The 67,525-nt window shown below is 41.8% G+C and overlaps 12 protein-coding genes, 2 long non-coding RNA genes and 1 pseudogene across 24 annotated transcripts in view; 3 read left to right on the top strand and 12 right to left on the bottom strand.

Annotated features, from left to right (window-relative positions):
* Positions 1 to 6,711, top strand: part of LOC134187543 (uncharacterized) — an 11,392-nt gene extending 4,681 nt beyond the window's left edge. For both annotated transcript variants that reach the window (XM_062655690.1, XM_062655691.1), the window contains exons 2-16: positions 1 to 957; positions 1,018 to 1,120; positions 1,189 to 1,505; positions 1,569 to 1,602; positions 1,663 to 1,722; positions 1,841 to 2,142; positions 2,542 to 3,583; positions 3,643 to 3,783; positions 3,865 to 4,389; positions 4,520 to 5,263; positions 5,324 to 5,426; positions 5,495 to 5,808; positions 5,875 to 5,908; positions 5,973 to 6,032; positions 6,162 to 6,711. The exon at positions 1 to 957 is cut by the window's left edge and continues 1,808 nt beyond it. In XM_062655690.1, coding sequence (XP_062511674.1) covers positions 1 to 957; positions 1,018 to 1,120; positions 1,189 to 1,505; positions 1,569 to 1,602; positions 1,663 to 1,722; positions 1,841 to 2,142; positions 2,542 to 3,583; positions 3,643 to 3,783; positions 3,865 to 4,389; positions 4,520 to 4,851 — 3,813 coding nt within the window. In that variant the 3' untranslated portion in view covers positions 4,852 to 5,263; positions 5,324 to 5,426; positions 5,495 to 5,808; ... (1 more) ...; positions 5,973 to 6,032; positions 6,162 to 6,711. The remainder of the gene's footprint in view (positions 958 to 1,017; positions 1,121 to 1,188; positions 1,506 to 1,568; positions 1,603 to 1,662; positions 1,723 to 1,840; positions 2,143 to 2,541; positions 3,584 to 3,642; positions 3,784 to 3,864; positions 4,390 to 4,519; positions 5,264 to 5,323; positions 5,427 to 5,494; positions 5,809 to 5,874; positions 5,909 to 5,972; positions 6,033 to 6,161) is intronic.
* A 2,267-nt stretch (positions 6,712 to 8,978) lies between these two features.
* Positions 8,979 to 11,708, top strand: LOC134187544 (uncharacterized). Of its 2 annotated transcripts, XM_062655693.1 has the most exons (8): positions 8,984 to 9,354; positions 9,419 to 9,478; positions 10,092 to 10,431; positions 10,492 to 10,594; positions 10,663 to 10,976; positions 11,040 to 11,073; positions 11,134 to 11,232; positions 11,319 to 11,708. In XM_062655693.1, exons 3-8 carry the CDS (start codon positions 10,150 to 10,152, stop codon positions 11,381 to 11,383), a joined length of 897 nt encoding a protein of 298 aa, XP_062511677.1. In that variant the 5' UTR covers positions 8,984 to 9,354; positions 9,419 to 9,478; positions 10,092 to 10,149; the 3' UTR covers positions 11,384 to 11,708. The 2 variants fall into 2 exon arrangements, with proteins under 2 accessions (XP_062511676.1, XP_062511677.1); XM_062655692.1 differs by having other exon boundaries at positions 8,979 to 9,354; positions 9,419 to 10,431.
* A 160-nt stretch (positions 11,709 to 11,868) lies between these two features.
* On the top strand, positions 11,869 to 18,819 carry LOC134187749 (lysM and putative peptidoglycan-binding domain-containing protein 2-like). Its single transcript, XM_062655899.1, has 3 exons — positions 11,869 to 12,047; positions 14,657 to 14,895; positions 18,591 to 18,819. The coding sequence occupies exons 1-3, from the start codon at positions 11,883 to 11,885 to the stop codon at positions 18,817 to 18,819; spliced, it is 633 nt and encodes a 210-aa protein (XP_062511883.1). The 5' UTR covers positions 11,869 to 11,882.
* LOC134188083 (uncharacterized) lies at positions 12,536 to 13,471 on the bottom strand. The gene has a single exon (XM_062656273.1). The coding sequence runs from the start codon at positions 13,224 to 13,226 to the stop codon at positions 12,573 to 12,575; it is 654 nt and encodes a 217-aa protein (XP_062512257.1). The 5' UTR covers positions 13,227 to 13,471; the 3' UTR covers positions 12,536 to 12,572.
* Positions 18,820 to 19,005: 186 nt separating the features above from the next.
* Positions 19,006 to 20,886, bottom strand: LOC134187750 (mothers against decapentaplegic homolog 6-like). The gene is given in 3 exon segments (XM_062655900.1): positions 19,006 to 19,151; positions 19,153 to 19,532; positions 20,410 to 20,886. Coding segments are annotated over 2 exon segments (459 nt in total). The 5' UTR covers positions 19,471 to 19,532; positions 20,410 to 20,886; the 3' UTR covers positions 19,006 to 19,010.
* A 1,626-nt stretch (positions 20,887 to 22,512) lies between these two features.
* On the bottom strand, positions 22,513 to 27,022 carry LOC134187751 (uncharacterized). Of its 2 annotated transcripts, none has more exons than XR_009971152.1 (10): positions 26,712 to 27,022; positions 26,610 to 26,649; positions 26,483 to 26,548; positions 25,163 to 25,904; positions 25,000 to 25,102; positions 24,617 to 24,931; positions 24,517 to 24,550; positions 24,392 to 24,451; positions 23,920 to 24,262; positions 22,513 to 22,902 (listed from the first exon to the last, which is right to left on the bottom strand). It is a non-coding gene; the product is annotated as an uncharacterized LOC134187751 (long non-coding RNA). The 2 variants fall into 2 exon arrangements; XR_009971151.1 differs by having other exon boundaries at positions 22,513 to 22,863.
* Positions 27,023 to 27,030: 8 nt separating this feature from the next.
* On the bottom strand, positions 27,031 to 32,775 carry LOC134188324 (uncharacterized). The gene is made up of 5 exons (XM_062656519.1): positions 32,529 to 32,775; positions 30,838 to 32,423; positions 27,257 to 30,033; positions 27,094 to 27,196; positions 27,031 to 27,059 (listed from the first exon to the last, which is right to left on the bottom strand). Exons 1-5 carry the CDS (start codon positions 32,729 to 32,731, stop codon positions 27,031 to 27,033), a joined length of 4,698 nt encoding a protein of 1,565 aa, XP_062512503.1. The 5' UTR covers positions 32,732 to 32,775.
* Positions 32,776 to 33,825: 1,050 nt separating this feature from the next.
* On the bottom strand, positions 33,826 to 37,228 carry LOC134187989 (uncharacterized). Its single transcript, XR_009971219.1, has 9 exons — positions 36,738 to 37,228; positions 36,577 to 36,678; positions 36,285 to 36,509; positions 36,188 to 36,221; positions 36,067 to 36,118; positions 35,849 to 35,914; positions 35,557 to 35,735; positions 35,042 to 35,197; positions 33,826 to 34,153 (listed from the first exon to the last, which is right to left on the bottom strand). It is a non-coding gene; the product is annotated as an uncharacterized LOC134187989 (long non-coding RNA).
* A 3,636-nt stretch (positions 37,229 to 40,864) lies between these two features.
* LOC134187848 (uncharacterized) lies at positions 40,865 to 47,199 on the bottom strand. The gene is made up of 7 exons (XM_062656016.1): positions 45,820 to 47,199; positions 42,253 to 45,026; positions 42,090 to 42,192; positions 41,702 to 42,021; positions 41,606 to 41,639; positions 41,447 to 41,545; positions 40,865 to 41,343 (listed from the first exon to the last, which is right to left on the bottom strand). The coding sequence occupies exons 1-7, from the start codon at positions 47,129 to 47,131 to the stop codon at positions 41,009 to 41,011; spliced, it is 4,977 nt and encodes a 1,658-aa protein (XP_062512000.1). The 5' UTR covers positions 47,132 to 47,199; the 3' UTR covers positions 40,865 to 41,008.
* Positions 47,200 to 47,709: 510 nt separating this feature from the next.
* LOC134187948 (mothers against decapentaplegic homolog 6-like) lies at positions 47,710 to 49,913 on the bottom strand. The gene is made up of 2 exons (XM_062656122.1): positions 49,680 to 49,913; positions 47,710 to 48,548 (listed from the first exon to the last, which is right to left on the bottom strand). Exon 2 carries the CDS (start codon positions 48,484 to 48,486, stop codon positions 47,944 to 47,946), a length of 543 nt encoding a protein of 180 aa, XP_062512106.1. The 5' UTR covers positions 48,487 to 48,548; positions 49,680 to 49,913; the 3' UTR covers positions 47,710 to 47,943.
* Positions 49,588 to 53,736, bottom strand: LOC134187949 (uncharacterized). 8 transcript variants are annotated; one of them, XM_062656124.1, is made up of 13 exons: positions 53,347 to 53,736; positions 53,221 to 53,280; positions 52,745 to 53,087; positions 51,532 to 51,639; positions 50,966 to 51,477; positions 50,871 to 50,905; positions 50,709 to 50,811; positions 50,577 to 50,641; positions 50,417 to 50,523; positions 50,322 to 50,351; positions 50,198 to 50,249; positions 49,981 to 50,012; positions 49,588 to 49,857 (listed from the first exon to the last, which is right to left on the bottom strand). In XM_062656124.1, exons 5-11 carry the CDS (start codon positions 51,051 to 51,053, stop codon positions 50,213 to 50,215), a joined length of 465 nt encoding a protein of 154 aa, XP_062512108.1. In that variant the 5' UTR covers positions 51,054 to 51,477; positions 51,532 to 51,639; positions 52,745 to 53,087; positions 53,221 to 53,280; positions 53,347 to 53,736; the 3' UTR covers positions 49,588 to 49,857; positions 49,981 to 50,012; positions 50,198 to 50,212. The 8 variants fall into 8 exon arrangements, 6 of the variants coding, with proteins under 6 accessions (XP_062512108.1, XP_062512111.1, XP_062512110.1 ...); XR_009971203.1 differs by lacking the exon at positions 50,198 to 50,249 and having other exon boundaries at positions 50,294 to 50,351; positions 50,966 to 51,639; XR_009971202.1 differs by having other exon boundaries at positions 49,588 to 50,012; positions 50,318 to 50,351; positions 50,966 to 51,639.
* A 1,575-nt stretch (positions 53,737 to 55,311) lies between these two features.
* LOC134188323 (uncharacterized) lies at positions 55,312 to 56,296 on the bottom strand (annotated as a pseudogene).
* On the bottom strand, positions 56,066 to 59,090 carry LOC134188322 (lysM and putative peptidoglycan-binding domain-containing protein 2-like). The gene is made up of 3 exons (XM_062656517.1): positions 58,929 to 59,090; positions 57,221 to 57,459; positions 56,066 to 56,633 (listed from the first exon to the last, which is right to left on the bottom strand). The coding sequence occupies exons 1-3, from the start codon at positions 59,088 to 59,090 to the stop codon at positions 56,540 to 56,542; spliced, it is 495 nt and encodes a 164-aa protein (XP_062512501.1). The 3' UTR covers positions 56,066 to 56,539.
* Positions 59,091 to 59,255: 165 nt separating this feature from the next.
* On the bottom strand, positions 59,256 to 65,997 carry LOC134187768 (uncharacterized). The gene is made up of 7 exons (XM_062655918.1): positions 64,227 to 65,997; positions 60,646 to 63,422; positions 60,483 to 60,585; positions 60,095 to 60,414; positions 59,998 to 60,031; positions 59,839 to 59,937; positions 59,256 to 59,735 (listed from the first exon to the last, which is right to left on the bottom strand). Exons 1-7 carry the CDS (start codon positions 65,830 to 65,832, stop codon positions 59,401 to 59,403), a joined length of 5,274 nt encoding a protein of 1,757 aa, XP_062511902.1. The 5' UTR covers positions 65,833 to 65,997; the 3' UTR covers positions 59,256 to 59,400.
* Positions 65,998 to 67,509: 1,512 nt separating this feature from the next.
* Positions 67,510 to 67,525, bottom strand: part of LOC134187772 (colorectal mutant cancer protein-like) — an 11,555-nt gene continuing 11,539 nt past the window's right edge. Inside the window, exon 15 of the mRNA XM_062655921.1 lies at positions 67,510 to 67,525. This exon is cut by the window's right edge and continues 309 nt beyond it. The gene's annotated coding sequence lies outside the window, so the exon portion shown is untranslated.

Raw genomic sequence — 67,525 nt, 5'->3', positions numbered from 1 at the left:
AGAGTTGGCGGTATCAAGACCAAAGAAGAGTTCATGGTATTGCTGCAGTATCTGAGCAATCGTGCTGTTGTTCTTTATCATCCAAAAGCTTTAAAGACTGCAGAGAAAGAAGTCGTTCTAGATGTTGAGTGGCTGATGTCTCAACTAGAAAAGGTGGTGACCATTCACACAGCTGTTCCCTCGATGTGGAAGAGGGATATGGCACGTTGTGCAGAGACAGGTATCATGACACAAGAATGTCTCGACTACTTGTTACCAGACTTGTCGTGTCGTAGCATCATCAAGTCACTTCTGAAGTATTATGACTTGATGTGTCCATATCTTGGACTGGATGCCAACAGTTTGGAATTTTCCAGTGATCAACAGGATTACGTCAACTTGAAATTCCAGTCTATTGAAAATGAAGACAAGTCACAGTGTCAAGCATATTTTGTGCCTTGCTTACTACAGAAAGAGTCTTCACTGTTATCTACAGAGATACCCTACAGTCATAAGACTGCTGCTCTTATTTTACATTCTGGTAATATTCGTATGCCTAAGCCTTTATTCTACCGTCTACTCACTCGATTGGCAAAACGATTTCGTCGTTTGCCACAATTGTTTCAGAATGTTGGCTACTTCAGGGTTTATAACCACCACAAGCTGGAGATTTCATTAGACAAGCACAGTTTGCAGATGATTGTCTGTACTGACCACAAGGATCCTCTTCCAGCAGTATGTGCTCTTGTCAAAGATTTTGTTGTCACTTCAGTTGATGAAGCTAAACAACAAGGCATGCCAGGATTAAAGCTGCAACTAGGTTACATGTGGAACAATCCAGATCACATTGGAACTGATTCTGAATTTGTGTCTCTGAAAGGATGGAATGATTTACCAGAAACCGTGTATGTTAAATCACTGGACAAGGAAGTCAGACTTTCAGAAACCTTACATGCTTGGTTTCCTGCAAACAGTGAGGTAGTTGACATTTTATAAGTGTTATTAGTTATTTTATTATGATTGTTGTTGGGTGTTCAGTTTGCTGTCCCTTTGGAGCCTGACATGTATGTGTTACCTGATACACACTTGCTACATTATGGGAAGGAAAAGAGTTTAGCTCAGTGTCTTCCAGCATACACAAGTAAGCTATTTGTCATAGTCAAGTTACACTTGAGTTTGTGGTCATGTGTGTGCACATTTGTGATTCAGTACAGTCAACCACTCCAATTTCTCATCTTCTGAGTGACACTCATGTTCATGAATGCCTTCAAAAGGTAGCTGAAGTTATGGATAAAGAAGAGGACATAATATGTGACGACTGGAGGAGTTTGTGGTGTGACCTACTTGAACGACCTTTAAGTGAAATGAAGATGAAGATTCAACAAACTGCAAATACCAGTCCAACTCACTTTGTTCTGAAGAAATGGATACACAAGTCATCATCAGCAACTGTCGGCAAACTCATTGAACGACTTACTGCTATTTATCGAAATGATGTGGCAGAAATTCTGATGAAATACTTAAATGTAAGTGACTTTATACTGCTGTGAAAAGTGGACGTTATAAATGCAAGTTGCTCATATCTTTAGGAAGGAGACTGTAAGATAAGGACAGTCACTACAGGTCAGACGTCATTTTGGTGTGTCTTTGAGTGAAACTGTAACCAAGAGTGTTGTGTTTTAGACAATACAGGTAGACAGTCTTCCAGGGCATTTTCTGTTTACTCGAGAGATAGCCAGATGGGTATGGTTTATTGTTTTGAAGTATTTTAGTAATTCTATTTGTTAGCTCTATATCTGTATTAATGCCTAAATTTTACAATTATTTGAAGATTGGTAATGATGAAATTTATTGTGTTTAGTGACTCTAAAAACTGCAGTTAAAGATCTTCTAGTTTATCCTTTCAGTCATGGTATTGTTGAAGTATGCAACCTTCTAGATCAAACTGAGAGGGCAGATGACTGGCATCATCTCTGGTCACACTTACTAGACAGTCCAGTTGAGATAAAACTTCATAGAGATGAGAAAGAAGGCTTTATGGTTTTATTGAATCAGTGGTGCAGCAAGAAATCACAGTCTGAAGCAACTGTTAAGCATCTAATTGATGCACTGAAGTTAGCTGGCAGAAGTGATGCTGCTGACGTCATGAAACAGTACTGCAAGGTAATGTAAAGTGCATGAAGGCCATGTGACCTGCAACATTAGCTTGCAGCGATTTTACATACGAATACACAGACAGACAGACAGACAGAGAGACAGACAGACAGACAGACAGACAGAGAGACAGACAGACAGACAGACAGAGAGACAGACAGACAGACAGACAGACAGAGAGACAGACAGACAGACAGACAGCTCTCCTTTATTATGTAGATTACAGCATAGCTTTCTTTTAATTTTACTTGATGCTAATTGTTGCATTAAGTGGTTGCAGTTCTTATCAGACAGTTTCCAAACTCGACTTGGTTAACTGTTAATAGTAGTGGGTTATTTTAATGTTTTCATTTGCAGACATTGCATGTAATGTATGGTACTATTGAAGTGTTGTTTTCTTGTCATTAGCCTTTGGATGACGTACTACCTGTTCCTGTCATTTCTGGTAAATTCAAAATGGAGTTGACTGAAGTCAAAGCAATAAAATTAGATCTTGGTAATGGCAAGTATGTCAAACTACTTCAGACATTTTCTATCATGGAAACAATCGGAATTCAAGGTGGCCTTCTGAGCTGCTCAAAAAATGAGCAGTTCATTTTTATTCCTTCGGGTGCACTTCTGTCAGACACAAGCATTGAAGCTACAGTTTACCATGTTGTTGACTCAGTTGGATTGGATAGAGCAGAATTTGTAACAAGCTTGTTGGAGGTCGCTCCACATGAACTGAGGTTTGAGAAACCTATTGAAATTTTGATGTCTCATCATCTGTTTATTGATGGTGACAGCAGTAAAGTTGAAGTTCTATACCACAGTGGTGCATCAGCAGATGATAGTGTTACATCTTCTTGTCAGCTGACATCAGTTAACGAGTCTTGCCTGGTCAATGACATGACAATGACTCTTTGGGAAGATTTTGTTCACATTGAAACTTCCTATTTTTGTAGGTTTGATTTGCGCTGTGAAGGCACCTCTTTTATTAAAGTTTGGGCATCACTGCATACATCGAAGACCCCAAATCCAGACCAATTTTGTGTTAAACTATTTCTTACAAAATGTCGACCCAAGCCTCATGATGAGATCTTTAAAGATGTAGAAGTGACCGGCTGTGAATTAGAATGCAGATATTGCACACAGCTGACGTTAACTTGTGAAGAAAAAGAAGATTTACAAGTGACTGTTGAGATCCCCCCAAGCACAAAAGGATGGAGAGCAAAGGGGAATTCCAATCTGCATCAGGCCATTCAGTATAAAAAAATTCAAAATTTGGTTGTCCAGGATAGGCCGTATATTAGCACCGACTTTGGTTTTGATAAAACGTTGGATGATGATGTAACCGATTTTGCTCCAGTTTTTGTGTTGAATGGTATTCAATGTATTCTTTCTCCATCATCTACTTTTCGACAAACATCTGACACTGTCTCAACTGTTAGTCAAGAAAACAGCATTGCAAGTAATTTCTTACGTATTATGTTGTTCTTATTCTTTGTGCTAAAACAAGTTGCAATGCAGACATGACCAAGGCAAGTGATGTGCAGCATCAAAGATCGGTGCGTGCCAGCCAGTCACAACAGTCTAAAGAAACTGTTACACACAGTTCTGATGGCAAATTGAGCTTACCAGACCATGGCAGTGTTAATGGCAGTTCTACAGGTACAGAAAGACATACTAGGAACATAAACGCATGCAGGAAGTATCACACATATTATAACCGTTTTTGTTTGTTTAAATTAGCTTCAACTCTTCAGGTTGGAAACGGATTTTCCTGCAGCAGTCAGGTGTCCCATAGTGAAGGTGTCGCGGATGTGGAAAGGGAGGAACATCATGTTACTAACAGCAATTTATCTGTTGCAAGTTCTGCTGCCAAACAAGATGTTGAAGAACCTTCATTAAGTCTATCTGACTTGAAACAGAACCGCCACCCTAAGGGCTTAGATAGAATTGTTACAAAGTGTGATATACAATTTATTTCTGGATATGAGAAAGTGGCTAAGATGTCGCTGCAACTAGGGTGGCTGATGTTTCAACGTGATGACTATTCACTTATGGATGTTAGAAACACTCTTATGAAGGATGTTCTAGATCAACCAGATTGCACGAAAGTCACTCATGTGATTGAAGAGTGGCGTCGATGTAAACAATATGAGGCAACTGTTAGAGCATTGATAGACATCTGTTGTCAGCACACTATTGGCTGTGACAGGCAGTATATGGAATCTACACTCAACTCACTTCCTCAACTTCATTATTCTTCCTCTGGTAAGTAAGCAGATTATGTACAATAGAATGAATGTATTGGACTGAAGTATGTTGTGCTGCTGGCTTTTATGTATTTGGTCTATAATTTGGTTTGATGGACAGTTTACATAGTAAACCTGTTTGTTCATAGAACTCAATCTGTCAAACAGACAACATTGTAAAGTGAGCAACAAGGATCTCGTTGAAGTAGCAAGTGCAGTGAGTGGAAATTGGGGACAATTCTCTGCCCGGCTTGATCCAGATCTGTTTACTGTTTTGGAGAGAAAGAAAATTAGACAGTCACACAGTGAACCTTTCGATCAATCTCATGCAATGTTAGAGAAATGGTCAGACAAGTTGGACAAGAAAGCTACTAATGGGTTGGTGGTAGAGGTTTTGTTGAAGAACAACATGCAAGCACAAGCCAACAAAATATTTGGGGAACATCTTGTAAAATACGTGGAAAGCAATCGCTCTGACTAGGCAGCTTGGTTTGGGTGAGTGGCACATGACAATCTGTTCTCAGTCAGACTCAGCTTTGGTAAAGGCTGGGGACGTAGCAACACGAGAATACCCAAGCAGTTGCTTATGCTGGGTTGAAGTATTTCTCAACAGTATGCAGTAGCATCACTTCTAGTATGAACTAAAGATTTCCCCACTACCCTACCCACGGGATTGTAATAGTTTATGATTTTTTATGCTGGACTAAGGATAGTTATTTCGTAAAGAAAAAGGCATTAGTCATCCAGTCAAAGACCAGGTACTCGATATTCTGAATTTGTGTCTCCGAAAGGATGAAATCATTTGCCAGAAACCGTGTATGTTAAATCAGTGGACAAGGAATTTAGTCAGACTCTCAGAAACCCTACATGCTTGGTTTCCTACAAACAGTGAGGTTAGTTATAATTTATAGAATCTGTACAATACTTTTATTACCATCTTGTTTCTGGTTTAGTTTGCTATTCTTATGGAGCCTAATATGTACTTGGCACCTGATACAAAATTGCTACATTCTGAGCAACGAAAGAGTTTGGTTCAATGCCTTCGACTCTGTCCAAGTAAGCTATTTGGTATTGCTGTGTTACACTTGAGTTTACAATGATGTATATGCACATTTGTGATTCAGTACAGTCAACCACTCCAATTTCTCATCTTCTGAGTGACACTCATGTTCAGGAATGTCTTCTAAGGGTAACTGAAGTTATGGATAAAGAAGATGACATAATATGTGACGACTGGAGGAGTTTGTGGTGTGACCTGCTTCAATGTCCTTTAAATGAAGAAATGAAGACGAAGATTCGAGAAACCACAAGTCCAACTCTGTATGTTATGAAGAAATGGATGCGCAAGTCAACATCAGCAACTGTTGGCAAACTAATCGAACTTCTCAGTGCTATTTATCAAAATGATGTGGCAGATATTCTGATGAAATATTTAAATGTATGTGACTCTACACTAAAATAAAGGTCTGAACGTTGTAAATGTAATTTGCTCATTTCTTTATAGTAAAGAGAATGTGAGATGACGGCAGTCAGTACAGGTGAGATATTGTCATAACGATAGTTTGTATGAGTGAAACTGTAACCAAATGTGTTGTGTTTTAGGCAACACAGACAGACAATCATCAAGTTCATTCTGTGCAGAGTCGAGGGACAGTCAGATAAGTATGGTTTATTGCCTTGAGTTTTAGTATTTTAGCCTTATTGGATTCGTATATGTCTGTATATACAGATGTGTGTCAATACTGTTTGATGGTGTGTTAATACAGCTTGACTACATACATTTGTGTATAGATCCTGAGCTGTCACTAAACAACATAGCAAGGTAGCACCAGATGATCTAGTTGCTGTGGCAAGTACAGTGGGCGTAAACTGGGAGGAGCTCGCCACCAGATTAGCACCAGTCATGTTTAGTATCATAAAGACGGAGAAGATTAAAGCTCAGTATGGTAAACCTTTCATTCAGTCTCGTTCAATGTTGGAGGAATGGGCAAACGGATTGGACAAGGTGTGTGCAACAAGTCGGCAGAGTCATGCAAGTACAAGCACTGCTGCTCGAACAACAACTGTGGGGACCACATCCTTGTTCCGCTTGTCCCCTCCAACGCTCCAATTAACGAACTCTATTTGTCAACTCCAATTAATACTCACTGTTTGGCAACGTTTCGTTGACACCATCCCGATGCAGCTTTTGTTTACTCTCTAGTGCACGACGTCACACACGGTTGTGCTATTGGTTTCTCTGGCCCAAGGATTTCCCGTATTAACCCAAACCTTTCTTCTGCCCATGACCATCCAAACGTTCAGAAACAATTACAGAGTGAATGTGATCACGGACACATGGCAGGGCCTTATGACGTACCACGTTTGGAAAACTTTCAGTGCTCACGTCTAGGCGTAGTCCCGAAAAAGGGAGGCACATGGCACGTAATCATGCACCTGTCGGCCACATTTGGGTCTAGTGTCAACGACTACATTTCCAAGGAAGACTTTGGTCTAAAATACAGTACTGTCCACAATGCTATCGCCATCTTTCAGTGCTTGGGTCCATTAGCCGCCATGGCAAAAGTTGACGTAAAGCCTGCCTTTCGACTCTGTCCAGTCCGGTGAGAGGACTGGAATTTACTTGGTCTTAAACGGAACGGAAAATTTACTGGACAAACGGCTTCCTCTCGGTTTACGTTCAGTGCCGTTCTTATTCAATCGGCTAGCTGACTCACTGCATTGGATTTTGGTTAATGAATGCGGTATAGTGAATGTTATACACTACCTAGACGATTTTTTCATTGCCTGCGCCTTCTGCAGAAGAGTGCGGGAAATTGTTGCAAACTGTTTGTGATCTATTTGACATCATTGGGGTCCTACTCGTCCAGAAGAAGGTTGTTGGTCTAGCATCAATCATGACATTTCTGGGCATCGAGTTGGATGTTCCCCGACAAGAAATTTGCCTTCCACCGGATAAACTAGAGGAATTGCATGTTGCCATTTGAGATTGGCTTGAACGGAAAAAGTGCAGGAAGCGTCAGCTACTCTCTCTGCTTGGGACCATGAGCTTTGCATGCAAGGCAGTGCCAGAGGCCGTTTTTCATGCGACACCTCATTAACCTTAGCACCAAAGCCAGGTTGCCTCGGCATTTTCTTACCCTCAATCAGCAAGCGCGCCTTGATTTGGTGTGGTGGAACAGTTTTCTCCCTACGTGGAATGGTCACTCGTTCTTCTTAGATTCAGAATGGTCGAGCTTGCCGGACATGAATCTGTTCACTGATGCCTCGCTCACAGGCTATGGTGCTTTGTATGGCGATGTCTGGCTGTTGGGTAAATGGCTTGGAGCACAACTCAACCATCTGATAGCTTGGAAGGAACTTGCAACGATCATCATAGCCTCTCTCTAACATGGGGAGACCAGTGGAAGGGCAAGAGAGTCTTATTTCATTGCGACAATCAGACGATAGTCTATTTATGGCAAAGCAGCAGTTTCCGTTCCCCAGCCATCATGGGTCTTTTATGGCGATTGTTCCTGATAGCAGCAAGGGCAACTTTGCTATCAGACTGTCACATGTTCCAGGCACTGATAACAGTATTGCTGATGCCTTGTCTCGTTCACAGTGACAAGATTTTGACAACTAGCCCCACGAGCCCTTCCTGTTGCAACTCCAGTTCTGCAGCTTGCCCTGGATCTCTGACCGCTGAGGCCCACTACTTTATGCAGCAAGGGGTGGCAGCATCTACACGTAGAAGCTACTAAGTCGGCCTCAAGCGCTACCTTACATTCTGTGTGATGGGGCATCTTACTCCGTTCCCTGTCTCTGAAGCACAGATGATGGACTTCTCTCTGCCTTTATTGCACAGTCGGCCAGCTATGCAACCATCAAGGTCTATCTGGCAGGAATCCGTCTGGAGCACATTGAAAGGGGGTTCTTACACTTGTTCAATGACATGACGGTGGATGTCCTCCCCAGCCTAAAAAAGTCACTTTGTAATGTATCGGTCATGAGCTGTTATGACATTTGTCTGATGTGGTCGGCTTGTACACTCGCCTTCTTTGGTTTCTGGTGTTGCACAGAGTTTGTAGCGACTGACTCGAGACGTTTCTCGGACACCGACTTTTGACGCTCCGATGTTACCGCTTCAGGCAATGGTTTTCTTGTGTTTTTGTGCAGCTCCAAGACAGACCCATTCCATCTGGGCCACACCGTTTGCATTTGTCCATGTGGGCATTCTGTATGTGCAGTTTGAGCTCAACACCATTTTCTGGCAATTTGTGAAGGCACTCTTTGTGAGCCATTGTTTCGACATGCTGATGGTGCCTACTTAACTCGCAGATTGTTTACAGATCGTTTACCACTCGTCTACATTCACTGTTACATGCAGCCAGCATTGAGGAGACACTTTACACGGGTCATAGCATCCGTATCGGTGCAGCAACAACTGCTGCAGCTGCGGGTATGCCCCCTTGGTTGATCCAGATGTTGGGTCGCTGGTCTAGCAAATGCTACCGACACAATGTCCGCACCTCAGCGGATACAGTCAGGGGAATGCCTTTGCAACTGGCAGCCAGATCTGCCCATGGTGCTTCGGCTTGGTGCCCACTTGCTTGAGAGTTGCATTTGGGTCTTGCAGGCTGAGCTCTGGAGGAAATGTGGGGTACGGTTACGTAAACGACTTCAGCCTTACAGTCTGGGCGAGCTCTACTTGGTTTGGAGCCTGGCGTCTTAGGCGGTTCAAGAAGCCCGGCGCTCTGCGCGGTTTAGAACCAGCGTTCTGGTTCAGATGTGTTTTGTGTTTGGCGCTCTGGACGGTGTTGTCTGTGATGTGATTGATCTGGCGCTCTGGATGATCATATGGTCCAATGTAATTCGGCACTTTGTCTGTACTGTACCTTTTACTGTCAACCTCTTCCAATGCAACCCAAATTGCATTGCAACGGTCTGAAGCATGGTGTTCTCGCGGCATGGTGTTAATGTGAGATGACGGCAGTCAGTGCAGGTGAGATATTGTCATAACGATTGTTTGTATGAGTGAAACTGTAACCGAATTTGTTGTGTTCTAGGCAACACAGACAGACAGTCATCAAGTTCATTCTGTGCAGAGTCGAGGGACAGTCAGATAAGTATGGTTTATTGCCTTGAGTTTTAGTATTTTAGCCTTATTGTATTCCTATATCAAGGGTTTTCCGAGGATTGAAAAGTAGCCTGGTGCTTGGGGGAGTGGTTTATTTGAGTGGGCATGGCCTCAAATATTTTGACCCTTGAAATTACTAGTAGTTCTGATGTAATCATTTATAATCTACTGTAAATGTAATAGTGCCTCTCGCCACCATACAGTATTGTGCGTCGGCTTGTTTCGGCTCACTTGCGCATGTGACCTCGAGCTCCTCATGTTTGCATCATCAAGTCACTTCTGAAGTATTATGACTTGATGTGTCCATATTTTGGACTGGATGGCAATAGTTTGGAATTTTGCAGTGATCAACAGGATTACGTCAACTTGAAATTCCAGTCTATTGAAAATGAAGACGAGTCACAGTGTCAAGCATATTTTGTGCCTTGCTTGCTACAGAGAGAGTCTTCACTCTTATCTACAGAGATACCCTACAGTCATAAGACTGTTGCTCTTATTTTACATTCTAGTAATATTCGTATGTCTAAGCCTTTATTCTACCGTCTACTCACTCGGTTGGCAAATCGATTTTGTTGTTTGCCACAATTGTTTCAGAATGTTAGCTACTTCAGGGTTTATCACCACAAGCTGGAGATTTCATTAGACAAGCACAGTTTGCAGATGATTGTTTACACTGACCACAAGGATCCTCTTCCAGCAGTATGTGCTCTTGTCAAAGATTTTATTGTCACTTCAGTTGACGAAGCTAAACAACAAGGCATGCCAGGATTAAAGCTGCAACTAGGTTACATGTGGAGCAATGCAGATCACATTGGAGCTGATTCTGAATTTGTGTCTCTGAAAGGATGGAATCATTTACCAGAAACCGTGTATGTTAAATCAGTGGACAAGGAAGTCAGACTTTCAGAAACCCTACATGCTTGGTTTCCTGCAAACAGTGAGGTTAGTTATAATTTATAGAATCTCTACAATACTTTTATTATCATCTTGCTTCTGATTTAGTTTGCTATTCTTTTGGAGCCTAATATGTACTTGGCACCTGATACAAAATTGCTACATTCTGAGCAACGAAAGAGTTTAGTTCAACGCCTTCAACTCTGTCCAAGTAAGCTATTTGGTATTGCTGTGTTACACTTGAGTTTACGATGTTGTATGTGCACATTTGTGATTCAGTACAGTCAACCACTCCAATTTCTCATCTCCTGAGTGACACTCATGTTCATGAATGTCTTCAAAAGGTAGCTGAAGTTATGGATAAAGAAGAGGATGTAATATGTGACGACTGGAGGCGTTTGTGGTGTGACCTACTTGAACGACCTTTCAGTGAAGAAATGAAGACGAAGATTCGAGAAACTGCAAGTCCAACTCTCTATGTTTTGGGAAAATGGATACGCAAGTTAACATCAGCAACTGTTGGCAAACTGATGTCACGTCTCAGTGCTATTTATCGAAATGATGTGGCAGAAATTCTGATGAAATACTTAAATGTAAGTGACTTTATACTGCTGTGAAAAGTGGATGTTGTGAATGCAAGTTGCTCATATCTTCAGGAAGGAAACTCTAAGTTAAGGACAGTCACTGCAGGTCAGACGTCGTTTTAGTGTGTTTCTGAGTGAAACTGCAACCAAGAGTGTCGTGTCTTAGACAACACAGATAGACAGTCTTCCGGTGCATTTTCTGATGCAGACATGTCCGAAGCATCTACACTCAACTTACTTCCTCAACTTCATGATTCTTTGTCTGGTAAGTAAGCAGATTATGTACAATAGAATGAATGTACCGACAAGGAGCTAGTGGCTGTAGCTAATCATGTTTCTGCTCGTTGGCAGCAATTTGTTTCATTTTTGTCACCCACCTATTTTGCAATGGCCAAAATAAAGGTTATAAAAGATGAAAACAGAGATGACATCTTTTGCCAGTGTCGAGCAGCATTAGAGATGTGGACAAACAACTTTACAGACAAAGCCAATCGGCGGTCTGTAATTCAAGCAATGTGTGAGATTGGCTACAGATCTCAATCAGTAGCAGTTTTTGGTCATGACTTGGTACAGCATGTGTGTCCATCATAATTGTATATTAACTCAAATGTATTATTGCTATAGGGTTTCTATTAATATCAAATCATTTTATGTTGCATAGTAATGAATGGATGAAATTACACTCTAACTGGATACTATTGTATTGACAAATAAATTTTGTTATACAAAACGTAATGCAAATGTTTACACACAACTGTATTTATGTCAATTGTCTGCCCAGTCAACATACAGCCTCGTTGCTAGGCATTTGCCTCCCTTTTTTGTGCAGCTCTCGCGCGTCAAGAAAGGCGTCACAGGCGTGTCACAAAAATACTCAAAACTAACGCGCGCTACGCCATTATACCCGATCAGGCGATGTCTCAAAAGTCGTTGTTTTCCGAAGTGAACAGAACATCTAGAACGTCGTACGGCAGTACGAGAGGTCAATATCCTCCCGTAGCCGATCGTCACGGCGCCGTCGAGCACGAACTCGAGCCGGGAGACAATTTAGCGGGATTGTCATTGAAATATGGCGTCACGGTGAGATGCGAGCGTTCGTGTGTGTGGTAAACGTGTCGTGTGTGGTGTTGGAGGTCGTGGGGGTGCGACAGGATGTTTTATTGGGAGTTCGTCATTGGCAGTAGTGTCACGTGACTATGACATGGCAGCAGGAAATGTCGACACACGAAAATAGAGAAATAGAGATAGAGAGAGACACGAAGACGGATGAAAAAGTGAAGTAGGGGCACATTCGTATGGATGGAGAAGAGAAAGTTACAGACAGACAGACAGACAGACAGACATGTATACGTATGTATAGACAGACAGATGGATTGAGAGTCTGATATACAGATGGATAGACAGACACATAGACAGACAAGCAGACAGATGCATTAACAGACAGACACACGGACACACAGACAGAAGGATTAACAGACGGACATACGTATAGACAGACAGATGGATTGAGAGTCAGATAGACAGACGGATAGATAGACACGTAGACAGACACATGCACAGGCCTCTAAGCTTGCATTTTCCGCTGCTGGCCATTGGCGACCAGGCCTAAACTTTTGGTCGCCAATTAGAAATTTTACTCGCCAGCCACTCCCACGCATACCTTTGGCTCAATTCCAAACCGTTCTTCCGTTGCAAGTCCAACAGAGGACGAAACTTTGTAAATGGCAGTTCCTCCTTAGCTATTGCGTACGCTGTGTTGATCTTTCCCAGCAGATCTACCATCTCCCTACCGTCACTGACGGCTTCTTGAGTTTCAAACCCTACCTGTATCGTTGCTCCTCTTTTCATCCCAAGGGCAGAGTCTCTGCAACTAATATGCCTCTTGCTTTTACCATGGGCAGTTACTGTTTCTCGTTTAAAGGTTGTCACGCAGCCCTTCGCAAATTCTGTGCTTCCTGCTTTGGCAGGAAAGGCACTGCAGTAAGAGCACGTCATAGCGCCGTTCTCATAACGCAACCAAGAGAACTCGTTCAGCCACCTCGGCTGAAAGTTTCTTTTCGTCTGTCTGCTGGATTCAGGCACACTTTCACTGCATGTATCGCTAGCACGCTCCAATGGCTCGCTGTTGATCATGACTCGGACGGGGGACGTACCGCTAGGAGATTGTGGTCTGTCTTGGTGCTCCTCTGTTTCATCACGCGGCTGCTTTGATCTTGAACTGCTGTTGAAGAAGTCTTCTATCCCTCGTACGCGCTTCATTATTGTACACTACACGTGCCGTTGCCACCAGTGACCCGGATGTGGCTCGGATATACCACTGCTATTAGTGCACGAGCAGGATGCGGAAACGTTCGGGTTGGCTATACACATGTAAGATCGTATTCCCTCGTGTCGCCAACGCCCATTGAGCAAAAAAAACGGACGGCGCCACTGGCTCATGTGACGGTTGGTCGCGATTGGCGACTTACTTCTATGATCTGCTCGCCAAGTTGCAGATTTGGTCGCATTTGGCGACCAAAACAGTCGCCACTTAGAGGGCTGATGCATTGACATACAAACAGAATTTGAGATAAGCAGACAGACAGATGCACATACATGCATATGTACGTACAGACAACAAACCCTTGGAGTTAGACAGACAGATAGACAGACAGATAGACAGACAGATGGATTGAGAGTCAGATAGACAGACAGATAGACAGACACATAGTATGATAGACAGATAGATGCATTGACAGACAAACAGACAGACAGGTGCACATACATGCATATGGACATACAGACAACAGACACTTAGATTGAGAGTTAGACAGACAGACGGACGGACAGACAGACAGACACACAGACAGACAGACAGATGGAATGACAGACAAACAGACAGATAGATGGATTGACACAGACAGATGGACAGACAGACAGACAGCCTGATAGACAGACAGACAAACAGATGAATGGATTAAAAGTCAGATAGCCAGACAGATGGATTGATATAAAGACAGACAGACAGATGGACAGACAGACAAACAGATACACGTACATGCACATGGACATACAGACAACAAACACTTGAATTGAGGGTTAGACAGACAGATAGACAGGTGGGGTTGACAGACAGACAGACAGACACACACACACACACACACACACACACACACACACACACACACACACACACACACACACACGCGCGCATTAACAGACTAACCGACAGACAGACACACAGACAGACATGTGTATGTACATACAGACAGACAGATGGATTGACACACAAACAGACAGACAGATGGATTGACACAGACAGATGGACAGGCAGACAGACAGACTGATAGACAGAAGACATATAGACAGACAAACAAACAGACGAATGGATTAAGAGTCAGATAGACAGACAGATGGATTGACATAACAACAGACAGACAGATGGACAGACAGACAAACAGATGCACGTACATGCATATAGACATACAGACAACAAACACTTGAATTGAGGGTTAGACAGACAGATGGACAGATAGACAACATTGACAGACACACTGATGGCCACACACACAGACAGACGGATTGACAAACAAACAGACAGACAAATGGATGCAACACCAAACACACACAGACACACGACTGCCCGAACCTCAGAACTCCATTAACCCAAAATGACTGCAAATCAACTTCTAACTCAATTTGACTTGCAGGTTGAAGACATCAAACGCGTCAACAAAATATTTACCAACGAGAGTATATTTGTAAGGAAGACGGTACTCATACCGAGATCAAGAGAGAGTCTGTCAAAATCGAGTTCTCCCGCTGCGTTTCGAAAATCGACTGAAATAATGTCGGACGATCGACTGGATGTGAACTCTTTTCTCGCCAACATTGATCGACAGTTAGAGGAGACGAAGGAGGCGGTGAACAAGTTGGAAGCTTCCGGAAGGTAAGACTTATAGATTAAATAAATAATAAAAATTAATTAATAAATAAAATAAAAATATATTACAATTTTAATTGACATGAAAAAGACTCACTTAGCTCACCAACAAACAAACAAACAGACAGGCAGACAAATAGACAGACAGACAGACAGACAGAAAAACAGACAGACAGGCATGCAGGCAGACAGAAAACAGACAGACAGGCAGGCAGACAGACAGACAGACAAACAGAAAAACAGACAGACAGACAGACAGACAATTTATTCTCATACAGATTCTACTTGTACATATGCTAGGATTTTTTAAATACAAATCAGTCCTTGCAAACAACAAAGTCATTAACTAATGGACTTGACTTTGAATGTCAAAATCAAATAATCTATCTAAATCACCAATTAGGTGACAGTTTTTAAGTTTTCAAAGGATAACTTTGGCATTGCATCTTTGCAGAATTGTAGAAAATCTTTTTCTTCAATAAGTCATGAACATGGAAGCATTAAAATTGGCTTCTGGATTTGCTGACTGTTGTGACAAATGCTGCAAAAAAATTCTCTGCCTTTGTGTCCCACCTCCCATAATGTTCTATCACAAGAGGAACACATCTTGATACATATCCTCCTGGAACAAGCTCTTCTGAATATTTTTCATTTTCTTTTCTTCTTTTGTCGTGGCAGCATGACCATTTTCCTTGCTAGCCCTTCTAATAATGTCCTGACTCCACAGTTAAGCCAGGGACACATCAATATCCAAATTCTGTTTAGTATTTGGATCAAACACTGTAATGTGTGGACGGTGTTCAGTATTGATGTATTGATGTCTTGGTTCTGTTTGATGGGGAACGTGAAGGTCAGACATGCACTCACTCTACCCATTTAAGACTGAATTGTGAGACCACACAGTTCACCCTATATTTACAGGTTAAAAGATGGTATCCGTATTCATCCAAATTATGACCACAATCACACTTTTTAATCCAGTTGGTGAAAAGTAGAGCCACTCCCAACCTCAGGTAAGACGCTAAAGAAAATTCAATTGTTTTTAAAGCGTGCTTAGCAGAAATGGGGATGACATCCAGCCATGCACCAGCCCCTCGTCCTTGCAGAGATCTCATTCGTGCTACATCTCTATCAGACTGTGCTTGTATAATAATATCAGTAGCACTATCACTGGCAATCAGACAGACAGACAGACAGACAGACAGAAAGACAGACAGATGGACAGAAAACAGACAGAGAGACAGACAGAAAGACAGACAGATGGACAGAAAACAGACAGAGAGACAGACAGAAAGACAGACAGAAAAACAGATAGGCAAACAGACAGACAACAGCAAAACACAGAAACAGTCAAACAAAAACAGCACACACACACACACACACACACACACACACACACACACACACACACACAAACACACACACACACACACCAACAGACAGACAAGCAGGCAAACAAGGATACAGAGAACACAACAAACAAACAAACAAATAAACACGCATGCATCACAACATACACAGACAAACAACCACATAATATGTATGCATCTAATACATATGGATTGTTTGTTTTGTATGTTGTGATGCATGAGTGTTTGTTTGTTTGTTTGTTTGTCGTGTTCTCTGTGTTCTTATTTGTCTGTCTGTTGGTGTGTGTTTGCTCTTTTCTTTGTCTGCTGGTGTGTTTTTGTTTTGTCGGTTTGTCTGTCTGTCGGTTTCTATGTATGTCTATATGTATGTATGTATGTATGTATGTATGTATGTCCTATCTGTCCGTTTGTCTGTATGTCTGTCTGTCTGTTTGTATGTCTGTCTGTTTGTTTGTCTGTCTGTCTGTCTGTCAAATTTTCATATATTTTTATACATCAAAGCTAATACAGGTGAAACTAAAGTAACAGCTAATGAACAACAAGTATCACAACTACAATTACAATTACACAAATAACAAGTAGCATTAAAAAGCTCCCCTACGGAGCCTACAAACCAAAATTTAGTTTACTGAATTGAAAGTTAAACAACATCTAGACTCTGGCCAGCTTTCTGTCCATATGTTACTCTCGTCATCTTTCTAACCAACAACGAGGCATTGCAATGCTGAAGTTGTACTGACAAACGTCTTCTCCAATGTGTCTTGAAATCTGAGGGATTGTTTCTTTCTTCTTCATCTCTATATAGTTTGGAAAGTTTATTGAGGAACGTTGATGCTTCTCCCCACCCACCAAAGTGTTTGAAAACTAGTGGAAGGAGAGAAGACATCAAACATAGCAAATATTCTAAAAAAAGAGCAGTTGCCTGGAGGGTAGACTCCTACCCTTATCTCCTTCTTGCTGCAGCTCCATCCATATTTGCTGCACTTTGCAGAATGTCTTGGCTCTAGGGGTGTGCAAGGGCCACATCAAGCTCAACATTTCCCCCACATGTTGAGTCAAACACAACAATGTCTGCTCTATTGTTGGATGTAGTATATCTATCTTTTGGTTCGATTTGATGTTGGCATTGTAGACTGCTGAGGCATTCAGACCAGCACAAAACAACAGAATTGTGATACCAAACTGGGCCTCCACCCATTTTGCATGTTAGTAAATGGTACCCTTCAAGATCTAGTGACTTTCCACATTCACATTTAGTGGCCCAAGGTGGTAAAGACAAAGGTAGACCCAATCTGAGAGAAGCCGCCAAGACAAAATTGCCAGATGAAAGTGCAAACTTCTCTGAAGATGGAATGGAATCTAACCATGCTCTTGCTCCTTTACCTCTAATTGAACGCAATCGTGCCGCATCTCAGTTAGAATCAGTTTCAATCAACTGATCTGCTTTTGATTGTACAGATTCTGTCGTACAACTTTTTTGTGTTAGGCAACAAATCCGACAACTTGGAAATATCTTTGAGATGGTGTTGTAAAGTTAGCCCAATATCACTTGCATGGTTAGATGATGTCACTAGAGAGTTGACTTGATCTTGAAGAACAGGAAAATGATCAGGCAATAGCTTAAGAGAATGTGCCCAGCTGGCAACAAAAGCAAAGGGTGCCACTTCGTTTAGGGAAGTCATACCAAATCCTCCTAGTCTTACTGGCAACGTTGCTTGCTTCCACATATTTCCACTGATGTTAACATTTCCTAGCAAACGAGAGAAGGTAGATTTTGTTTGCTTGTTGTGGATAGTAGCTCTCTGTTTCAGTGTTTCTGGACATGTTCCTCTTGCTAAGTGATTTAGCCGTGTGGTATGACAGTATCTAAGAAGCAACATGGATGCTTGCACCTTATCCAAGTCAACAAGCTGTCTACAAAGATCATTCCCTTTTTTTTCAATAGTGGAACGTGCTTTGTCTGTCTATCTGTCTGTCTGTCTGTCTGTCTATCTGTCTGTCTGTCTGTCTGTCTGTCTGTCTGTCTGTTTGTCTGTTTGTATGTGTGTCTATCTGTCTATCTGTCTGTCTGTCTGTCTGTCTGCCTGTCTATCTGTCTGTTTGTCTGTCTGTCTGTTTGTCTATCTGTCTGTCTGTCTGTCTGATTGTATGTATGTATGTCTATCTGTCTGTTTGTATGTATGTCTGTCTATCTGTCTGTTTGTTTGTTTGTTGGTAGGCTAAGCGAGTCTCTCTTTATGCCAATTGAAAGTTGTGATATAATTAATTAATTAATTAATTTTTGTATGTCCATATATGTTACATCATCTAACATTTCATTCCCTTCTACAGTCAACTACTCGTCGCGCTTGGATTAGACACAAACGAATCATCAGCAACATCATCGAGTCACGAATTCTCTTCACTTCCAGCAAGAGTCAGTCCTCCCCGATTCCATCGCACGGAACTTGACCAAACGAATCAGATTCAACTCTCAAACGGACACAACAGGAAGAAGAAGAAGAAGAAGAAGACAGCGATGACAAATTGGGAGACAGAAGACGATATATTCGAGTTATGATCAGTTGTATTGTATATTACACACACACATTGATATCTGTAACAGACATTGTGGATATAAGTTATGTGACTACAATTTCACAGTCATTCTAGTTGATATTTTTGTACGTTTAGTGAGTGTTACGTTTAGTCTGATGCTTACTAGCAGAGTCAACACCAACAAGTAGAAACGTGGCATATATAGTAATCAACTTAATTAATCCAGCATGGGCAACTTCTCAGATATTGTCTCGTGTAGCTAGGTTCCCAGCCTTTCACGAAGCTAACTCTGAATGAGAACGGATCGTCGGGTATGTTTCCACTCTGTGGCGTCTTCTCGCATTTGAGCATCTCTCAACATCTCAAAGTCGAAGACTCGAGTTGAGTAGCCGGGTTGGACTTTCTTGACTGTGGGTAGTCGGCCCTTCGACATGTAGTCCAGAGTCGGGCTCTGAGCAAAAATCGGATAGTCACTCTGATTGTAGATCCAAACTCTGTCGTCTTCACACAAAATCTGGATACCACGTCCGATGTGATCTCTCACTCTCTTGATGGCATCCGATCGCTTGTCGTTCATAAGCGGTCCTATAAACAGGCCGTTTGCAAGCGCTGACTCTGTGCAGACATCCACACACTCGCTCGTTGCATTATACATCCGACCGACTCTCTGCATGAGGTCCCAGTAAGCGATGTTGCACAAGCTTCGTGTACCTCTCCCAAGAAACTGTACATATTCTGCAAGAGACACACAGGATATGAGGTGATGAATAACTCGACGAAACCAGAAAGTACAACAAATGTTTTATGCAGCAAGAGAATCCATGAAAGGCACAAACAGAATGATTGATCCAGACACAGCCAGGCTTGACATAGATTTAGGAATGACTAAACAATGTGTGTGTGTGTGTGTGTGTGTGTGTGTGTGTGTGTGTGTGTGTGTGTGTGTGTGTGTGTGTGTGTGTGTGTGTGTGTGTGTGTGTGTGTGTGTGTGTGTGTGTGTGTGTGTGTGTGTGTGTGTGTGTGTGTGTGTGGCTAATCAAGTCCTACCCTACCCTAGAATCAACTAGACATAAGAGTGCGAGATATCACTTTCCACTAAAGTATCACTAACCAGAAATGAACCTCATCTCTAAATTTACCCAAAACCGAAACCACCTCACCAAAACAAATTCCTAAATATTTGCATCTAAACTTGTGTTGCTATGGAAATCTCAATAAAAATTTCAATGTTCTTGTTCAGTCAGACAATCAGTCGGCTAGCCACCCACACACTTAGTCATAGATATCGCCGGTGCACTCATTCCCGGATCATCTAGATGTCAAACAAACATAAGGGACACCTAATCAGACACACAGCTCTGCTACAAGCTCTCATCCCCACCACCCACCGCTGGCAACTACAAACAAGACCCACAAGCAACACACGTGCATAACGGCACACGCAAGAGAAACGGATTCGTCCCCACCCATTATCACACACACACACACACACACACACACACACACACACACACACACACACACACACACACACACACACACACACACACACACACACACGTCCCAGGGGTAGACAGAGACTAATTCATTGAAAGCCACCATCAAGCTTTACCTCATCACCGTGTTTACGTAGGCTCGACCCGAATGCTTCATTCCAATGCACCAGCCCACGTACGACAACGCACTCGTCTCGCCTCCTACATCACCGAGAAACACGAGAAGAATGATTTATAGTCGACCTGGAAGACAAACTGGTTACTACATGGCACTTGTTTAGACACAACAACATATTCCTCGCTCTAATAAAACTCTAGCATGTTCCCCGTTCAATACAGAGCTCCTCCCACTCACCCAAAATCAACCTGTTGACTTATCCATTAGAATACTTAACAGCGAGAGAACGTGTGCCTGCTGATAAGTATTTATACAATAAATATATTACAGATTATAGCCACACTTGCACCTTATAATCATTTCAGTGCCTAAAAAGTGGGACACATAGGACACCAGCAATGGAGTGGGCTGCGTCATGATAATCACATTGAGATTACATGAGATGGAACTGTCAATTAAGTTAATTAGCAATACAATACATGTACTCTTACCGCATCTCTAATGCAAATGCTTGGATTTCACATATTCCATAAGTTCTTTTCCAAACATTTGTTTGCTTGTGTTTTCATGTCCGTCTATGCCAAAGCCTCCATCGGTGCCCCATTGGTTGCTTTCTTGTCCCAATTGCTAAACCATTCTTCCAACATTGCACGGCATTGACTGAAAACACTAAAATAAAATTGTATTTTAATCTGGTCTATCTTTCCAGTGCTACACAAATCTGGTGCTAGCTCGGTGGCAAGCTTGTCCCATGATACTGCCACAAGGACTGATACAGCAACCAGACCTCACCTTGCAATGCCCTCTAATTGCAAATTTCAGTTTCTATACACAAATGTCTTTAGTTAGGCTGTATATCCTATCAAAACAAAGGAATGATGTAAAGAGTTACAATCGGGTAATTAGAGTGCAAGATGGTCTCATTATAATTGAAATGCAATATACAGTATTGACATACAGAACATATATACTGCATACAACATACACAAATTCAAACCAATCAAACCATACCTATCTGGCTATGTCTCAACTCCCTAGAAAATGTACTGGAAGACTGTCTGTCTGTATTGCGTGAACACAACACATTTGGTTACAGTTTTACTCACACCAATCATCACGACAATATCTGACCTGCACTGACTGTCTTCGTCTCACACTCTCCTGCCTAAAGAAACAGCAAATGACATTTACAATGTTCAGCTTTTGTATGACAATGTAGAGTCACCTACACTTGAGTTTCTGCTACATCGTTTCGATAAATAGCACTGAGTCGTTCAATTAGTTTGCTGACAGTTGCTGATGTTGACTTGCACATCCATTTCTTGCACACCACAAACTCTTCCAGTCGTCACATATTATGTCATCTTCTTTATCCGTAACTTCAGTTACCGTTTGAAGACATTCATCAACATGAGTGTCACTCAGAAGATGAGAAATAGCGGAGGTTGACTCGACTGAATCACAAATGTGCATACACATCATCACAACATATCAATTGTAAGGATGACCAGCTTATCTTACTTGCATACAATGGAAGACTCTCTGCTAAACACTTCGACTGTTCTCATTGTAGTAACCTTGTATCGGGTGCCAAGTACATATGAGGCTCCAAAAGGACAGCAAACTAAACCAGAAACAAAATAGTAACAATTGACTAATAAGTCTTATTACAGTGCAACTAACCTCACTGTTTGCAGCAAACCAGGCACATAGATCTTCTGACAGTACAACTTCATTGTCCAGTGATTTAACATTCACGGTTTATGGTAAATGATTCCATCCTTTCAGAGACACAAATTCAGAATCAGCTCCAATGTGATTTGGATTGCTCCACACGTAACCTAGTTGCAGCTTTAATCCTGGCATGCCTTGTTGTTTAGCTTCATGCAAGTGCTGCTACCGTGTGACATTGAGAAATACTTCAATCCAGCATGGGCAACTGCTCGGATATTGTCTTGTGTAGCTAGGTCCTCAGCCTTTTGCAAAGCTAACTGTGAATGAGAACGGATCGTTGGGTATGTTTCCACTCTGTAGCGTCTTCTTGCATTAAAGCATCTCTCAAAATCTCTCGAAGTCGAAGACTCGAGTCGAGTGGCCGGGTTGGACTTTATTGACTGCAGGAAGTCGGCCCTTCAACATATAGTCCAAAGTCGGGCTCTGAGCAAAGATCGAGTAGTCGCTCTGATTGTAGATCCAAACTCCGTCGTCTTCACTCGAAATCTGGATACCAAGTCTGATGTGATCTCTCACTCTCTTGACAGCATCCAATGCTTGCTGTTCATCAGTGGTCCTATACACAGGCCGTTTGCAAGCACTGACTCTGCGTAGATATCCACATGCTCGCGATCGGTCATCACATTATACACACAAGCGACTCTCTGCATGAGTTCGCAATATGCGATGTTGCACCAGTTTCGTATACATGTATCTCTCCCAAGAGACTGTACATGTGCTGCAAGAGACACATGATATGAGATGGTGAGTAACTCAACTAAACCAGAAAGTACAACAAATGTTTAATGCTGCTTACAGCAAAAGATCCGACTAAAGGCACAAACATGATTGAACTAATGCGCCCACGCTTGACCTAAATTTAGTAATGACTACAGTGTGTTTGTTTGTTTGTGTGTGTGTGTGTGTGTGTGTGTGTGTGTGTGTGTGTGTGTGTGTGTGTGTGCGTGCACGCACGCACGTGTTTGTGTGGTGATGGTAGGCTGTGCGTAGGTGGGATCTTCGTGGGGATCATGAGGGAGGGTGTCAGTGTGGGAGTAGTGGGCGAGTGTGTGTGGGTGTGTGTGTAAGTAGAGTGTGTGAATGTGTGTGTGTAAAATACTAATGTAAGCAACAACAAGCAAAATAGCTCCTAATCCATCAGTCCATTTTCCAAATAGTGTAAGTACAAACAGCAACATCTCAATATTCCACCCACTATTGCTGAATATCGGATTCTGCAACTTGATACCTTTATGCATAACATGCATACATAATTCAATAATAATCACATACATGGAAACACATCTTACACACAAAACTCTTAGTACAGTACAGTACAGTGAATACTGCTTAATTCAACCACTAACTTAACAATAAGAGCTAACAACAATAAGATAACAATTCTTATCAAGATACACAACAGTGTCAATACTCCATACTTCATTTACTGCAGCCAATTCAAGACAAAGCTTATTGACTAGGTTGTTCACATGCAAGTCCATTTCAGTGTTTACTTCCAGCTTGTGTCATGCACCATAGTATTTTAGAGCCGTAGATATACTGTATATTTACAATAGCTGGCCTGGCCACTTCATTGCAGCAAACATTCAAGAGCATAAGTGGTCTGGTTAACTAAGTGCCATCCACTGTAGCTGATGATTGCAGTTACAATGAGTATCCAGTGAAGCACAAAGAATAACTTGTATGCTGCCCAACTATATCTACTATATGTGCCACCATCTCCTCACTACACACCCTTATTGTTCAACAATTATGTATATCAATGTATGCTTACCATATCTGACTCTCTCATGAGCCATTTGTTTCCACATACGTCACGAGATCTTCTCCAAATATTTCATTGGCTTGTCGTCTCATGTTCATCTTCAATAGAGCTTTAATCAGTGACCCTTTGGTAGCCTCCTTGTCCAATCCGTTCGCCCATTCCTCCAACATTGAACGAGACTGAACAAAAGGTTTACCATACTGAGCTTTAATCTGTTCCGTCTTTATGATACTAAACATGACTGGTGCTAGTCTGGCGGCGAGCTCCTCCCAGTTTACGTCCACTGCACTTGCCACAGCGACCAGATCATCTGATGTCAACTTGCTATGTTGTTTAGTTGACAGCTCGAGATCTATACACAAATGTATTTAGTCAAGCTGTATTAACACGTCATCAAACAATATTGACACACATCTGTGTATACAGACATATAAGAATCCAATAAGGCTAAAATACTAAAACTCAAGGCAATAAACCATACTTATCTGACTGTCCCTCGACTCTGCACAGAATGAACTTGATGACTGTCTGTCTGTGTTGCCTATAACACAACACACTTGGTTACAGTTTCACTCATACAAACAAATCGTTATGACAATATCTCACCTGCACTGACTATCGTCATCTCAAATTCTCTTTCCTATAAAGAAACGAGCAAATTGCATTCACAACATTCAGTCCTTTATTCTAGTGTAGAGTCACATACATTTAACTATTTCATCAGAATTTCTGCCACATCATTTCAATAAATAGCACTGAGTCTATTAGTTTAGCAGCAGTTGCTGATGTCGACTTGCACATCCATTTCTTCAGAACAAAGTGAGTTGGACTGGTATTGCAGTTTGTCGAATCTTTGTCTTCATTTCTTCACTTAAAGGTCGTTCAAGTAGGTCACACCACAAACTCCTCCAGTCGTCACATATTATGTCATCTTCTTTATCCATAACTTCAGCTACCTTTTGAAGACATTCATGAACATGAGTGTCACTCAGAAGATGAGAAATAGCAAAGATTGACTGTACTGAATCACAAATGTGCATACACATCATCATAAACTCAAGTGTAACACAGCAATACCAAATAGCTTACTTGGACAGAGTCGAAGGCATTGAACCAAACTCTTTGGTTGCTCAGAATATAGCAATTTTGTATTAGGTGCCAAGTACATATGAGACTCCAAAAGAAGAGCAAACTAAACCAAAAACAAGATGGTAACAAAAGTATTGTAGAGATTCTATAAATTATAACTAACCTCACTGTTTGCAGGATACCAATCATGTAGGGTTTCTGAAAGTCTGACTACATTGACCAGATACTGATCTAATTAACATACACGGTTTCTGGCAAACCATTCCATCCTTTCAGAGACACAAATTCAGAATATCGAGTACCTGGTCTTTGACTGAAGGACTAATGCCTTTTATTTACCAAATAACTATCTTTACTAAGTCCAGCATAAAAATCATAAATTATTACAATCCCGTGTGTAGGGTGGTGGGGAGATCTTTAGTTCATCCTAGAAGTGATGCTACTGCATACTGTTGAGAAATACTTCAATCCAGCATAAGCAACTGCTTGGGTATTCTCGTGTAGCTAGGTCTCCAGCCTTTATGAGTCTGACTGAGACAGATTGTCATGTGCCACTCGCCCAAACCAAGCTGCCTAGTCAGAGCGATTGCTTTCCACGTAATTTACAAGACATTCCCCAAATATTTTGTTGGCTTGTGCTTTCATGTTGTTCTCCAACAAAACCTCTATCAGTGACACATTAGTAGCTTTCTTGTCCAATTCGTCTGACCATTTCTCTAACATTGCATGAGATTGATTGAAAGGTTCACTGTGTGACTGTCTAATTATCTTTTTCTCCAAAACAGTAAACAGGTCTGGATCAAGACAGGCAGCGAATTGTTCCCAATTTCCACTCACTGCACGTGCTACTTTAACGAGATCTTTGTTGCTCACTTTACAATGTTGTCTGTTTGACAGGTCGAGTTCTATGAACAAACAGGTTGACTATGTAAACTGTCCATCAAACAAAGAAAAGTGTAAATAGCTATACTAGTTACACTACATGGTGGTCTGGAACTAGACATATATTCTTAACTTAATTTCATTTTCACATTCCCTTCTTACATACATTTTATCACTAATGAAGACAAATGTCATATTACCAGTGCTTCATAGCATCATATGACATGTAACTAGTACCACAGACTGAGATAATACACACAAGGTTGAGACATCATCAGTAACTACTTAATTAAAGCTCTTCCTAAGTTTGCACCCATTGCACATGCTACAGCAACCAGATCTTCTGGTTTCACCTTGCCATGTTGATGTCTTGTTGACAAATCAGTTTCTATCATAGTCAACCTGTACTTAGTATACGCTGCCAAACAAACCACAACTACCAGACCACACCGGCTATGTCTAAGTTAGCTACGATAGCTGTCACACACCCCTCCATCCCCCTTCCCCTCTCTCCCCCTTTCCTCTTTTTCTCCCTCTTTTTCTCCCCCTTTATCCTCTCCCTCGCCCTCCTCTATAAACCTACAAAACAATAAAACCATACCTATCTGGCTAGCTCTTGAATCTACACAAAATGCACTCGAAGCCTCTCGTGATCTGTCTGTATTGGCTGAAAATGCAACACTCTTGGTTACAGTCTCCAATCATAGAAATCAATGCCAACACCTGACCTGCAATGGCACTCTCCCCCTTCATCTCACACTCTCCTGTCTAAAAAACAAGCAAATGGCATCTAGAAATTTAGTCTTTCATTGCACTGTAAAGTCACCTACACTTAAGCATTTCATCAGAATTTCTGCCACATCGTTTCGATAAATAAAACTGAGACGTTCGATTAGTTTACCAACAGTTGCTGATGCTGACTTGCACATCCATTTCTTCAAAACATACAAAGTTGGACTTCCAGTTTCTCGAATCTTCGTCTTCATTTCTTCATTTAAATGTCGTTCAAGTAGGTCAGACCACAAACGCCTCCAGTCGTCACATATTATGTCATCTTCTTTATCCATAACTTCAGCTACCTTTTGAAGACACTCATAAACATGAGTGTCACTCAGAAGATGAGAAATTGGAGTGGTTGACTGTACTGAATCACAAATGTGCACATACAACATCGTAAACTCAAGTGTAACACAGCAATACCAAATAGCTTACTTGGATAGAGTCGAAGGCATTGAACCAAACTCTTTGGTTGCTCAGAATGTAGCAATTTTGTATCAGGTGCCAAGTACATATTAGGCTCCGAAAGAATAGCAAACTAAACCAGAAACAAGATGGTAATAAAAGTATTGTACAGATTCTATAAATTATAACTAACCTCACTCTTTGCAGGAAACCAAGCATGTAGGGTTTCTGAAAGTCTGACTTCCTTGTCCAGTGATTTAACATACACGGTTTCTGGTAAATGATTCCATCCTTTCAGAGACACAAATTCAGAATCAGCTCCAATGTGATCTGGATTGCTCCACATGTAACCTAGTTGCAGCTTTAATCCTGACATGCCTTGTAGTTTAGCTTCATCAACTGAAGTGACAACAAAATCTTTGACAAGAGCACATACTGCTGGAAGAGGATCCTTGTGGTCAGTGTAGACAATCATCTGCAAACTGTGCTTGTCTAATGAAATCTCCAGCTTGTGGTCGTGATAAACAATGAAGTAGCCAACATTCTGAAACAATCGTGGCAAAAGACGAAATCGTTTTGCCAACCGAGTGAGTAGACGGTAGAACAAAGGCTTAGGCATACGAATATTACCAGAATGTAAAATAAGAGCAACAGTCTTATGACTGTAGGGTATCTCTGTAGATAAGAGTGAAGACTTTTTCTGTAGCAAGCAAGGTACAAAATATGCTTGACACTGTGCCTTGTCTTCATTTTCAATAGACTGCAATTTCAGGTTGACGTAATCCTGTTGATCACTGCAAAATTCCAAACTGTTGGCATCCAGTCCAAAATATGGACACATCAAGTCATAATACTTCAGAAGTGACTTGATGATGCCACGACACGATGAGTCTGGTAACAAGTAGTCGAGACATCCTTGTGTCATGATACCTGTCTCTGCACAACGTGCCATATCCCTCATCCACATCGAGGGCACATCTGTGTGAACGGTCACCACCTTTTCTAGTTGAGACATCAGCCACTCAACATCTAGAACGACTTCTCTCTCTTCATTCTTCAAAGCTTTTGGATGATAAAGAACAACAGCACGATTACTCAGATACTGCAGCAATACCATGAACTCTTTCTTGGTCTTGATACCGGCAACTCTTTGGGCAAGTTGCAGCAACTCCTCTACAGACACGACCTTCCTCGTCGTCTCCTTTTCTTTCAACTGGTGAAGCTCTTCTTTAAATCGAAGCCACGTCATTGGAAGCTTGTCGTGTTTTGCAACCTGACGTGCCACCTCTTCTGTCTTTCGACACAGCAACTGTACTTGTGGATCTACAGCACCACTGTCTGCATCCGTCATCGAGTTATCGACATAGAAACACATTCTGTCTTTAGATGCCCATATGATGTGCTCTGACAGCTCTGTGTCTTGCAGTTTCTTCTTCATGAACTCGTCTTGCTTCTCCAACATCCCTTCCTCTTCTCGTAGTACATCAGCATGTGTACCAACAAGGAAGATTCCAGGTGATCGTATGCCTACATTCTCAAATATCATGAAATATGACGACTCGGCTTCCATAATGTGAATGGCTGATATCCATTCTTCAACTCGTTCGTAGTTTGTAGCATCAGGTATGTCACCCATGTATTCTACTTTGCCATCAAGTTTACGAAATACCGATGCCGTCTGGCTACCCAATGGTTGAGAAGCATCAAACACCACATAGTAGAAAGCAGCTCGAGAGAGGAAAAGCTGATGTGTTGTGTAAAACACATGCTGACCGGCATAATCTAAGATGGTGACCATGATTTCATCTTTGGCCTTCCGAAGAGATTCACTATTTCTCAGATAGTCGGTCACTCTTCTTTTGATGCCTTCGGGTATATCCTTTGACTCATCAGCCTTGCTCTCACTATTAACAGAAGCTGCTGCCGAGCCTGAACACTGTGACTGACCACGTGACTCTTTCAATTTAGATTTCTTGCCTCGTTTTGATAGTGTCTGATCTTGTTGTGTGTCTTCCAACAAACAATCTGTAGATGTCGACGACTGCACGTCCGAGGAGAATTGTGAACTTAGTTGATAAGTTCTCTTTCTCTTCTTTCTACTCGTCACCGTCTGACGAGATTGTCGTGATGGTCGCTTATCAGATGTCTTCATCTTACTCGCTCTCTTCTTCCTTCTTCTTCTTCTTTGTACATTTCTTCTCTTCTTTGCTTCACTCTTTTCTGAACTATCAGTATCAACGGCTACTACTACAGTCTCTGAACTAACACCTGCTACTGATTCTACTTGTGCTTCAACATTGTCTCTTACACTACCTGAACTACAACACATCTCTGTTGATCGTTCTCTTGTCTCTCTGTCTTCACCAGTTACATCACCACTCACATGTGCACTCTCATCATTTAAATCTAAAGATTCTGAAAGTTGTCGCTCATTACTGACCTCTTCTAACCTCATAGCAACAGGCTGCTCAAGTAGATTGTCACCACCGTTCATTGACATATCATCTGATTGCTCGTCTCTTTGCCCATCAGTGGGACTTGCTATTGCCATCAGCTTTGAACTGGACTTCACTGATGTCTTACTATTTCGTTTACGTGTGCTCGTCTTCTTGTCTCTTGCCAATGTCAAAAACTTATCTTTTTCTTCTGGTTTATTGAAAGCCTCTGCCATAACTGCCGTGATGTTCTTGTCGTACAGATCTCTGTAATGTTCACTGGTGACAGGAACAGTCCAGTTACGTGCTTCTTTCATGATAATGCGACTCATTGGAATGACACCTCTTGTGCTCGGCTCGTACTGGTCAAACTTCATGAGAGTGATCGACTTTGTCAAGCTTGTCTTTCCAGCACCATCACGACCGACAACATCAACACGCAAAAATACAGTCACTGCATTTTCTTCATTACATGCAGCATCGTAGATACGCATTGCTGCTTCTCCTTGAGATACAATCTCTTCAGGATAAGAAGCTACAAAAACACATCATAAAGAATTACATCTATTTCAAGAACAGCAGTCTGTAGTCTCATTACAGTAATGCCACTTGTTATGTGGTCAGTATGCCTCTAAGTGTCCATCAACATGTCTGCCTTCCTGCCTACATTTAGGTGTGTAATGTGCATGTCTACGTGTGTGTCCATGTTTAGTAAACAATACTTTCAATGAACTACCAAAACAGCCATTAGTGCCATCCTAAGAAAGATGACATTCCCAGCATCACTTCACTTACCTATTACTAAAAGATCCGTACAAGATGTGCTACAGAACAAACCAATACTTGCCAGTGTATTTCAAATATCAATAATGCAGTTCAGCTCACAACAATTAGACGAGAACGAGATAGATAAGAGACTAATGTAACCAACTAACCCCCTTACATCACTAAGGTAAGAGATTGGTCACACCTTTACATGCAACATTAATCTTGCAAGGAAGTAAATACCATATAACCGCTTATCTCTGCAATCATGATATTTTTTTGCAAATTCTGCAAAGAAATCACGGAGCACACAACTAAAATTCGCAGACATTTAGGCCTATCTTCGGAGTCCCAGAAGACACTATTCCCAATACATGTACGTGGGTGTACCAGTAACTGTCTTCCTAGTTGGAATGCAGACATTTAATTTACGGTAATTAAAACTTTTGTCTAAATTCTCAAATCGCAGTAATTTAAGATCACAGAAATAACCGGGTATATGGTAAAGGTAAACTCATTCATTAAATTATATTTATTAATATACAAGTTGTTATTACAAATACATGATAAATACCTGCACAATTCAATATTCTTGCCACTGTGCGACTTCCTGTTGTCTGTGAGCGTTCTAATGCTGATCTGTTTCTAACTTTAACTTCCATGAATTCTGCACCATGGGAAAGAAGAAGCTTCACAATTTCAGTTTTGTTTCCTGTAAGAGCATAATGTATAGGTGGTTCTTTATACTTGTAACCCTTAGCATTAACTGATGCTCCTTGCTCAATCAATAATTTACACAAGTTAAATTGTCCTTCTTTAACTGCTAATGTGAGTCCATTTACACTTGCACCATTTTCTATCAACAACATAAACGTGTCCATTTGCTCTCTACAAAATGCTGTTACAAGCAATTTATCAACATCCATCCTGTCAATCCATTTGGACAAATTTTCAGAAACAGATATTTTTGCCATTGTAGAGATCTTACTCAACACCCAACCAGTAAGTTGCTTTTTTTTCCTGAATGCAAATTCCAAAGCTTGACAAATGTGTTCAGTCTGAATTGAGGTCAATCCTGCCCTATAAAGAGCTAAACACAAGTCAGGATGATTCCCACAATGTTGTGCTGCTAAATGCAAAGGTGATAAGTTCTGTCCATTAATAGCAACTACATCTGCTCCATGAGATATCAACACTTTTGCAATTTCAATCTTACTTTCCTTACATGCTATGTGTAATGGTTGGTTCCCATTATTGTCTGCTGCATGAATGTCAGCATCATGAGTCAGTAAAATGTCACATAATTCTACACACTCTGTCTGTCCACCAGCTGCACAATGTAGTGGCGTCTTTCCATCATTGTTAGAAGCACTAGAGCTAGCACCACTGGAAAGTAAGAAACGAGCAGACTTGATATGACCTTCCATACATGCTACATGTAGTGGCTGGTTCCCATATTTGTCTGCTGCATGAATGTCAGCATCATGAGTCAGTAAAATGTCACATAATTCTACACACTCTTTCCATTCACCAGCTGCACAATGTAGTGGCGTCTTTCCATCATTGTTAGAAGCACAAGAGCTAGCACCACTGGAAAGTAAGAAACGAGCAGACTTGATATGACCTTCCATACATGCTACATGTAGTGGCTGGTTCCCATATTTGTCTGCTGCATGAATGTCAGCATCATGAGTCAGTAAAATGTCACATAATTCTACACACTCTTTCCATTCACCAGCTGCACAATGTAGTGGCGTCTTTCCATCATTGTTAGAAGCACAAGAGCTAGCACCACTGGAAAGTAACAAACGAGCAGACTTGATATTACCTTTCATACATGCTAGATGTAGTGGCTGGTTCCCATATTTGTCTGCTGCATGAATGTCAGCATCATGAGTCAGTAAAATGTCACATAATTCTACACACTCTGTCCATCTACCAGCTGCACAATGTAGTGGCGTCTTTCCATCATTGTTAGAAGCACAAGAGCTAGCACCACAGGAAAGTAACAAACGAGCAGACTTGATATTACCTTCCATACATGCTACATGTAGTGGTGTATCTCCATCCTTATCTACCACATTGGTATGAGCTCCATGATCCACAAGCAGCTGCACAATATCAACAAGACAATCTCCAGCTGCGTAATGTAAAGGACGTGTAACATCGTTGTTTACTGCATTCACAGTAACGTCTGTTAGTAGCAGACGAGCAACATCAAGTAAATTCGAACCACGTGACCTAATCGCTGTCATAATTGCCATATTGCCATATTTGTCTCGAGCAGCGACGTCCGCCCCACGACCAAGTAGAAATTTACACATCTCTACATTAGTATGATCAGCCGCATGGTGTAGAGCTGTACATCCATCTCCATCCCGTATATTGACGTCACCTCCCCTGTCCACTAGGTCCTTCACTTTATCCCACTGTCCACGATCTGCAGCCTCAACGACATTCCCTTCCATTTCCGTCGTCTCTCAACTTCTTTACTCAGCGAATCTTACAACAAGACCACACCCAACAAACGTCACATGATCGTGACGACTTACATCAGACTCTACATGGCACGTGACACGTAGACCAAACAAGCACAAGTAAAAACGAGCAGACAGTGTCAAATAAACAAACAAGCTATCGCACAAATAAACACTCAAACACAAAAACTGCATTGCATATAATTAATTTAATTAATTAGTCTAACCTCACACTCTCATACACAAAACCAAAATGCACTGATATTTATCATATTTACAATGAAGTCTTGTATAAAATAGAAACAGTATTTGCCAATAGAATAACAATACGGAACATGATGCAATCCACATACATCAAAACAATGACAAAAACTAGAATATCATTTAGTCAAGATTTTAGTATTAGAAGCAGCAACAAAACTCATCTCTTTCTCTCTTGCATCTTTGAGATCACGTGACAAAAGCATGTCACTTCACTTATTCAACTATTGCTCAGTCATCACATGTGACTGTCCCATCATCACACTGCACCCTCATTGTCAACGTAAACGCCAGTCTGCAGCTTTAATTCTATTGACTCCATTCTTAACTGCCACACTATGGGCAAACCCATACACAAAACCACCACCAAGCAGCAACACTACTGCAGTACTCGCTCGTCACTGCACAAAAGTATCACTCGACTTGCTTGTCCTCCATCTCAATTCACTACGTATCTTTACAACCACTCTATTGTCTACTATTTACACTTACATAACCAAATAACTATCCTTACTCCAACATAAAAATCATAGGTTATTAGAATCCCGAGGGTGGGGTGGTGGGGAGATCCTTTGTGGTGCTGGCAATGCAAGTGCTGCTACTGTGTGACATTGAGAAATACTTCAATCCAGCATGCATAGGCAACTGCTTGGATATTGTCTCGTGTAGCTAGGTCCCCAGCCCTTCACAAAGCTAACTCTGAATGAGAACGGATCGTTGAGTATGTTTCCACTCTGTGGCGTCTTCTCGCATTCGAGCATCTCTCGACATCTCTCAAAGTCGAAGACTCAAGTCAAGTAGCCGGGTTGGACTTTCTTGACCGCGGGTAGTCGGCCCTTCGACATATAGTCCAGAGTCGACTCTGAGCAAAGATCAGGTAGTCTCTCTGATTGTAGATCCAAACTCTGTTGTCTTCACACGAAATCTGGATACCACGTCCGATGTGATCTCTCACTCTCTTGATGACATCCGATCAATTGTCGTTCGTAAGCGGTCTTATACACAGGCTGTTTGCAAGCGCTGACTCTGCGTAGATATCCACACATTCGCTCGTTGCATTATACATCCGACCAACTCTCTGCATGAGTTCCCAGTAAGCAATGTTGCACCAGTTTCGTGTACCTCTCCCAAGAGACTGAGACCGTACATATTCTGTAAGAGACACACAGGATATGAAGTGATGAATAACTCGCCGAAACGAGAAGTTACAGCAAATGTTTTATGCAGCAAAAGAATCCATGAAAGGGACAAACAGAAAGACTGAGCCAGGCTTGACCCATATTTAGGAATGACTAAACATGGTGTATGTGTGTGTTGTGTGTGTGTGTGTGTGTGTGTGTGTGTGTGTGTGTGTGTGTGTGTGTGTGTGTGTGTGTGTGTGTGTGTGTGTGTGTGTGTGTGTGTGTGTGTGTGTGTGTGTGTGTAAATCAAGTCCTAGACATAAGAGTGTGAGATATCACTTTCCACTAAAGTATCACTAACCAGAAAGGAACCTCATCTCTAAATTTAGCCAAAACCGAAACGTTACCAAAACAAATTTACAAAATATTTGCATCTAAACTTTGTTGCTATGGAAATCTCAATAAAATTTCAATGTTGTTGTTCAGTCAGACAATCAGTCAGCTAACCGCCCACACACCTTCCACTCAGTCATATCTCTCAAAACGCCGGTCCACTCACGCCTGTTGCCAATCAAACAAACACAAGAGACGCCTAATCAGACACACAGCTCTGCTACAAGCTCTCATCCTCACCACCCACCGCCGAGGACTACAAACAACACCCACAAGCCACACACAACAGCACACGCGAGAGAAACCGATTTGCCCACGCCTGTCATCACACACACACACACACACACACACACACACACACACACACACACACACACACACACACGCACCCACGCATGCATGCACACACGCACACACACACGCACACACACACACACACACACACACACACACACACACACACACATGCACACACACACACACACACACACACACACACACGTCCCTGGGGTAGACAGAGACTAACCCATTGAAAGCCACCATCTTTCATCAAGCTTTACCTCATCACTGTGTTTACGTAGGCTCGACCCAAATGCGTTATTCCGATGCACCAGCCGATGATGACTCACTCATCTCGCCTCCTGCACACTGACAAACGCGAGGAGAACAATTTTTTGTTGACCTGAAAGACAAATCGGTTACTTCATGGCACTTGTTTAGACACAACGAAACATTCCTCGCTTTATCCTACGTGGGTTCCCCGTTCAATACAGAGCTCCTCCCACTCACCCAAAACCAACCTGTTGCCTTAGCGAATAGAATACGTATCAGCGAGAGAACGTGTGCCTGCTGATAAGTATTTATACAATAAATATATTACAGACTATAGCTACTCTTGCAGCTTATAATAATTTGACTGCCCAGAAAGTGAGACACACATGACATCAGCAATGAAGTGGGCTACCTCATGAGCACATTGAGATTACATGAGATGGAACTGTCAATTAAGTTAATTAGCAATACAATACAATGTATTCTTACCACATCTGCCTAATTCAAATGATTGGATTCACATATTTCACGAGTTCTTTTCCAAATATTTTGTTTGCTTGTGTTTCATGTCCGTCTATAACAAAGCCTCCATCAGTGTCCCATTGGTTGCTTTCTTGTCCCAATTGCTAGACCATTCTTCCAACATTGCACGACATTGACTGAAAACACTAAAATAAAATTGTATTTTAATCTGGTCTATCTTTCCAGTGCTACACAAATCTGGTGCTAGCTCGGTGGCAAGTTTGTCCCCACAAGGACTGCTACAGCAACCAGATCTCACCTTGCAATGCCCTCTCTTTGCCAATTCAGTTTCTATACACAAATGTCTTTAGTTAGGCTGTATATCCTAACAAAACAAAGGAATGACGTAAAGAGTTACAATCGGGTAATTAGAGTGCAAGATGATCTCATTATAATTGAAATGCAATACACAGTATTGACATACAGAACATATATACTGCATACAACATACACAAATTCAAACCAATCAAACCATACCTATCTGGCTATGTCTCAACTCCACACAAAAATGTACTGGAAGACTGTCTGTCTGTATTGCATGAACACAACACATTTGGTTACAGTTTTACTCACACCAATCATCACGACAATATCTGACCTGCACTGACTGTCTTTGTCTCACACTCTCCTGCCTAAAGAAACAGCAAATGGCATTTACAATGTTCAGCTTTTTATGACAATGTAGAGTCACCTACACTTGAGTTTCTGCTACATCGTTTCAATAAATAGCACTGAGTCGTTCAATCAGTTTGCCAACAGTTGCTGATGTTGACTTGCACATCCATTTCTTGCACACCACAAACTCCTCCAGTTGTCACATATTATGTCATCTTCTTTATCCGTAACTTCAGTTACCTTTTAAAGACATTCATCAATATGAGTGTCACTCAGAAGATGAGAAATAGCGAAGGTTGACTGGACTGAATCACAAATGTGCATACACATCATCACAACATATCAATTGTAACGATGGCCAGCTTATCTTACTTGCATACAATGGAAGACTCTCTGCTAACACTTTGACTGTTCACATTGTAGTAACCTTGTATCGGGTGCCAAATACATATGAGGCTCCAAAAGGACAGCAAACTAAACCAGAAACAAAATAGTAACAATTGACTAATAAGTCTTATAACAGTGCAACTAACCTCACTGTTTGCAGGAAACCAGGCACATAGATCTTCTGAAAGTACAACTTCATTGTCCAGTGATTTAACATTCACGGTTTATGGTAAATGATTCCATCCTTTCAGAGACACAAATTCAGAATCAGCTCCAACGTGAATTGGATTGCTCCACATGTAACCCAGTTGCAGCTTTAATCCTGGCATGCCTTGTTGTTTAGCTTCATGCAAGTGCTGCTACCGTGTGACATTGAGAAATATTTCAATCCAGCATGGGTAACTGCTCGGATATTGTCTCATGTAGCTAAGTCCCCAGCTTTCGCGAAGCTAACTTTGAATGAGAACGAATCGTCGGGTATGTTTCCACTCTGTGGCATCTTCTCGCATTCGAGCATCTCTCGACATCTCTCCAAGCCGATGACTCGAGTCGAGTAGCCGGGTTGGACTTTCTTGACTGCGGGTAGTCAGCCCTTCGACATATAGTCCAGAGTCGGGCTCTGAGCAAAACATCAAATAGTCACTCTGATTGTAGTAATGACGTTGTCTTCACACGAAATCTGAATATCCACATCCGTTGTGATCTCTCACTCTCTTGACGGTATCCGATCGCTTGTCGTTCGTATGTGGCCAACACAGAGTCTGTTTGCAAGCGACGACCGTGTAGATATCCCCACACATCATACATCCGACTGACTGTCTGGATGAGTCCCCAATATGTGATGTTGCATCAGTTTCGTATACATATATCTCTCATAAGAGACTACACATATTTCTGAAAGAGACACATTACACATGACATGAGGTGATGAGTAACTCAACGAAACCAGAAAGCACAACAAATGTTTAATTACTGCTTCTTGCAGCAAGAGAATCGACTAGAGGCACAAACATGATGAACTAACGCACCCAATGTCAACTATGTTAAGACGATTAAGTAAGTATACAGTTTTGCAGACCTACTCAGACCTTCTAGATGTACAGTCATGTTCCTCAACTTTACCTTAACAGAAAGATTGTAATTGTAATTGAGACTCTAATGACATACATTGACTGTTGTTCTACTGCAGTTAATTTATGAACTCAACAGTTAGTTAAACATGGCCATCCAGAAAGCATGTCTACAACTCAATACAGCTAGCACATCCTTCTGGTGTGATTTCCAGCATTCCTTCTCAACACACTGATACCACACTTGTTTCTGGCTTCCTACCCTTTTAGACTTGTACCTGCCAATATCAGATAATTGATTCTTTCAACAACATTGAATTGCTCATGAAGGTGTCACTAACCCTAAAAGGTCTGAAAATGCCATTTGAGAAACTGATTACACAAACTATCCAATTAGAGAATGTCGATTGATACCGCCCTCTATCTCATTATCTTTTGAAGTAGTACCCATGTCGTATATCGCCTCTCTAACACATGTATATATATCCTATTAATTTAGGAATGACTAAACACGTGTGTGTGTGTGTGTGTGTGTGTGTGTGTGTGTGTGTGTGTGTGTGTGTGTGTGTGTGTGTGTGTGTTCATGTGGTCGGACATGGTGTACGTTCAAATTTAGGCAATCGAACAAATGCTCAATTCGGCCGAAAAATGTCCGACTGTTATTTTGCACTCTGTATCCGTCTGTCAATCTGTCTGTCTAACCCTCAATCCAAGTGTTTGTTGTCTGTATGTCAATATGCATGTTTAATAGTGCATCTGTCTGTCTGTCTGTCTGTTTATCCATCTGCCTGTCTGTTTGTCTGTCAATCCATCTGTCTGTCTATCTGACTCTCAATCCATCTGTCTGTCTGTCTGTCTCACTCTCAATACAAACGTTTGTTGTCTGTATGTCCCAGGGTTCTGCCCCACTGTGGTCGGGCCCGACCAGCACTCAACAAACACCAACCATCACTCCACATGTTCCCAACCACCATATATTTACCAATGCGTGAAACCCTAGCTATAGTAACGTCATTTGGTATGTACGTATGACTGCCCGACTTGCCAGGCCACGGTGTAACACGTGATCGCTGATTGAGGCAAATACGTGACCGAATGTCATTTTTCTCATGCTCTTCTCATTTGCTCTGTCTAATTGCATTCAGGCTGCAAAGGTATGGCATGCGCAGGGTTTGCACTGTAGTGCTTCTTCACTTAGCTTGTGTTTTCCTTGCTCCAATGGATGGCAGACGTCTAGCCTTGCCATAGTCTACATGAAACTGGGCAACAAAGTTCCCGGACTGCTGACAAAAATTGCAGCTTTCTTAGTTTACTCTTTCACATCATGGACCATCAACAGTGCGATACGTTCTGTTTGGCACTTTCTTGTCTGTTTTGCAACAATGCTTGATTATCCGGGAGTTTGCTCTACTTCTTTCCCCGGATATCTGAGATTGGAATAAACCAAGCCCCTTAATGCAGTGGATACTTGACCACCACTCTGAAAACCATGGGAAGAACACTGATGTCCATATCCATGCATGTGCACCTGTCTGTCTGTCCTTGTCTGTTCATCCCTCTGTCTCTCTGCCTCTCTGTCTATCAGTCCGTCTGTTTCTCTGTCTGTCTGTCTGTCTGTCTGTCTGTCTGTCTGTCTGTCTGTCTCTGTCTTTTCATCCCTCTGTCTGTCTTCTGTCTATCTGTTCATCCCTCTGTCTGTCTGTCTATCTGTCGGTGTCAATCCATCTGTCTGACTGTTTGTCTGTCAACCCATCTGTCTGTCTGCCTGTATGTATGCATAAATGTCTGTCTGTCCGTTTGCCTGTCTGTCTGTCTTCTGTCTATCTGTTCATCCCTCTGTCTGTCTGTCTGTCTGTCTGTCTGCCTTCTGTCTATCAATCTGTCTGTCTGTCTGTCTTATGTCTATCAATCTGTCTGTTTCTGTCTGTCTGTCTGTCCATCTGTCCATCTGTCGGTGTCAATCCATCTGTCTGACTGTTTGTCTGTCTATCCATCTGTCTGTCTGCCTGTACGCATAAATGCCTGTCTGTCGGTTAGTCTGTTAATGCATCTGTGTATGTCTATCCGTCTGTCCATTTGTCTGTTTGTCTGTCAATGCATCTATCTGTCGATGTGTCTGTCTATCCGTCTAACTCTCAATCCATCTGTCTGTCTGTCTGCATGTATACATGTCTGTCTATCTGTATGTCTAACTCTTAATCTAAGGGCTTGTTGTCTGTACCATATTCATGTATGTGGATATGTCTGTCTGTCTTGTCTGTCTGTCTGTCTTGTCTGTCTGTCTGTCTGTCTGTCTGTCTGTCTGTCTGTCTGTCTGTCTGTCAACTCTCCCTCCCTCCCTCCCTCCCTCCCTCCCTCCCTCCCTCCCTCCCTCCCTCCCTCCCTCCCTCTCTCTCTCTCTCTGCTTGTTTTTCTGTCTGTTTATTCATCCATTCATTCACATCAACAAATTTGGAGTCTACATTCACATTGGCCTCAAGGGCTCTGGTCACCATACAGCCTCAAGGCCACTATCAGTCTGACAAGGCAAGGACAACAGAACAAAATGTACTTCAATTAAAGAGTGTCCTAGAGCCAAATTTAGCTCCATTGCCATGACAACAACAGTCCTCCTGTCTGTCTCTGTGTCTGTCCTTGTGTGTGTCCACCATCCATATGAATGTGCCCCTACTTCAATTTTTCATACGTCTTCGTGTCTCTCTCTATCTCTATTTCTCTATTTTCGTGTGTCAACCGACATTTCCTGCTGCCATGTCAAAGTCACGTGACACCAATTTTCAACTCAACTCCAAATACAACATCCTGTCGCACCCCCGCGGCCTCCGACACCACACACGACACGTTTACTACACACACAAACGCTTGCATCTCACTGTGACGCCATATTTCAATGACAATCCCGATAAATTGTCTCCCGGCTCGAGTTCGTGCTCGACAGCGCCGTGACGATCGGCTACGGAAGGATATTGACCTCTCGCACTGCCGTACGACGTTCTAGACGTTCCGTTCACTTCGGAAAACAACGACTTTGAGACATCAGCTGATCGTGTATAAATGGCGTAGCGCGCGTTAGTTTAGTAGGTTGGATGACGTCTGTTGACGCGCGAGCGCTGCACGAAAAGCGAGGCGAATGCCTAGCAACGACGCTGTATGTTGACTGGGCAGACAATTGACATAAATACAGTTGTGTGTAAACATTTGCATTACGTTTTGTATAACAAAATTTATTTGTCAATACAATAGTATCCAGTTAGAGTGTAATTTCATCCATTCATTACTATGCAACATAAAATGATTTGATATTAATAGAAACCCTATAGCAATAATACATTGGAGTTAATATACAATTATGATGGACACACATGATCTACCAAGTCATAACCAAAAACTGCTACTGATTGAGATCTGTAGCCAATCTTACACATTGCTTGAATCACAGATCGCCGATTGGCTTTGTTGGCAAACTTGTTGACCCACTTCTCTAATGCTCTTCGGCTCTGACAAAAGAAATCTTTGTTTTCACCTTCTATCACCTCTATTATGTCCATAGAAAATAAATCAGGTGACAGATATGAAACAAATCGCTGCCAACGAGCAGAAACATGATCAGCTACAGCCACTAGCTCCTTGCCGGTACATTGGCTGGTTGCTCTTGACACAAGCGTCTGTTGCTTACATGTTTCTGTACAATAGAAAATCAAATTAGACCAAATACATAACAGCCAGCTGCACAACATACTTCAGTCCAATACATTCATTCTATTGTACATAATCTGCTTACTTACCAGACGAAGAATCATGAAGTTGAGGAAGTGAGTTGAGTGTAGATGCTTCGAACATGTCTGCATCAGAAAATGCACTGCAAGACTGTCTATCTGTATTGTCTAAAACGCAACATTCTTGGTTACAGTTTCACTCAGAGACAAACTAAAACGACGTCTGACCAGCAGCGACTGTCCTCATCTTAGAATTTCCTTCCTAAAGATATGAGCAACTTGCATTTACAACATCCACTTTCACAGCAGTATAAAGTCACTTACACTTAAATATTTCATCAGAATTTCTGCCACATCGTTTCGATAAATAGCACTGAGTCGTTCTATTAGTTTGCCAACAGTTGCTGATGTTGACTTGCGCAACCATTTCTTCAGAACAAAGTGAGTTGGACTGGTATTTGCAGTTTGTTGAATCTTCATCTTCATTTCTTCATTTAAAGGTCGTTCAAGAAGGTCACACCATAAACTCCTCCAGTCGTCACATATTACATCCTCTTCTTTATCCATAACTTCAGCTACCTTTTCAAGACATTCATGAACATGAGTGTCACTCAGAAGATGAGAAATTGGAGTGGTTGACTGTACTGAATCACAAAGGTGCACATACATCATCGTAAACTCAAGTGTAACACAGCAATACCAAATAGCTTACTTGGACAGAGTGCAAGGCATTGAACTAAACTCTTTGGTTGCTCAGAATGTAGCAATTTTGTATCAGGTGCCAAGTACATATTAGGCTCCAAAAGAATAGCAAACTAAACCAGAAACCAAATGGTAATAAAAGTATTGTAGAGATTCTATAAATTATAACTAACCTCACTGTTTGCAGGAAACCAAGCATGTAGGGTTTCTGAGAGTCTGACTTCCTTGTCCACTGATTTAACATACACGGTTTCTGGTAAATGATTCCATCCTTTCAGAGACACAAATTCAGAATCAGCTCCAATGTGATCTGGATTGCTCCACATGTAACCTAGTTGCAGCTTTAATCCTGGCATGCCTTGTTGTTTAGCTTCATCAACTGAAGTGACAACGAAATCTTTGACAAGAGCACATACTGCTGGAAGAGGATTCTTGTGGTCAGTGTAGACAATCATCTGCAAACTGTGCTTGCCTAATGAAATCTCCAGCTTGTGGTCGTGATAAACAATAAAGTAGCCAACATTCTGAAACAATTGTGGCAAACGACAAAATCGTCTTGCCAACCGAGTGAGTAGACGGTAGAATAAAGGCTTAGGCATACGAATATTACCAGAATGTAAAATAAGAGCAACAGTCTTATGACTGTAGGGTATCTCTGTAGATAAGAGTGAAGACTTTTTCTGTAGCAAGCAAGGTACGAAATATGCTTGACACTGTGCCTCGTCTTCATTTTCAATAGACTGGAATTTCAAGTTGACGTAATCCTGTTGATCACTGGAAACCTTCAAACTGTTGAAATCGAGTCCAAAATATGGACACATCAAGTCATAATACTTCAGAAGTGACTTGATGATGCCACGACACGACAAGTCTGGTAACAAGTAGTCGAGACATCCTTGTGTCATGATACCTGTCTCTGCACAACGTTTCATGTGCCTCGTCCACATTGGTGGCACATCTGTGTGAACGGTCACCACCTTTTCTAGTTGAGACATCAGCCAGTCGACATCTAGAACGACTTCTTTCTCTTCATTCTTCAAAGCTTTTGGATGATAAAGAACAACAGCACGATTGCTCAGATACTGCAGCAATACCATGAACTCTTCCTTGGTCTTGATACCAGAAACTCTTTGGGCAAGTTGCAGCAACTCGTCTACCGACACGACCTTCCTTGTCGTCTCATTTTCTTTCAACTGGTGAAGCTCTTCTTTAAATCGAAGCCACGTGATTGGAAGCTTGCTGTGTTTTGCCACCTGACGTGCCACCTCTTCTGTCTTTCCACACAGCAACTGTACTTGTGGATCTACAGCACCACTGTCTGCATCCGTCATCGAGTTATCGACATAGAAACACATTCTGTCTTTAGATGCCCATATGATGTGCTCTGACAGCTCTGTGTCTTGCAGTTTCTTCTTCATGAACTCGTCTTGCTTCTCCAACATTCCTTCCTCTTCTCGTAGTAAATCAGCGTGTGTACCAACAAGGAAGATTCCAGGTGATCGTATGCCTACATTCTCAAATATCATAAAATATGACGGCTCGGCTTCCATAATGTGAATGGCTGATATCCATTCTTCAACTCGTTCGTAGTTTGTAGCATCAGCTATGTCACCCATGTATTCTACTTTGCCATCAAGTTTACGAAATACTGATGCCGTCTGGCTACCCAATGGTTGAGAAGCATCAAACACCACATAGTAGAAAGCAGCTCGAGAGAGGAAAAGCTGATGTGTTGTGTAAAACACATGCTGACCGGCATAATCTAAAATGGTGACCATGATTTCATCTTTGGCCTTCCGAAGAGATTCACTATTTCTCAGATAGTCGGTCACTCTTCTTTTGATGCCTTCGGGTATATCCTTTGACTCATCAGTCTTGCTCTCACTATTAACAGAAGCTGCCGCCGAGCCTGAACACTGTGACTGACCACGCGACTCTTTCAATTTAGATTTCTTGCCTCGTTTTGATTGTGTCTGATGTTGTTGTGTGTCTTCCAACAAACCATCTGTAGCTGTCGACGACTGCACGTCTGAGGAGAATTGTGAACTTAGTTGATAAGTTCTCTTTCTCTTCTTTCTGCTCGTCACCGTCTGACGAGATTGCCGTGATGGTCGCTTATCAGATGTCTTCATCTTACTCGCTTTCTTCTTCCTTCTTCTTCTTTGTACGTTTCCTCTCTTCTTTGCTTCACTCTTTTCTGAACTATCAGTATCAATGGCTACTACTACAGTCTCTGAACTAACACCTGCTACTGATTCTACTTGTGCTTCAACATTGTCTCTTACACTACCTGAACTACAACACATCTCTGTTGATCGTTCTCTTGTCTCTCTGTCTTCACCAGTTACATCACCACTCACATGTGCACTCTCATCATTTAACTCTAAAGATTCTGAAAGTTGTCGCTCATTACTGACCTCTTCTAACCTCATAGCAACAGGCTGCTCAAGTAGATTGTCACCACCGTTCATTGACATATCATCTGATTGCTCGTCTCTTTGCCCATCAGTGGGACTTGCTGTTGCCATCAGCTTTGAACTGGACTTCACTGATGTCTTACTATTTCGTTTCCTTGTGCTCGTCTTCTTGTCTCTTGCCAATGTCAAAAACTTATCTTTTTCTTCTGGTTTATTGAAAGCCTCTGCCATAACTGCCGTGATGTTCTTCTCGTACAGATCTCTGTAATGTTCACTGGTGACAGGAACAGTCCAGTTACGTGCTTCTTTCATGATAATGCGACTCATTGGAATGACACCTCTTGTGCTCGGCTCGTACTGGTCAAACTTCATGAGAGTGATCGACTTTGTCAAGCTTGTCTTTCCAGCACCATCACGACCGACAACATCAACACGTAAAAATACAGTCACTGCATTTTCTTCATTGCATGCAGCATCGTAGATACGCATTGCTGCTTCTCCTTGAGATACAATCTCTTCAGGATAAGAAGCTAGAAAAACACATCATAAAGAGTTACATCTATTTCAACAACAGCAGTCTGTAGTCTCATTACAGTAATGCCACTTGTTATGCAGCCAGTATGCCTCTAAGTGTCCATCAACATGTCTGCCTTCCTGCCTACATTTAGGTGTGTATTGTGCATGTCTATGTGTGTGTCCATGTTTAGTAAACAATACTTTCAATGAACTACCAAAACAGTCATTAGTGCCATCCTAATCAAGATGACATTCCCAGCATCACTTCACTTACCTATTACTAAAAGATCCGTACAACAAGTTCTACAGATCAAACCAATACTTGCCAGTGTATTTCAAATATCAATAATGCAGTTCAGCTCACAACAATTAGACGAGAACGAGATAGATAAGAGACTAATGTAACCAACTAACCCTCTTACATCACTAAGGTAAGAGATTGGCCACACCTTTACATGCAACATTAATCTTGCAAGAAAGTAAATACCATATAACCGCTTATCTCTGCAATCATGATATTTTTTGCAAAGAAATCATGGAGCACACAACAAAAATTCAAAGACATTTAGGCCTATCCTCAGAGTCCCAGAAGTCACTGTCTCAACACATGTACATGGGTATACCAGTAACTGCCTTCCTAGTTGGAATGCAGACATTTAATTTACGGTAATTAAAACTTTTATCTAAATTCTCAAATCGCAGTAATTTAAGATCACAGAAATAACCGGGTATATGGTAAAGGTAAACTCATTAATTAAATTATATTTATTAATATACAAGTTGTTATTACAAATACATGATAAATACCTGCACAATTCAATATTCTTGCCACTGAGCGACTTCCTGTTGTCTGTGAGCGTTCTAATGCTGATCTCTTTCCAACCTTAACATTCATGACTTCTGCACCATGGGAGAGAAGAAGCTTCACGATTTCAGTTTTGTTTCCAGTAAGAGCATAATATATAGGTGGTTCTTTATACTTGTAACCCTTAGCATTAACTGATGCTCCTCGGTCAATCAATAATTTACACAAGTTAAATTGTCCTTTTCTAACTGCAAATGCGAGAGGTTGAATAGGACTGAATCTATCTGGTCTATTTACACTTGCACCATTTTCTATCAACATAAACCACGTCTCTATTTGCTCATCATGAAGTGCTGCTGCAAGCAATTCATCAACATCCATCGCGTCAATCCATTTAGACAAATTTTCAGAAACAGATATTTCTGCCATTGTAGAGATCTTGCTCAACACCCAACCAGTAAGTTGATTGTTTTTACTGAATGCAAATTCCAAAGCTTGACAAATGTGTTCAGTCTGAATTGAGGTCAATCCTGCCCTATAAAAAGCTAAAAACAAGTCAGGATGATTCCCACAATGTTGTGATGCTAATTGAAAAGGTGATAAGTTCTGTCCATTAATAGCAACTACATCTGCTCCATGAGATATCAACACTTTCCCAATTTTAATCTTACTTTCCTTACATGCTATGTGTAATGGCTGGTTCCCATCTTTGTCTGCTGCATGAATGTCAGCATCATGAGTCAGTAAAATGTCACATAATTCTACACACTCTGTCTGTCCAACAGCTGCACAATGTAGTGGCGTCTTTCCATCATTGTTAGAAGCACAAGAGCTAGCACCACTGGAAAGTAACAAACGAGCAGACTTGATATTACCTTTCATACATGCTTCATGTAGTGGTGTATTTCCATCCTTATCTACCACATTGGTATGAGCTCCATGATCCACAAGCAGCTGCACAATATCAACAAGACTGCATCGAACTGCGTGATGCAAAGGACTTCTACCATTGTTGTTTACTGCATTCACAGTAACGTCTGTTAGTAGCAGACGAACAACATCAAGACAATTCGAACCACGTGAGCGAAAGATCGCTGTGCTAATTGCCATATTGCCATTTTTGTCTCGAGCAGCGACGTCCGCCCCACGACCAAGTAGAAATTTACACATCTCTACATTAGTATGACTAGCCGCATGGTGTAGAGCTGTCAGTCTCATTCCATCCCGTATATTGACGTCACCTCCCCTGTCCACTAGGTCCTTCACTTTATCCCACTGTCTACGACTTGCTGCCTCAACGACATTCCCTTCCATTTCCGTCGTCTCTCAACTTCTTTACTCAGCGAATCTTACAACAACACCACACCCAACAAACGTCACATGATCGTGACGACTTACATCAGACCGTACATGTCACGTGACACGTACAGCAAACAAGCACAAGTAAATACAAAAACGAGCACACAGTGTCAAATAAACAAACAACCTATCGCACAAATAAACACTCAAACACAAAAACTGCATTGCATATAATTAATTTAATTAATTAGTGGAACCTCACACTCTCATACACAAAACCAAAATGCACTGATATTTATCATATTTACAATGAAGTCTTGTATAAAATAGAAACAGTATTTGCCAATCGAATAACAATACGGAACATGATGCAATCCACATACATCAAAACAATGACAAAAACTAGAATATCATTTAGTCAAGATTTTAGTATTAGAAGCAGCAACAAAACTCATCTGTTTCTCTCTTGCATCTTTGAGACCACGTGACAAAAGCATGTCACTTCACTTATTCAACTATTGCTCAGTCATCACATGTGACTGTCCCATCATCAGACTGCACCTCATTGTCAACGTAAACGCCAGTCTGCAGCTTTAATTCTATTGACTCCATTCTTAACTGCCACACTATGGGCAAACCCATACACAAAACCACCACCAAGCAGCAAAACTACTACAGTACTCGCTCGTCACTGCACAAAAGTATCACTCGACTTGCTTGTCCTCCATCTCAATTCACTACGTATCTTTACAACCAATCAATTGTCTACTATTTACACTTACATAACAAAATAACTATCCTTAGTCCAGCATAAAAATCATAGATTATTAGAATCCCGAGGGTGGGGTGGTGGAGAGATCCTTAGTGGTGTTGGCAATGCAAGTGCTGCTACCGTGTGACATTGAGAAATACTTCAATCCAGCATAAGCAACTGCTTGGATATTGTCTCGTGTAGCTAGGTCCCCAGCCTTTCGTGAAGCTAACTCTGAATGAGAACGGATCGTCAGGCATGTTTCCACTCCGTGGTGTCTTCTCGCATTCAACATCTCTCGACATCTCTCGAAGTCAAAGACTCGAGTCGAGTAGACGGGTTGGACTTTCTTCACCGCAGGTAGTTGGCCCTTCGACATATAGTCCAGAGTCGGGCTCTGACCACAGATCGAGTAGTCACTCTGATTGTAGATCCAAACTTCGTTATCTTCACACAAAATCCGGATGCCACGTCCGATGTGATCTCTCACTCTCTTGACGGCATCCAATCGCTTGTCATTCGTCAGCGGTCCTATACACAGGCCGTTTACAAGCGCTGACTCTGCGTAGATATCCACACACTCGCTCGTTGCATTACACATCCCTCTGACTCTCTGCATGAGTTCCCAGTAAGCGATGCTGCACCAGTTTCGTGTACCTCTCCCTAGAAACTGTACATATTCTGCAAGAGACACACAGGATATGAGGCAATGAATAACTTGACGAAACCAGAAAGTACAACAAATGTTTTATGCAGCAAGAGAATCCATGAAAGGCACAAACAGAAAGGCTTGACCTATATTTAGGAATGACTAAACATGTGGTGTGTGTGTGTGTAAATCAAGTCCTAGACATAAGAGTGTGAGATATCACTTTCCACTAAAGTATCACTAACCAGAAAGGAACCTCATCTCTAAATTTACCCAAAACTGAAACGTCACCAAAACAAATTTGCAAAATGTTTGCGTCTAAATTTTATGTTGCTATGGAAATCTCAATAAAAATTTCAATGTTGTTGTTCAGTCAAACAATCAGTCGGCTAACTGCCCACACACCTTCCACTCAGTCAAAAACGCCAGTCCACTCATTACATCTAGCTGTCAAGATGCCTGTTGCCACTCAAACAAACACAGGGGACGCCTAATCAGACACACAGCTCTGCTACAAGCTCTCATCCTCACCATCCATCGCTGAGGACTACAAACAAGACCCACAAGCCACACAACAGCTCACACGACAGAAACCGATTCGTCCACGCCCATCATCACACACACGTTCCTCGGGGTACACAGAGACTAATACATTGAAAGCCACCATCTTTCACAAAGCTTTACCTCATCACCGTGTTTACGTAGGCTCACATCGAATGCGTTATTCCGATATGGATGCACCAGCCGACGACAATGCACTCGTCTCGCCTCCTACTGCACAGACAAATGCGAGGAGAGCGATTAGTTGACCCCAAAGACAAATCGATTACTACATGGCACTTGTTTAGACACAACAACACATTCCTCGCTTTATCCTACACGTGTTCTCTGTTCAATACAGAGCTCCTCCCACTCAACCAAAACCAACCTGTTGCTCATAGCGAATAGAATACTTATCAGCAAGAGAAGCAGATAAGTATTTATACAATAAATATATTACACATTATAGCTACTCTTGCACCTTATAATCATTTGACTGCCTAAAACGTGGGACACATATGACACCAGCAATGGAGTGGGCTGTGTCATGATAATCACATTGAGATTACATGAGATGGAACTGTCAATTAAGTTAATTAGCAATACAATACATGTACTCTTACTGCATCTCTAATGCAAATGGTTGGATTTCACATATTTCACGAGTTCTTTTCCAAATATTTTGTTTGCTTGTGTTTTCATGTCCGTCTATAACAAAGCCTCCATCAGTGCCCCATTGGTTGCTTTCTTGTCCCAATTGCTAGACCATTTTTCCAACATTGCACTGCATTGACTGAAACACTAAAATAAAATTGTATTTTAATCTGGTCTATCTTTCCAGTGCTACACAAATCTGGTGCTAGCTCGGTGGCAAGCTTGTCCCACAACACACCCACAAGGACTGCTACAGCAACCAGATCTCACCTTGCAATGCCCTCTCCTTGCCAATTCAGTTTCTATACACAAATGTCTTTAGTCAGGCTGTATGTCCCATCAAACAAAGGAATGATGTAAAGAGTTACAATCAGGTAATTAGAGTGCAAGATGGTCTCATTATAATTGAAATGCAATATACAGTATTGACATACACAACATACATACTGCATACAACATACACAAATACAAACCAATCAAACCATACCTATCTGGCTATGTCTCAACTCCACACAAAAATGTACTGGAAGACTGTCTGTCTGTAATGCATGAACACAACACATTTGGTTACAGTTTTACTCACACAATCGTCATGACAATATCTGACCTACACTGACTGTCTTCGTCTCACACTCTCCTGCCTAAAGAAAACAGCAAATGGCATTTACAATGTTCAGCTTTTTTATGACAATGTAGAGTCACCTACACTTGAGTTTCTGCTTCATCGTTTCGATAAATAGCACTGAGTCGTTCAATTAGCTTGCCAACAGTCGCTGATGTTGACTTGCACATCCATTTCTTGCACACCACAAACTATTCCAGTCGTCACATATTATGTCATCTTCTTTATCTGTAACTTCAGTTACCTTTTGAAGACATTCATCAACATGAGTGTCACTCAGAAGATGAGAAATAGCGGAGGTTGACTCGACTGAATCACAAATGTGCATACACATCATCATAACATATCAATTGTAAGGATGACCAGCTTATCTTACTTGCATACAATGGAAGACTCTCTGCTAAACACTTTGACTGTTCACATTGTAGTAACCTTGTATCGGGTGCTAAGTACATATGAGGCTCCAAAAGGACAGCAAACTAAACCAGAAACAAAATAGTAACAATTGACTAATAAGTCTTAGAACAGTGCAACTAACCTCACTGTTTGCAGGAAACCAGGCACATAGATAATCTGAAAGTACAACTTCATTGTCCAGTGATTTAACATTCACAGTTTATGGTAAATGATTACTTCCATTCAGAGACACAAATTCAGAATCAGCTCCAATGTGAATTGGATTGCTCCACATGTAACCTAGTTGCAGCTTTACTCCTGGCATGCCTTGTTGTTTAGCGTCATGCAAGTGCTGCTACCGTGTGACATTAAGAAATACTTCAATCCAGCATAGGCAACTGCTCGGATATTGCTTCGTGTAGCTAGGTCCCCAGCCTTTCCCGAAGCTAACTCTAAATGAGAACGGATCGTCACGTATTTTCCAGTCTGTGGCGTCTTCTCGCATTCGAGCATCTCTCGACATCTCTCAAAGTCAAAGACTCGAGTCGAGTAGCCGATTTGGACTTTCTTGACTGCGAGTAGTCGGCCCTTCGACATATAGTCCAGAGTCAAGCTCTAAGCAAAGATCGGGTAGTCGCTCTGATTGTAGATCCAAACTCCATCGTCTTCACACAAAATCTGGATACCACAACCGATGTGATCTCTTACTCTCTTGACGGCATCCAATCGCTTGTTGTTCGTCAGCGATCCTATACACAGGCTGTTTGCAAGCGCTAACTCTGCATAGAGATTCACACACTCACGATCGCTCGTCACATTATACACATGAGCGACTCTCTGCATACGTTCCCCATATGCAATGTTGCACCAGTTTCGTATACATGTATCTCTCCCAAGAGACTGTACATATTCTGCAAGAGACACATGATATGAGGTAGTGAGTAACTCAATGAAATCACAAAGCACAACAAATGTTTAATGCTGCTTACAGCAAGGCATTCGACTAGAGGCACAAACATGATTGAACTAACGTGCCCAGACTTGACCTAAATTTAGTAATGACTAAAGTGTGTTTGTGTCGTATGTGTTTGTGTGTGTGTGTGTGTGTGTGTGTGTGTGTGTGTGTGTGTGTGTGTGTGTGTGTGTGTGTTTGTGTGGTGATAGTAAGCTGTGCGTAGGTGGGATCTTCGTGGGGAACATGACGAAGGATGTCAGTGTGGGAGTAGTGGGTGAGTGTGTGTGTGTGTGTGTGTGTGTGTGTGTGTGTGTGTGTGTGTGTGTGTGTGTGTGTGTGTGTGTGTGTGTGTGTGGGAGGGGGTGTAAGTAGAGTGTATGAATGTGCATGTGTAAGATACTAATGTAAGCAACCACAAACAAGATAGCTCCTAATCCATCATTTTCCAAGCAGTGTAAGTACATACAGCAACATCCCAATATTCCACTCACTGTTGCTGAATATCGGATTCTGCAACTTGATACCTTTATGCATAACATGCATACATAATTCAATAATAATTACATACATGGAAACACATCTTACACACAAAACTCTTAGTACAGTACAGTACAGTGAATACTGCTTAATTCAACCACTAACTTAACAATAAGAGCAGCCGCTTCATTCTTATCAAGATACACAACAGTGTCAATACTCCATACTTCATTACTGCAGCCAATTCAAGACAAAGCTTATTAACTAGGTTTTTCACATGCAAGTCCATTTCAGTGTTTACTTCCAGCTTGTGTCATACACCATAGTACTTTAGAGCCGTAGATATACTGTACACTTACAATAGCTGGCCTGGCCATTTCATTGCAGCAAACATTTCAAGAGCAAAAAAGTGGTCTGGTAACTAAGTGGCATCCACTGTAGCTGATGATTGTACTTGCAATGAGTATCCAGTAAAGCACAAGAATAACTTGTATGCTGCCCAACTATATCTACTGTAAATGCCACCGTCTCCTCACTACACACCCTTATTGTTTCAACAATTATGTATATGAATGTATGCTTACCATATCTGACTCTTTCATCAGCCATTTGTTTCCACATTCGTCACGAGATCTTCTCCAAATATTTCATTGACTTGTCGTCTCACGTTCGTCTTCAATAGAGATTCAATCAGTGACCCGTTGATAGCTTCCTTGTCCAATCCGTTCGCCCATTCCTCCAACATTGAACGAGACTGAATGAAAGGTTTACCATACTGAGCTTTCATCTGTTCCGTCTTTATGATACTAAACATGACTGGTGCTAGTCTGGCACCGAGCTCCTCCCAGTTTACACCCACTGCACTTGCCACAGCAACCAGATCGTCTGGTGCCACCTTGCTATGTTGTTTAGTTGACAGCTCAGGATCTATACACAAATGTATTTAGTCAAGATGTATTAACACGTCATCAAACAGTATTGACACACATCTGTGTATACAGACATATACGAATCCAAGAAGATTAATTAAAATACTAAAACTCAAGGCAACAAACCATACTTATCTGACTGTGTCTCCACTCTCCACAGAATAAACTTGATGACTGTCTGTCTGTGTTGCCTAAATCACAACACACATTTGGTTACAGTTTCACTCATACAAACAATCGTTATGACAATATCTCACTTGCACTGACTGCCGTCATCTCACATTAACACCATGCCGCGAGAACACCATGCTTCAGACCGTTGCAATGCAATTTGGGTCGCATTGGGAGGAGTTCACAGTAGGGGTAGGGTACAGTCGAACTCAAATGCTGAACACCGTTCGGAGCGCCGAACTAACTTGAACCATATGATCATCCAAAGTGCCAGATCGATCACATCACAGACAACACCGTCCAAAGCGCCAAACACAAAACACATCCGAACCAGAGTGCTGGTTCTAAAACGCCAACAGCGCCGGGTTTCTTGAACCGCCTGAGACGCCAGGCTTCAAAACCAAGTAGAGCTCGCCCAGACTGTAAGGCTGAACTCGCTTACGTAACCGTACCCCACATTCCCTCCAGAGCTCAGCCTGCAAGACCCAAATGCAACTCTCAAGCAAGTGGACACCAAGTCGGAGTACCATGAGCAGACGTGGCTGCCAGTTGTGAAGGGACTCCCCTGGGTGTCTCCGCTGAGGTGCAGACGCTGCGTCGGTAGCAGTCGCTAGACCAGCGACCCAACATCTGGATCAACCAAGGGGCATACCTGCAACTGCAGAAGTTGTTGCTGCACCGATACGGAAGTTAGTTATGACCCAAGTAGAGTGTCTCCTCAATGCCGGCTGCATGTAACAGTAAACAGACGAGCGGTACGTGTACTGTACACGATCTGCGAGTTAAGTAAGCACCATCAGCATGTTGAAGCAATGGCTCACCAGGAGTGCCTTCACAATTGCCAGAAAATAGTGCAAAGCTCGTACTGTGCATAAAGAACACCCACATGGATAAATGTAAACGGTGTGGCCCACACAGAACGGGTCTGTCTTGCAGCTGCGCAAAAATACAAGAAAAACATCGCCTGAAGCGGTAACATCAGATCGTCAAAGGTCGATGTCTGAGAAACGTCTCGAGTCAGTCGCTACAAACTCTACGCAATGCAAGAAACCAGAAAGGCGAGTGTACAAGCTGACCACATCAGACAAATGTCATAACAGCTCATGACCAATACATCAAGAAGTGACCTTATTAGGCTGCGGAGGACATCCACCGTGATCGAAAAGCAGAATTGAGGTGTTTGCGCCTTTGTGACGCATACTTCTCAGCACCAGTTTGAGGCTAGGAAAGTCAACGAACGAGTGTGAGAAATCCCTTTCAATGTGCTCCAGACGGATTCCTGCCAGGTAAACCTTTATGGTTGCGTAGCTGGCCAACTGTGCAATGAAGGCAGAGAAGTCCATCATCTGTGCTTCAGAGGCAGGGAATGGAGTACGATGCCCATCGCACAGAATGTAAGGTAGCGCTTGAGGCCGACTTGGTAGCTACTTGTAGATGCTGCCACCACTTGCTGCATAAAGCCTCAGCGGTCAGAGATCCAGGGCGAGCTGTGAAACTGGAGTTGTAACGGGAAGGGCCCGTGGGGCTAGTTGTCAAAATCTTGTCACCTGTGAACGAGATAAGGCATCAGCAATACTGTTATCGGTTACAGAAACATGCGACAGTCTGATAGCAAAGTTACCCTCTGCCGCTATCAGGAACGATCTCCATAAAAGACCCATAATGGCTGAGGAACGGGAAACTGCTGTTTTGCCATGAATAGAGTATCGTGTAATTGTCGCAATGAAATAAGACTCTCTTGCCCTTCCACTGGTCTCCCATGTTAGAGAGGCTATGATGATCGCTGCAAGTTCCTTCCAAGCTATCGGATGGTTGAGTTGTGCTCCAACCCATTCACCAAACAGCCAGGCCCCGCCATAGAAAGCACCGTAGCCTGTGAGAGAGGCATCAGTGAACAGATTCATGTCAGGCGAGCTCGACCATTCTGAATCTAGAAAGAACGAGTGACCATTCCATGTAGAAAGAAAACTGTTCCACCATGCCAAATCAAGTCGCGCTTGCTGACTGAGGGTAAGAAAATGCTGAGGCATCCTGGCTTTGGTGCTGAGGTCAATGAGGCATTGCATGAAAAAACCGTCTGTAGGCACTGCCTTGCATGCAAAGTTCATGGTCCGAAGCAAAGAGAGTAGCTCACGCTTCCTGCATTTTTTCGTTCAAGCCAATCTCAAATGGCAATGCGCAATTCCTCTAGTTTATCCGGTGGAAGGCAAATTTCTTGTCGGAGAACATCCAACTCGATGCCCAGGAACGTCATGATTGATGATGGACCAACGGCCCTCTCCGGGGCGAGTGAGACCCCAATAACGTCAAATAGATCATGAACAGTTTGCAACAATTTCCCGCACTCTTTTGCAGAAGGCACAGCAATGAAAAAATCGTCTATGTAGTGTATAACATTCACTACACCGCATTCATTAACCAAAATCCAATGCAGTAAGTCGGCTAGCCGATTGAATAAGAACGGCACTGAACGTAAACCGAAAGGAAGCCATTAGTCCATGTAAAATTTTCCGTTTCATTTATGGCCAAGTAAATTCAAGTCCTCTCGCAGGACTGGACAAAGTTAAAAGGCGTGCTTTATGTCGACTATTGCCATGACGGCTGATGGACCCAAGCGCTGAAGGATGGCGATAGCATTGTGGACAGTACTACTGTATTTTAGACAAAAGTCTTCCTTGGAAATGCAGTCGTTGACACTAGACCCAAATGGGGCCGACAGGTGCATGATTACGTGCCATACACCTCCCTTTTTCGGGACTACACCTAGACCTGAGCACCAAAAGTTTTCCAAATGTGGTATGTCATAAGGTCTTGTCATGTGTCCGTAATCACATTCACTTTGTAATTGTTTCTGAACAACGTCTGAATGATCATGGGCAGAAGAAAGGTTTGGGTTAATATGAGAAATCTTTGGGCCAGAGAAACCAATAGAGCAACCGTGTGTGAGGTCGTGCACTAGAGAGTGAACAAAAGCTGCATCGTGATGGTGTCAAAGAAAAGCTGCCAAACGGTGAGTATTAATTGGAGTTGACACATAAAGTTCGTTAATTGGAGCGTTGGAGGAGACAAGCGGTACAAGGACGTGGTCCCAGCAGTTGTTCCAGCAGCAGTGCTTGTACTTGCATGACTCTGCAGACTTGTCGCACACACCTTTGTTAAACCGGTGGCAGAGTTCCCTAGAAATTGCCTGTTTTAGTGAACATGACTTTTCTCATACACAGGCCGTTTGCAAGCGCTGACTTTGCGTAGATATCCACACGCTCGCGATCGGTCGTCACATTATACACCTGAGCGACTCTCTGCATGAGTTCCCAATATGCGATGTTGCACCAGTTTCGTATACATGTATCTCTCCCAAGAGACTGTACATATTCTGCAAGAGACACATGAATGAGGTGGTGAGTAACTCAACAAAACCAGAAAGTACAACAAATGTTTAATGCACTGTCTGTCTTGTTTTCTGTCTGTCTGACTGTCTGTCTGTCTGTCTTTCTGTCTGTCTGTCAATACATATATTTTCAAAGAACAACACTACTACATTCTAGTCTGGCCCAAACGGCCGACGCCATAATTTAACTACGTGCGAATGAAGAATGTCCCAGTCTTGCCAACTCTCTGCTAATTACGCTAGCATTACACCTTTGCAAAGCTACCGACATGCATTTACGCCACAATAACTTAAATTCATGACTGTTCTTTCTTCCGTCTTCGTCTATAGACTGGAGTGACAGGCGGTGTAGGAATTGAGCTGCCTCTGAGCCCCAACGTCTGTCTGTCTGTCTGTCTGTCTGTCTGTCTATTTGTCTGCTTGTCTGTATGTTGGTGAGCCAAGTGAGTCTTTTTCATGTCAATTAAAAGTAATATATTTTTATTTTATTAATTAATTTTAATTAATTTATTTATTTATTTATTATTTTCTTATTTATTTATTTATTTATTTATTCAATCTACAAGTCTCACCTTCCGGAAGCTTCCAACTTGTTCACCGCCTCCTTCGTCTCCTCTAACTGTCGATCAATGTTGGCGAGAAAAGCGTTCGCATCCAGTTGATCGTCCGACATCATTTCAGTCGATTTTCGAAACGCAGTTGGAGAACTCGATTTTGACAGACTCTCTCTTAATCTCGGTATGAGTACCGTCTTCCTTACAAATACACTCTCGTTGGTAAATATTTTGTTGACGCGTTTGATGTCTTCGACCTGCAAGTCAAATTGAGTTAGAAGTTGATTTGCAGTCATTTTGGGTTAGTGGCGTTCTGAGGTTCGGGCGGTCGTGTGTCTTCGGTGTTGCATCCATTTGTCTGTCTGTTTGTTTGTCAATCTGTCTGTGTGTGTGTGTGGCCATCTGTTGTCTGACTGTGTGTCTGTCTGTCTGCCTGTCTGTGTGGCCATCTGTGTGTCTGTCAATCTGTTGTCTGTCTGTCTGTCTGTCTGTCAATCCCATCTGTCTATCTGTCAGTCTAACCCTCAATTCAAGTGTTTGTTGTCTGTATGTCCATATGCATGTACGGGCATCTGTTTATCTGTCTGTCTGTCTGTCTTTTTATGTCAATCCATCTGTCTGTCTATCTAACTCTTAATCCATTCGTCTGTTTGTCTGTCTGTCTCTCTGTCTGTCTGTCTGTCTGCCTTCTGTCTATCAGTCTGTCTGTCTGTCTGTCTGTCTGACCATCTGTCTGTGTCAATTCATCTGTCTGTCTGTCTGTCTGTCTGTAAGTACATGCACATGTCTGTCTGTGTCTGTCTGCTTTGTCTGTCTGTCTGTCGGTTAGTCTGTTAATGCTATGTGTGTCTGGCTGTCTGTCTGTCTGTCTGTCTGTCTAACTCTCAATCTAAGTGTCTGTTGTCTGTATGTCCATATGCATGTATGTTCACCTGTCTGTCTGTTTGTCTGTCAATGCATCTATCTGTCTATCATACTATGTGTCTGTCTATCTGGCTGTCTATCTGACTCTCAATCCATCTGTCTGTCTATCTGTCTGTCTATCTGTCTGTCTATCTGACTCTCAATCCATCTGTCTCTCTATCTGTCTGTCTATCTGTCTGTCTATCTGACTATCAATCCATCTGTCTCTCTATCTGTCTGTCTAACTCCAAGGGTTTGTTGTCTGTACGTACATACGCATGTATGTGCATCTGTCTGCCTGCTTATCTGTCTTTCTGTTTGTATGTCAATGCATGTGTCTGCCTACATGTCTATCTATCCGTCTGTCTATCTGACTTTCAATCCATCTGTCTGTCTGTACGTATGTCTGTCTGTTAATCCATCTGTCTGTGTGTTCGTGTGTCTGTCTGTAATTAATGCATCTGTCTGCTTGTCTGTCTATGTGTCTGTCTATCCACCTGTATATCAGAATCTCAATCCATCTGTCTGTCTATACATATGTATACATGTCTGTCTGTCTGTCTGTCTGTCTGTCTGTCTGTAACTTTCTCTTCTCCATCCATACGAATGTGCTCCTACTTCAATTTTTCATCCGTCTTCGTGTCTCTCTCTATCTCTATTTCTCTATTTTCGTGTGTCAACTGACATTACCTGCTGCCATGTCAAAGTCACGTGACACCATTGGGCCAATGACGAACTCCCAATAAAACATCCTGTCGCACCCCCACGACCTCCAACACCACACACGACACGTTTACCACACACACGAACGCTCGCATCTCACCGTGACGCCATATTTCAATGACAATCCCACTAAATTGTCTCCCAGCTCGAGTTCGTGCTCGACGGCGCCGTGACGATCGGCTATGGGAGGATATTGACCTCTCGTACTGCCGTACGACGTTCTAGATGTTCCGTTCACTTCGGAAAACAACGACTTAGACATCGGCTGATCGTGCATAAACTGCGTAGCGCGCGTTAGTTTTGAGTATTTATGTGACACGTCTGTGACGTCTTTCATGACGCGCGAGCGCTGCACGAAAAAGCGAGGCGAATGCCTGGCAACGAGGCTGGATGTTGACATAAATACAGTTGTGTGTAAACATTTGCATTACGTTTTGTATAACAAAATTTTATTGGTCAATACAATAGTATCCACTTGAAGTGTAATTTCATCCATTCATTACTATGCAACATAAAATGATTTGATATTAATAGAAACCCTATAGCAATAATACATTTGAGTTAATATACAATTATGATGGACACACATGCTCTACCAAGTCATGACCAAAAACTGCTACTGATTGAGATCTGTAGTCAATCTGACACATTGCTTGAATCACAGATCGCCGATTGGCTTTGTCGACAAACTTGTTGGCCCACTTCTCTAATGCTCTTCGGCTCTGACAAAAGAAATCTTTGTTTTCACCTTCTATCACCTTTATTATGTCCATAGAAAATAAATCAGGTGACAGATACGAAACAAATCGCTGCCAACAAGCAGAAACATGATCAGCTACAGCCACTAGCTCCTTGTCGGTACATTGGCTGGTTGCTCTTGACACCAGCGTCTGTTGCTTACATGTTTCTGTACAATAGAAAACCAAATTACACCAAATACATTAAAGACAGCTGCACAACATACTTTAGTACAATACATTCATTCTATTGTACATAATCTGCTTACTTACCAGACGAAGAATCATGAAGTTGAGGAAGTGAGTTGAGTGTAGATGCTTCGGACATGTCTGCATCAGAAAATGCACCGAAACACTGTCTATCTGTATTGTCTACAACACAACACTCTTGGTTACAGTTTCACTCAGAGACACACTAAAACGACGTCTGACCAGCAGTGACTGTCCTTATCTTAGAGTTTCCTTCCTAAAGATATGAGCAACTACCATTTACAACATCCACTTCTCACAACAGTATAAAGTCACATACATTTAAATATTTCATCAGAATTTCTGCCACATCATTTCGATAAATAGCACTGAGACGTTCGATTAGTTTGCCAACAGTTGCTGATGTTGACTTGCGCAACCATTTCTTCAGAACAAAGTGAGTTGGACTGGTATTTGCAGTTTGTCGAATCTTCATCTTCATTTCTTCACTTAAAGGTGGTTCAAGTAGGTCAGACCATAAACTCCTCCAGTCGTCACATATTACATCCTCTTCTTTATCCATAACTTCAGCTACCTTTTCAAGACATTCATGAACATGAGTGTCACTCAGGAGATGAGAAATTGGAGTGGTTGACTGTACTGAATCACAAATGTGCATAAACATCATCGTAAACTCAAGTGTAACACAGCAATACCAAATAGCTTACTTGGACAGAGTCGAAGGCATTGAACCAAACTCTTTGGTTGCTCAGAATGTAGCAATTTTGTATCAGGTGCCAAGTACATATTAGGCTCCAAAAGAATAGCAAACTAAACCAAAAACAAGATGGTAATAAAAGTATTGCAGAGATTCTATAAATTATAACTAACCTCACTGTTTGCAGGAAACCAAGCATGTAGGGTTTCTGAAAGTCTGACTTCCTTGTCCACTGATTTAACATACACGGTTTCTGGTAAATCATTCCATCCTTTCAGAGACACAAATTCAGAATCAGCTCCAATGTGATCTGGATTGCTCCACATGTAACCTAGTTGCAGCTTTAATCCTGGCATGCCTTGTTGTTTAGCTTCATCAACTGAAGTGACAACAAAATATTTGACAAGAGCACATACTACTGGAAGAGGATCCTTGTTGTCAGTGTAGACAATCATCTGCAAACTGTGCTTGTCTAATGAAATCTCCAGCTTGTGGTCGTGATAAACCCTGAAGTAGCCAACATTCTGAAACAATTGTGGCAAACGACAAAATCGTTTTGCCAACCGAGTGAGTAGACGGTAGAATAAAGGCTTAGGCATACGAATATTACCAGAATGTAAAATAAGAGCAACAGTCTTATGACTATAGGGTATCTCTGTAGATAAGAGTGAAGACTTTTTCTGTAGCAAGCAAGGTACGAAATATGCTTGACACTGTGCCTCGTCTTCATTTTCAATAGACTGGAATTTCAAGTTGACGTAATCCTGTTGATCACTGGAAAATTCCAAACTGTTGGCATCCAGTCCAAAATATGGACACATCAAGTCATAATACTTCAGAAGTGACTTGATGATGCCACGACACGAGAAGTCTGGTAACAAGTAGTCGAGACATCCTTGTGTCATGATACCTGTCTCTGCACAACGTTTCATGTCCCTCGTCCACATTGGTTGCACATCTGTGTGAACGGTCACCACCTTTTCTAGTTGAGACATCAGCCACTCAACATCTAGAACGACTTCTTTCTCTCCATTCTTCAAAGCATTGGGATGATAAAGAACAACAGCACGATTGCTCAGATACTGCAGCAATACCATGAACTCTTCCTTGGTCTTGATACCGCCAACTCTTTGGGCAAGTTGCAGCAACTCGTCTACAGACACGACCTTCCTTGTCGTCTCATTTTCTTTCAACTGGTGAAGCTCTTCTTTAAATCGAAGCCACGTCATTGGAAGCTTGTTGTGTTTTGCCACCTGACGTGCCACCTCTTCTGCCTTTCGACACAGCAACTGTACTTGTGGATCTACAGCACCACTGTCTGCATCCGTCATCGAGTTATCGACATAGAAACACATTCTGTCTTTAGAAGCCCATATGATATGCTCTGACAGCTCTGTGTCTTGCAGTTTCTTCTTCATGAACTCGTCTTGCTTCTCCAACATTCCTTCCTCTTTTCTTAGTACATCAGCGTGTGTACCAACAAGGAAGATTCCAGGTGATCGTATGCCTACATTCTCAAATATCATGAAATATGACGGCTCGCCTTCCATAATGTGAATGGCTGATATCCATTCTTCAACTCGTTCGTAGTTTGTAGCATCAGCTATGTCACCCATGTATTCTACTTTGCCATCAAGTTTACGAAATACCGATGCCGTCTGGCTACCCAATGGTTGAGAAGCATCAAACACCACATAGTAGAAAGCAGCTCGAGAGAGGAAAAGCTGATGTGTTGTGTAAAACACATGCTGACTGGCATAATCTAAAATGGTGACCATGATTTCATCTTTGGCCTTCTGAAGAGACTCACTATTTCTCAGATAGTCGGTAACTCTTCTTTTGATGCCTTCGGGTATATCCTTTGACTCATCAGCCTTGCTCTCACTATTAACAGAAGCTGCCGCCGAGCCTGAACACTGTGACTGACCACGTGACTCTTTCAATTTAGATTTCTTGCCTCGTTTTGATTGTGTCTGATGTTGTTGTGTATCTTCCAACAAACCATCTGTAGATGTCGACGACTGCACGTCTGAGGAGAATTGTGAACTTAGTTGATAAGTTCTCTTTCTCTTCTTTCTACTCGTCACCGTCTGACGAGATTGTCGTGATGGTCGCTTATCAGATGTCTTCATTTTACTCGCTATCTTCTTCTTTCTTCTTCTTCTTTGTATATTTCTTCTCTTCTTTGCTTCACTCTTTTCTGAACTATCAGTATCAACGGCTACTACTACAGTCTCTGAACTAACACCTGCTACTGATTCTACTTGTGCTTCAACATTGTCTCTTACACTACCTGAACTACAACACATCTCTGTTGATCGTTCTCTTGTCTCTCTGTCTTCACCAGTTACATCACCACTCACATGTGCATTCTCATCATTTAACTCTAAACATTCTGAAAGTTGTCGCTCATTACTGGCCTCTTCTAACCTCATAGCAACAGGCTGCTCAAGTACGTTGTCACCACCGTTCATTGACATATCATCTGATCGATCGTCTCTTTGCCCATCAGTGGGACTTGCTATTGCCATCAGCTTTGAACTGGACTTCACTGATGTCTTACTATTTCGTTTCCTTGTGCTCGTCTTCTTGTCTCTTGCCAATGTCAAAAACTTATCTTTTTCTTCTGGTTTATTGAAAGCCTCTGCCATAACTGCCGTGATGTTCTTGTCGTACAGATCTCTGTAATGTTCACTTGTGACAGGAACAGTCCAGTTACATGCTTCTTTCATGATAATGCGACTCATTGGAATGACACCTCTTGTGCTTGGCTCGTACTGGTCAAACTTCATGAGAGTGATCGACTTTGTCAAGCTTGTCTTTCCAGCACCATCGCGACCGACAACATCAACACGTAAAAATACAGTCACTGCATTTTCTTCATTGCATGCAGCAGCGTAGATACGCATTGCTGCTTCTCCTTGAGATACAATCTCTTCAGGATAAGAAGCTAGAAAAACACATCATAAAGAGTTACATCTATTTCAAGAACAGCAGCCTGCAGTCTCATTACAGTAATGCCACTTGTTATGTGGTCAGTATGCCTCTAAGTGTCCATCAACATGTCTGCCTTCCTGCCTACATTTAGATGTGTATTGTGCATGTCTACGTGTGTGTCCATGTTTAGTAAACAATACTTTCAATGAACTACCAAAACAGTCATTAGTGCCATCCTAAGAAAGATGACATTCCCAGCATCACTTCACTTACCTATTACTAAAAGATCCGTACAACAAGTTCTACAGATCAAACCAATACTTGCCAGTGTATTTTTCAAATATCAATAATGCAGTTCAGCTCACAACAATTAGACGAGAATGAGATAGATAAGAGACTAATGTAACCAACTAACCCCCTTACATCACTAAGGTAAAAGATTGGCCACACCTTTACACGCAACATTAATCTTGCAAGAAAGTAAATACCATATAACCGATTACTTCTGCAATCATGACATTTTTCGCAAATTCTGCAAAGAAATCACGAAGCACACAACTAAAATTCGCAGACATTAGGCCTATTCTCAGAGTCCCAGAAGTCACTATTCCCAATACATGTACATGGGTGTACCAGAAAATGCCTTCCTAGTTGGAATGCAGAAATGTAATTTACGGTAATTAAAACTTTTGTCTAAATTCTCAAATCGCAGTAATTTAAGATCACAGAAATAACCGGGTATATGGTAAAGGTAAACTCATTAATTAAATTATATTTATTAATATACAAGTTGTTATTACAAATACATGATAAATACCTGCACAATTCAATATTCTTGCCACTGTGCGACTTCCTGTTGTCTGTGAGCGTTCTAATGCTGATCTCTTTCTAACCTTAACATTCATGAATTCTGCACCATGGGAGAGAAGAAGCTGCACGATTTCAGTTTTGTTTCCAGTAAGAGCATAATATATAGGTGGTTCTTTATACTTGTAACCCTTAGCATTAACTGATGCTCCTCGCTCAATCAATAATTTACACAAGTTAAATTGTCCTTCTTTAACTGCATATGTGAGAGGTCGAATATCATATCTATCTGTTCCATTTACACTTGCACCATTTTCTATCAACAACATAAACGTGTCCATTTGCTCTTCACCAATTGCTGTTGCAAGCAATTCATCAAACTCCATTGTGTCAATCCATTTAGAAAAATTTTCAGAAACAGATATTTCTGCCATTGTAGAGATCTTGCTCAACACCCAACCAGTAAGTTGATTGTTTTTACTGAATGCAAATTCCAAAGCTTGACAAATGTGTTCAGTCTGAATTGAGGTCAATCCTGCCCTATAAAGAGCTAAACACAAGTCAGGACAATGTCCTGATGCTAATTGAAAAGGTGATAAGTTCTGTCCATTAATAGCAACTACATCTGCTCCATGAGATATCAACACTTTCCCAATTTTAATCTTACTTTCCTTACATGCTATGTGTAATGGTTGGTTCCCATATTTGTCTGCTGCATGAATGTCAGCATCATGAGTCAGTAAAATGTCACATAATTCTACACACTCTGGCCATCTATCAGCTGCACAATGTAGTGGTGTCTTTCCATCATTGTTAGAAGCACAAGAGCTAGCACCACTGGAAAGTAACAAACGAGCAGACTTGATATTACCTTTCATACATGCTAGATGTAGTGGCTGGTTCCCATCTTTGTCTGCTGCATGAATGTCAGCATCACGAGTCAGTAAAATGTCACATAATTCTACACACTCTGGCCATCTATCAGCTGCACAATGTAGTGGCGTCTTTCCATCATTGTTAGAAGCACAAGAGTCAGCACCACTGGAAAGTAACAAACGAGCAGACTTGATATAACCTTCCATACATGCTAGATGTAGTGGCTGGTTCCCATCTTTATTCACTGCATCAACCTTTGCTTCCTTATGTAGCAAGATTGTAGTCACTTCAGGAACGTCATGGCTCCCTCTGTTTGCTTCATGTAGTGGTGTATTTCCATCCTTATCTACCACATTGGTATGAGCTCCATGATCCACAAGCAGCTGCACAATATCAACATGACGGTGTCGAGCTGCGTAATGCAAAGGACATTCACCATAGTTGTTTACTGCATTCACAGTAACGTCTGTTAGTAGCAGACGAACAACATTAAGACGATTCCAATCAAATGACTCAGTCGTTCTGATAATTGCCATATTGCCAACTTTGTCTCGAGCAGCGACGTCCGCCCCACGACCAAGTAGAAATTTACACATCTCTACATCAGTATCATCAGCCGCATGGTGTAGAGCTGTCCATCCCATTCCATCCCGTATATTGACGTCACCTCCCCTGTCCACTAGGTCCTTCACTTTATCCCACTGCCAACGACGTGCAGCCTCAGCGACATTCCCTTCCATTTCCGTCGTCTCTCAACTTCTTTACTCAGCGAATCTTACAACAAGACCACACCCAACAAACGTCACATGATCGTGACGACTTACATCAGACCGTACATGTCACGTGACACGTACAGCAAACAAGCACAAGTAAATACAAAAACGAGCACACAGTGTCAAATAAACAAACAACCTATCGCACAAATAAACACTCAAACACAAAAACTGCATTGCATATAATTAATTTAATTAATTAGTGGAACCTCACACTCTCATACACAAAACCAAAATGCACTGATATTTATCATATTTACAATGAAGTCTTGTATAAAATAGAAACAGTATTTGCCAATCGAATAACAATACGGAACATGATGCAATCCACATACATCAAAACAATGACAAAAACTAGAATATCATTTAGTCAAGATTTTAGTATTAGAAGCAGCAACAAAACTCATCTGTTTCTCTCTTGCATCTTTGAGATCACGTGACAAAAGCATGTCACTTCACTTATTCAACTATTGCTCAGTCATCACATGTGACTGTCCCATCATCAGACTGCACCCTCATTGTCGACGTAAACGCCAGTCTGCAGCTTTAATTCTATTGACTCCATTCTTAACTGCCACACTATGGGCAAACCCATACACAAAACCACCACCAAGCAGCAACACTACTACAGTACTCGCTCGTCACTGCACAAAAGTATCACTCGACTTGCTTGTCCTCCATCTCAATTCACTACGTATCTTTACAACCACTCAATTGTCTACTATTTACACTTACATAACCAAATAACTATCCTTAGTCCAGCATAAAAATTATAGATTATTAGAATCCCGAGTGTGGGGTGGTGGGGAGATCCTTAGTGGTGCTGGCAATGCAAGTGCTGCTACCGCGTGACATTGAGAAATACTCAAGGCACGTGTAAGACTTTGATCACGTGGTCTTTTTGCGGTCCCGGATGCACAGTGCCCGCGCTACACGTGTTTCAACACGTGGTTTATGTTTCACGTGTTTTAGCACGTGCTTAATTCCACGTGGTTTTTGCTCCACGTGTTAGAGCACATGACTTTTGTCCCACGTGATTTTTGCTCCACGTGTTTTAGCACGTGCTTTCTGATCCATGGGTTTTAGCACGTGCTTTTTGTTACACGTGATTTTTGCTCCACGTGTTTTAGCATTTGCTTTTTGCTCCATGTGTTTTTAGCACGTGCTTTTTTATTCCACGTGTTTTAGCAAGTGCTTTTTGTTTCACGTGTTTTAGCACGTGCTTTTTGATCCACGTGTTTTTCCACGTGCTTTTTTTCCACGTGGTTTTTGCTCCACGTGTTGTAGCACGTGCTTTTTGATCCACGTGTTTTAGCACGTGCTTTTTAATCCACGTGGTTTTATCTCTACGTGTTTTAGGACATGCTTTTTGTTCCACGTGTTTTTTGTTCGACGTGGAGCTCCTATGCAAGTTTATCCACGACATCACTGTATGGGATACCTCATGTCCGTCGACATGTCACCGTCTTCCATACCCCAAAGTAACTGAATGACTGATTCAAAGCGGTCACCCAATCACGTTTCTGTAAGATGCACGCATGCGTGTCACAATTTCATTGTATCACAACACGAGTGAGTTACGTGGGCGTGTAACAGTATCACATACGGGACATTTAGTTTAAAAGACACTGAATATACGGGACATCTAATTTCTATCAAT

The sequence above is a fragment of the Corticium candelabrum genome, chromosome 12, assembly GCF_963422355.1.
Source record: "Corticium candelabrum chromosome 12, ooCorCand1.1, whole genome shotgun sequence".
NCBI classification, from domain to species: Eukaryota; Metazoa; Porifera; class Homoscleromorpha; order Homosclerophorida; family Plakinidae; genus Corticium; species Corticium candelabrum.
Note: the sequence above shows the minus strand (reverse complement) of the source record. Positions and strands in the feature narration are given on the sequence as shown.

Bases quoted from the DNA above. Each gene is read 5' to 3' on its own strand.
- LOC134187848 (XM_062656016.1), bottom strand. From the start codon at position 47,131: ATGGAAGGGAATGTCGTTGAGGCAGCAAGTCGTAGACAGTGGGATAAA. The intron at 42,193-42,252 runs GTTAGTTATAAT...TTTCTGGTTTAG, and splicing joins GGTTTCCTGCAAACAGTGAG to TTTGCTATTCTTTTGGAGCC. The intron at 41,546-41,605 runs GTCAGACGTCGT...GTTGCGTTTTAG, and splicing joins GATGAGGACAGTCGCTGCTG to ACAATACAGATAGACAGTCT.
- LOC134188083 (XM_062656273.1), bottom strand. From the start codon at position 13,226: ATGAAGCGCGTACGAGGGATAGAAGACTTCTTCAACAGCAGTTCAAGA.
- LOC134188324 (XM_062656519.1), bottom strand. From the start codon at position 32,731: ATGGAAGGGAATGTCGTTGAGGCTGCAGATCGTGGACAGTGGGATAAA. The intron at 32,424-32,528 runs TATGGCAATTAT...CAACGATGTTAC, and splicing joins GCTCGAGACAAATATGGCAA to ACGTCCTTTACATTACGCAG. The intron at 30,034-30,837 runs GTATTTATCATG...GTGTTTTTGTAG, and splicing joins AAGAATATTGAATTGTGCAG to CTTCTTATCCTGAAGAGATT.
- LOC134187768 (XM_062655918.1), bottom strand. From the start codon at position 65,832: ATGGAAGGGAATGTCGCTGAGGCTGCACGTCGTTGGCAGTGGGATAAA. The intron at 60,586-60,645 runs GTTAGTTATAAT...TTTTTGGTTTAG, and splicing joins GGTTTCCTGCAAACAGTGAG to TTTGCTATTCTTTTGGAGCC. The intron at 60,032-60,094 runs GTATGTGACTTT...TCATATCTTTAG, and splicing joins TTCTGATGAAATATTTAAAT to GAAGGAAACTCTAAGATAAG.
- LOC134188322 (XM_062656517.1), bottom strand. From the start codon at position 59,090: ATGTCTAAGTCGTTGTTTTCCGAAGTGAACGGAACATCTAGAACGTCG. The intron at 57,460-58,928 runs GTGAGATGCGAG...TTTGACTTGCAG, and splicing joins CATTGAAATATGGCGTCACG to GTCGAAGACATCAAACGCGT. The intron at 56,634-57,220 runs GTGAGACTTGTA...TGTCTCTTGCAG, and splicing joins AAGTTGGAAGCTTCCGGAAG to AATATGTACAGTCTCTTGGG.
- LOC134187544 (XM_062655692.1), top strand. From the start codon at position 9,787: ATGTGTCCATATTTTGGACTGGATGGCAATAGTTTGGAATTTTGCAGT. The intron at 10,977-11,039 runs GTAAGTGACTTT...TCATATCTTCAG, and splicing joins TTCTGATGAAATACTTAAAT to GAAGGAAACTCTAAGTTAAG. The intron at 11,233-11,318 runs GTAAGTAAGCAG...GCTCGTTGGCAG, and splicing joins ACTTCATGATTCTTTGTCTG to CAATTTGTTTCATTTTTGTC.
- LOC134187949 (XM_062656124.1), bottom strand. From the start codon at position 51,053: ATGCCAGGAGTAAAGCTGCAACTAGGTTACATGTGGAGCAATCCAATT. The intron at 50,352-50,416 runs GTAGGTGACTCT...TGTTTTCTTTAG, and splicing joins GATGAAGCAGAAACTCAAGT to GCAGGAGAGTGTGAGACGAA. The intron at 50,250-50,321 runs GTAGGTCAGATA...CATGCATTACAG, and splicing joins GTGAGACGAAGACAGTCAGT to ACAGACAGTCTTCCAGTACA.
- LOC134187948 (XM_062656122.1), bottom strand. From the start codon at position 48,486: ATGCAGAGAGTCAGAGGGATGTGTAATGCAACGAGCGAGTGTGTGGAT.
- LOC134187749 (XM_062655899.1), top strand. From the start codon at position 11,883: ATGTCTCAAAAGTCGTTGTTTTCCGAAGTGAACAGAACATCTAGAACG. The intron at 12,048-14,656 runs GTGAGATGCGAG...TTTGACTTGCAG, and splicing joins CATTGAAATATGGCGTCACG to GTTGAAGACATCAAACGCGT. The intron at 14,896-18,590 runs GTAAGACTTATA...TCCCTTCTACAG, and splicing joins AAGTTGGAAGCTTCCGGAAG to TCAACTACTCGTCGCGCTTG.